Here is a 72,089-nt window from a genome sequence, read left to right as displayed (position 1 = left end):
CATTCAAATATTTAAAGACTGATAAACATCAATTTGCCACAATCATTTTCCAGAAAACTGAATCAGAGTGAACACTACTCTATCAGGCTACAATTAACTTCACACCAAAATAATATGAGAAAGAAAACTTTAGAAAAAATTCATGAAAATAAACTATGAAGTTGTCATCAAAAATAAAATTATACATATGAATTATAAAAAAATTAGATACTATTAAAAAGTGGTATTAACCTCATATTCATAAGGCTGGTTCAATACTTGAAAATTGGTTATTATAATCCTTCACATTCAAAGCTAAACAGATAAATAATATGGCAACATAAGCCGAGGTCTCCTGAGAAAACTTAAATTTCTACCCATGGCCAAATCCATAAAGTAGGAGAAGAGAAAAACGTCATTCAACAGGATAAAAAAAATCATACAGGAAAAACACCTCAATACAACACCATGTTTAAAAGTGTTAAACTACATGTTTTTCTCTTAAAATCATCATTGTATACATGATTTCCCACTAAAGTCATGATTATCTACATTTAAAAAGCTCCTTGAACAAACTAACATTTCAAATGTACAAAATAGACTATATAAATGTGCTGCTTTGCTCTGTATTGTCAATGAGCAATTGGATATTTTTAAAAAGTACAATATGCCATTTTTATTGGGTTGTTTGTTTATTGGAGGTTAGCTTTTTGAGTTCTTTATATATCTTGGATATTTGCTTTCTATGGAATGTGGGGTTAGTGAAAAATTTTTTCCCAACCTATAGGTTGCCAATTTGACTATGTCCTTTGCCATACAGAAGCTTTTCAGTTTCATGAGGTCCCGTTTAATAATTCTTGATCTTAGAACCTGAGCCATTGGAGTTCTGTTTAGAAAATCCACCCCTCCTCCCGTGATAATGAGTTCAAGCCTTTTTCCCACTTTCTCTTCTATTATATTCAGTGTATCTAGTTTTATATTTAGGTCCTTGATATATTTAGACTTGAGCTTTGTGCAAGATGACAAATATGGATTTTCATTTTTTCTACATACAGATAGCCAGTTAGACCAGCATCATGTATTGAAGATGCTTTCTTTTATCCATTGTATATTTTTGGCTTCTTTGTCAAAGATCAAGTGTCCATAAGTGTGTAGTTTTATTTCTGGGTCTTCAGTTCTATTCCATTGATCAACCTGTCTGTCTCTGTACCAATATAATGCAGTTTTTATCACTATTTCTCTGTAGTATAGCTTGAGGTCAGGGATGGTGATTCCCCCAGTAGTTCTTTTATTGCTAATTTTTTTGCTAATGTCATCTAATGTCATCCTCATTGGGTCCTGGGAGGCTCTTAAGGGCAAGAGAACCTGTGGAGACCATATCCAGAAGTTAGGCACAGTCCCCGGTTGAGGAATGGGGCCACCCACTCTTCTCAAAAATTTTAACTCAGAATTGTTACTGTCTAAAGGAAATACAGAGACAAAGAATGGAGCAAAGACTGAAGGGAAAGCCATCCAGAGACTGCCCCACCTGGCAATCCAGCCCATATACAGCTACTAAACTCAGTCACTATTGCTGATGCCAAGAAGTACTTCCTGTCAGAAGTCTGATATAGCTGTCTCCTGAGAGGCTCTGCTAGAGCCTTACTGATACAGATGCGGATGCTCCCAGCCAACCATTGGACTGAGCACAGGGATCCCAATGGAGGAGTTAGGGGAAGGACTAAAGGACCTTGAAGGGATTTGCAACCCCATAGGAAGAACAACAATATCAATCAACCAGACCCCCCAGAGCTCCAAGGGACTAAATCACCAACCAAAGAATACACATGGAGTGGCCCATGGCTCCAGCTGCATGTATAGCAGAGGCATCAATGAAAAGGGATGCCCTTGGTCTTTTGAAGGCTTGATACCCCAGCATAGGGGAATGCTAGGGTGGTGAGATAGGATAGGGGGAGCGCTCTCATAGAAGCAGGGGGGAGGGAGGTTGGGATAGGGGGTTTTTTGAGGGAAAACTGGGAAGGATAACATTTCAAATGTAAATAAATAAAATAACCAGTAAAAAAAATTTTAAAGGTGTACACTTATCATCAAATTTTAAGATAACCAAGTAATAAAAATAAGTTATTTGTTCTGAAAAAAAAGAAAAAGAATTGTTTTTTTCTATCCTGAATTTTTTGTTTTTCCATATGAAATTGAGAATTGATGTTTCCCATGTCTTTGAAGAATTGTGTTGGGATTTTGATGGGGATTGCACTGAATCTGTAGATAGTTTTTTGGTCGGATGGCCAGTTTTACTGTATTAATCCTACCAATCCATAAGCATGGGATATCTCTCCATTTTCTGAGATCTTCTTCAATTTCTTTCTTGAGAGACTTGTTCTTGTCATACAGATCTTTCACTTGTTTGGTTAGAGTTAAGTGAAGATATTTTATATTAGTTGTGACTCTTATGAAGGATGTTGCTTCCCTATTTTCTTTCTCAGCCCGATTATAATTTTTATAAAAGAAGGCTACTGATGTGTTTGAGTTAATTTAATATCCAGTCACTTTGCTGAAGTTGTTTCTTAGCTGTAGAAGCTCTCCAGTAGAATTTTTGGGGTCACTTATGTTTATTTATCATACCATCTGCAAATAGTGATAGCTTGCCTTCTCCTTTGACAATTTGTATCCCCTTAATTTCCTTTTGTTGTCTTGTTGCTCTAGCTAGAACTTCGAGTACTGTGTTGAATAGATATAGGGAGAGTGGGCATTCTTGTCCTGTCCCTAATTTTAGTGGGATTGCTTTAAGTATCTCTCCATTTAATATGATACTGGCTGTTGGTTTACTGTATATTGCTTTTCTTCTGTTTAAGTATAGCCCTTGAATTTCTGATCTCTCTAATACTTTTAACATAAAGGGGTGTTGTATTTTGTCAAATGCTTTTTCAGCATCTAATGAAATAATCATGTGATTTTTTTGTCTTTGAGTTGTTTATATAATGGATTACATTAATGAATGTTTGTATATTGAACCATCCCTGCATTACTGGAATGAAGCCTACTTGATCGTGGTGAATGAATGTTTTGATGTGTTCTCGGATTCAGTTTGCTAGAATTTTATTGAGTATTTTTCCATCAATATTCATAAGCAAAATTGGTCTAAAGTTCTTTTTTTTGTTGGGTCTTTGTGTGATTTGGGTATCAGAGTAATTGTAGCTTCATAGAATGAATTAGGTAGTGTTTTCTCTGTTTCTATTTTATGAAATAGTTTGAGAAGTATTGGTATTAGCTCTTCTTTGAGGGTCTGGTAGAATTCTGCACTAAAGCCATCTGTCCCTGGGCTTTTTCATTGTTGTTGGGAGGTTTTTAATGATTTCTTCTATTTCCATAGGGGATATGGGCCTATTTAGACCATTTACCTGCTCTTGATTTAACTTTAATAAGTGATGTCTGTCTTAAAAAATCATCTATTTCATCTAGATTTTCCATTTTTGTTGAGTATAGGCTTTTGTAGTAAGAACTGGTGATTTTTTTAAAATTTCCTCAGTTTCTATTGTTATGTCTCCCTTTTCATTTCTGATTTCGTTAATTTTTATATCTCCTCTGTGCGCTTTAGTTTGGCTAGGGGTTCATCTACCTTGTTGATTTTCTGAAAGAACCAGGTTTTGGTTTTGTTGATTCTTTATATTCTCTTTGTTTCTATTTGGTTGATTTCAGCCCTGAGTTTGACTATTTCCTGCCTTCTACTCATCTTGGGTGTGTTTGCTTTTTGTTCTAGAGGTCTCAGGTGAGCTGTTAAGTTGCTAGTGTATGCACTCTCCAATTTCTTTACCAGGACACTTAGTGCTATGAATTTTTCTCTTAGCACTGCTTTCACCCTGCCCCATAAGTTTGGATATACTGTGTCATCATTTTCATTAAATTCTAGAATGTTTTTAATTTTTTTTATTTCTTCTCTGACCAAGTTATCATTGAGTAGAGAGTTATTCAGTTTCCATGGGTATGTTTCTCTGTATCTCTGTTTAGTTTCTGTTTCAATGACTTGTCCAGTGGTGTGAGTGGGGTGTTGAAGTCTCCCAATATTATTGGGTGGTGTTCAACGTGTGTTTTGAGCTTTAGTAAAGTTTCTTTTACGAATGTGGATACCTTTGCATTTCAGGCATAGATGTTCAGAATTGAGACTTACTCTTGGTGGATTTTCCCTTTGATGAACATGAATCGTCCTTCCTCATCACACTTGATATGTTTTGGTTGAAAGTCTATTTTATGAAATGTAAATAAAATGTTTTTTAAAAAGCAGATTTGGGTTGAGGTTTGTCATTTACATATGAATATTGATTAAAAAGGTAAAATAATAAATAAATAAATAAATAAATAAATAAATAAATAAATAAATAGAAAGTCTATTTTATTGGATATTAGGATGGCAACTCCTGCTTGTTTCTTTGGACCGTTTGCTTGGAAGACTTCTTCCAGCCTTTTACTCTGAGATAGTTTCTGTCTTTGTGAATTCATGACAGAGTAATCTCGAATGGCCAAGAAGCACTTAAAGAAATGTTCAAAGTCCTTAGTCATCAGAGAAATACAAACCAAAACAACTCTGAGATTTCACCTTATACCAATAAGAATGGCTAAGATCAAAACTCAGGTGACAGCACATATTGTCAAAAATGTGGAGAAAGAGGAACACTCCTCAATTGCTGGTGGGATTGTAAATTGGTACAACCACTCTGGAAATCAATCTGGTGGTTCCTCAGAAAATTGGAAATAGATTTACCTGAAGACCCAGTTATACCACTCCTGGGCATATACCCAAAAGAAGCCCCACCATGCCACAGGGGCACATGTTCCACTATGTTCATATCAGCCTTGTTTGTGATAGCCTGAAGCTGAAAACAACTCAGATGACCCACAACAGAAGAATGGATACAGAAAATGCGGATCATTTACACAATGAAATACTACTCATCTATTAAGAATGAGGACATCCTGAGTTTTGCAGGCAAATGGATGGAACTAGAAAATAACATCCTGAGTGAGGTAACTCAGACCCAAAAGGACATGCATGATATGTATCCACTAATAACTGGATAGTTGCTAAAAATATACAGAATACCCAGGATACAATCCATAGAACTCAAGGTTAACAAGCTGAATGGCCCAAGTGAGGATGCCTCAATCCCACTTGGGAGGGAGAAGTAAACAATCCTGGGAGACAGAGGGAGGGAGCAACCTTCGTGGAAAAGGGGAAAAGGAGGGGAAGGGGAAACATGATCAGGTATTGGGGAGGGAAGGAACAAGAGTGAAGCCCTGAGGGCCAGCAAAATAAATGGAAACAGGCAACCTTGGGAGGTAGGAAGTAGGGGAATCCCTAGAATGTGCCAGAGACCTGGGAGGTGAGAGACTCAGGACTCAAAGGGAGGGACCTTAGATGAAATGCCCAACAGTGGGGAGAGGGAACTTGGAAAGTCCACCTCCAGTAGAAAGACAGGGCTTTAAGTGGAGGGATGGGGTTGCCATCCCACAGTCAAAACTCTGACCCAGAATTGTTCCTGTCTAAAAGAAATGCAGGCACAAAAATGGAGCTGAGTCTGAGGAAAGGAAGATCCAGTGACTGGCCCAGATTGGGGTCCATCTCAAGGGGAGGGTCCAAGTCCAGACACTATTACTGATGCTGTGGTGTACTTACAGACAGGAGCCTGGCATGGCTGGCCTCCAAGAGGCCCAAAAGGCAGCTGACTGAGACAGATGCAGATACTTACACCCAACTGATGGACAGAAGCTGGGGACCCCTCTGGTTGAATTAGCAAAAGACCCTAGGGAGAGGGGAGGCCTAGCTGAGTGGGGATGGGGTGAAGACATCCTCTTGAAGATGGGGGATGAGGAACTGGGGTTGGGGGGGACAGACTGGGAGGGGGATAACAATAAAAACAAATGACACATATAAATGTAAAAAATATAGGAAGGGTATAGAAAAATTGAAGATTCTGATAACAGAAAACAAAGAACATGAGAACATGCAAAACAGTGTGTTCATAAATTCAAAACATTCAACATTGTAAATAATACCAATTATTCCCAGTGTTCTCTACCCATGCCATCCCAAGCAAGCCAAGCAAGATCCCAGCTGTTTTGCTCACCAACAAACAACTAGTATTTCAAATACATAGACTATCACCTTACAGCACCTGACTGCTTTTCTATATATACATTTTGTCAATAAACAATTGAAATTTCTTTTAAAATGCAATTGATTTATAATAGCATTAAAAATGAAGTATATGCATAAATGCAATTTATATACTTATTTATTGTTAATGTAAAAGAACAGTGACGTGACCAAGGCAATACTGAAGAATAAAGTCAGAGGACTCACTCTGAACAATGTCAAAACATAGAGTAAAGCTATAATGTAGTTGGTAGAGCAACAGGCACAGTACAATGGAGCAAAGTTAAAGATAGTACCTCCAAAACACTCAGCTACTCTTTTCAAATGCACAAAGCAATTTGATAAACTACACTCTTTCAGCAAGTATTTCTGGAAAAAATATCAAAATGAACAAAGATTTCTCTGGAGAATATATAGACAGCACATAAACACACAGAATGATGTGCGGAATCATTAGGTTATCCAGTAAAGAGAAATACATCAAAACCACAATAACTTATCACAGCACAATTATCAGAGTGGGTAAAATAGAAGAGTAACATCAAATGCCAAAAATATGCAGAGCAATTCTATCACTCATATGTTGCTAGTGGGGATACGTAAAGTCATGTATTAGCTCTGAAAAACAGGCAATTATCTAGGACCTACAACTGTATAACTGGGCATTTATTCCAATGGAATAAAAACAAATTATCTGCTGAAAATCACTATTATGTCCTCAATGGTTTTCTTTTGCTTTGGTAAACAACAGGACCAAAAGCAACTTAAGGGGAGGAAGGGTTTATTTCACCTTGCAGATTATAGACCATCATCCAGGAAGCCAGCTCAGGAGCTCAAAGCAGGAACCTGGAGGCAAAACCCACGTGAGGAATCTTACTTACTGTCTCATTCTGATTCGTTCATGTACATTTTAAATACAGCCCAGATCAATCTGCTTTGTGATAGTATGGCCTACAGAGGGTTGGGTCCTCCCACATCAATCAACAATCAAGAAACACAGGCACGTGCACACACACACATACCTGAATGCCCACAGGCTAATCTGATGAAGACAATTCTTCAACTGGAGTTCTCTATTCCCAGGTGTGTCCATTTGGTAACCAGGAGTAGCCATCATGCTACACATTTGTTTATAGAGTTTGGCTTATAATATTACAAAACTGAAAACAACCAAAATGGCCTTCAACCGATGAGTAAAGTACTATTCAGTAGTAAAAAAGAGAGAAAGTACTATCACATACAATAACCTGGATGTATCTCAAGAATATTGTACTGAATAAAAAACTTCAAATCCTAAAGGTGACGTATGTACAATTCCATGTATCGCTCTTGAAAATACAAAATTATAACAATAAAACAAAATTTAATAACTAGGAGTTAAGAAGAGAGGACAGTTGAAAATGAAAAGCAAGCTTATTTCTTTTCCTGTAAAGGGCAGCGGAGGTGATGCTGGTAAGTGATGGATTTTTATTGTATCTGTGCTCTATCAATTTCAGTACCTTAGCTATGATACTACATTTTAGGCTTGCAAGGTGTTAGTGCTTGGAAAAATTAGTAGAAAGTACACACGACTCTCTGCATTAGTTATTTTCTCCAACTTGGTTTTGAGAAATCATCTTGCTATGTATCTCAAGATAGCCTTGAACTCTTGATCCCCGACCCTAGCTCTGCTACATCCTGAGTGCTGGGAGTACAGACATATATAATCCCCAGTCTCAGCATTGACTCTTTTATTAAAGGACTTATTTATGGTATGTATATAAGTATTTTATTTAAATGTATGTATGTGTGCATGCACATATATTACATGCATGCCTGACGCCTGAGGAGATTGGAAGAGAGCATCAGGTTCTCTGGACATGGAGTTTCAGATGGTGTGAGCCACTATGTGGATGCTGGGAATTGAGCCCTGGTCCTCTGGAAGAGCAACAAGTGCTCTTAACCTCTGAGCCATCTGTCCAGCCCCTCAGCATTGAGTCTTAAACTGAAAGTTCATCTACAATTATCTCAAAATAAAAAATGTTCAATTAAAAATGAAATGTTTATTGAATATAATAATAGGCTATTGGTAGTTACCTCTTTCACAATTATCTCATTGAAGTGGTAGGAACAGATGTCTAATTGGTAGAGATTGAAAAATAGTGGGGAAAAACTACTGAATAACTGAATAAATTATTCCATCCAGCTGTTATAGGGCATTTTCCTCCATGTTGTAACATTCCCTCCAAATTGAAACATTTATTCCAGGGAAGCTATGCCCATGGGTCTCAAGGTAAACAAAAGGTCACATGCCCCAGAGAACAAAAGCTTAGATAATTTTCCTATTCATTTTTTTCATACAATAGATTTTGATCATGTTTTCCCTCCCCCAAACTTACAATATTCTTGGTTTCCTCTCAACCTCCCCCCTCCTCCCACCACTACCCTGAAGAATAAAAACAATAAATGGTCACTGGGGGGTGGAGACCCTGAACAGCCAAACCAGGGAAAGAAAGGGCTATTAGCAACTTTGAGTTGCTGGCACGCTGCATAGAGAGTTCCAGGACTGTGCTGTCACCTGTATTAGTGAGTGTTTTAGTAATGCAGCTGCCTTTAAGTTATCCCTGTTCCCTGTAAGTAACCACTCACACATATTCCTGATAGTAACCCCAACAACAACAACAAAAAATCTCTTTGCACCAAATTGGACATTAGTATAATCTCTACTTTGGTTCATGGTACCCCTTTCTGGAGTGAGTAAACATGTATGTTACATCTCCCCAGGGAGAGAAAGAAGGTGTGGTCTATCACACAATGTCATATTAACAGACCTTAACACTTGGGACAGTGATGAAAGATTAAAAACAGTTGCTAGGAATGGGAGATGCCTGGCCAAGTAAATGCCTTATGATAGGGAAATAGTCAAACAAGTGCAGTGGTAACACTTTAAGCAAGGGTGTCCAGGAGTGGGGATAGGAGGAGAGTGCAATAACTGAACTACAATAGCTATTTGTACACTTGAGGAAAAGGAGTTCAAATGGCTTCAATATCCTTTAGGAAATAAGAATTTGTGCCACTGTATGGTTGAGGGTTAACATGAGAGGGTTAACAAGATGAGACTGGTGCAGTCTCATGTTTGGAGGGACCTAAAGCTGACACTAAAGATTACAGATTTGGCATTTGGAGGACCATGAGATAATGATACACTCACAGCTAAATTCATTTGCCCCCAGATCCTGATTGGATAGGAAATAAGTGAAAGAGGGAACACTGGGACCCCGTGTGCCTAATTGCAGACTGAGAGAATATGTTGGGAGACTCAAGCATTGTTGGCAGACTTGGGTCTCAGTGGAATTGGAGCCCAGCTCATTAAAGTTCTAGCTGTGCCTAGAGATGCTAAGTGACTGGGAGTGGTTAGAATGCTGAAATCTACAGATCAGAGAAGTCACAGTAGATGGGCAGTGTCTGTCATGCCACTCAAACTACTACCAGGACTTGAAACATCAACAAAGTCTGTAAGCTGGTCTTTACAATAAGATTTTTTAAAATGTCTACTTGTCTCCAGGCTACTTGTCTAGCAATGAGTTCTGTATTTGGGCAGATTATTTAACCTTCTCTTTATTTGTTTTATAAGGATGGCAAGAACATGTATCTTTGAGGATTGGTGTGACTATTAAATTAAATAACATGTATATAAAATTTGTAATGATACCAGATACTTTGGAATAATTCCATATGTGTCAACTGCCATTGTAATTATTATAGGAGTAAGCCCTGTTACATGGCTGCTGTCTACAAACCTCTATTAAAATAAATATATAAGACCAAAGGAACCCAGCAGTGTGTGTGTATAAGAATAGTACTTAAAGAATAAGAGGTCGGGCCGGGCGGTGGTGGCGCACGCCTGTAATCCCAGCACTTGGGAGGCAGAGGCATGTGGATTTCTGAATTCGAGGCCAGCCTGGTCTACAGAGTGAGTTCCAGGACAGCCAGGGCTACACAGAGAAACCCTGTCTTGAAAAACAAAAAAAAAAAAAAAAAAAAAAAAAGACTTATAAAAAAAGAATAAGAGGTCATGGTTTTGAGAAGGAGTTAAAGGGATGTAGGAGTAATTGGGAGTGATTGCTTTAACTTTTCAAGAGGTCTCTTCATTCAACCAGAGGAATTCACCTTCTCCTACTTTATTCCCCATTATTTCACTTCAACTCATCCCCTCCTTATTTCTCATTCTGTGTCCTTATTGATGTGTATCCTACATGATTTTTTCTCTTTGATAACAAGTTGTTTCATCCTTATATTCAACTGAGCATTTTCCCAGTTATTCTATACAACCAAACCTCCTTACGCTAGACCAGTCATTCTCAACCTTCCTAATGCTTCAATCTTTTAAGTTCCTCATATTGTGGTGACCCCCAACATTAAAATTATATCATCACCACTTCATAACTGTAACTTTGCTACTGTTATGAATCAGAAGGTAAATATCTGACATGAAGGATATTTAATATGCAACCCCAAGGAGGTCATGACCCACAGGCTGAGAACCATTGATATATAAAGGACTACTATAGACTCTATATAATTCCTTTGTAGCTTTCCAAAATCACTCGCCCTTTATTCTTTCTCATATCCTCTATTTATTCAGGTCATTCCCTCTTATTTCTCATTCTTTTATCTCACCCTTTACTTCATATCATCCTCTTTTCATTCTCTTACCAGTTTACTTTATCATAGATCATCCTTTCCTCCTCATTATAATCATCCACTCCTGTTATTACGTGTTGCCTCGTTCTCTCTTTACCTTCTCACCCTTCTTCTTACATAATCCTCTCCTCTTTATTCCCTATAACTCCTCCCCTCATCTCATGTCATATGCTCCTCTTAACCCCCTTGACCCTTTCTTCTTATCCCTTGTCATCCCCCAACTTTATTCACCTTCACCTCCTCCTCCTTACGCCATATCACCCCGTCTTCTTAATTCAACGCCCTCACTCCACTTTATCCCATTCTATATCCCCTTTACTATGTATCATGCTTCCCGCTTGTCCTAGATTATTCCCTTGTCTTCAGACACTATTATCTGTTCTCTTTATTTCATATCACACTTTCTTTACCACATCACTCTCTTTATCCCATGCCATGCCCTACTGTTTTCCACTATCTTTTCCTTTTTTCTCCACACAGTAGCTTCCTCTCTATCTACAACCACCCCACAGGTAACAGGTATCCTGTTACCTCCTCCCCTTTGTTCCCTATCATCCTTGAATTTTATGTAGTCATCCCCTCTTCCATATTCTTGATCATCCCCCTATCCCGTCATCCTAGCTTCTTTATTTTCTATTGTCTTATCTTCTTACCCCATATCACTCCCTCTTTTTTACCCATTATAGTGTATTCCCTTTATCCCATGCCATCCCTTTCTCTTTACCTTTATACCATGTCATCCCCACCTTTTTATTACCCATCATTTCCCCTATTATGTCACATCATCCCTCTTCTCTATTCCCTGTCACCCCTGATAATGCAATGCCATCCCTTCTTCTTTATTCTCCGTCACAATGCCTCTTTACCCCATATCAGCCTGTCTTCTTCATACACCGTCTATCCCCTTTATTCCTTGCCACCTCTCCTCCTTATTCACCATTATCTTTCCCCTTTATCCCATGCCATTTACTCTTCTCTATCCACAGTCACCCCTTCCCCCTATACCATGCTACCCCTTCCTCTTTATTGCCTGTCATTGTTCCCTATTAGGCTATGTCATCTTCTCTTCTTTATTCCCTGCCACCCAGTTATTCAGTGTCATCCCCATTGCTTTATTCCCTATCCCCATTCTTTACCCTATAACATCCCTTCTTTACTCGACCTCCTTTCTTCCCTTTAACTTATGCCATCTCCTTTAGATTCTCCATCACCCTTCTCCCTTACCCCATATCATTCCCTCCTCTTCATCCAGCATCATCTCTCCCATTTATTTCATATATCTTCTTTATACCCCTTAACTCTCTTTATCCTACCTCATGCTCCTTCTTTATTCCCCATCACCCCTTATCTTGTACCATTCACTCCCCCTTTTTTTATCCCACATTCCCTCCCCATTTTATATCATGTCATCTCTTCTTCATTTAATATCAACCCTTCCCCTTTATTCATCTTTCTTGTCTTAGTTCCAGCTTCAGATCTTCACTTGGAGCTTCCCAAATTTTGCCCCCCCCAAATTGTAAGTGAAAAACAACACACTGTACACCATGAATATGCTGCTATCACAACACAGATGTTTATTAATGATGAAACGCCAGAGAAGTTTTAACAATCACAAATCTTCGAGCTCTGTGGTTGTTACCCATTGTATGAACAGTTTCTATCCCTCAATACAATACATCCTTCATTCTAAGGACCTTAGCTCTTGTTATCCATAAATATCAGTTATAATTTGGATGCCATAATAACCCATATCTGTGTTTTGCCAGAGCAAGTCCCACCAAATTTGTACTGTCCTGCATAGAGGATCTACAGGGACAACAAGTAAGAGTGTTTGTAATCAGGTGATTTTAACTACTTGGAACTATGTGTCTGTGCCTAACTAGTTGCTTTGCTGACAACAGGGGCGTGAACACCAGCTGTCTTTAAAACAGGTCCAGGACTAAAATCTATTTTTTCTCTAACTTTTGACCCCAAAAGCTAGTTAGGCTTATACTTGAGGTCTCCCCATTGGCATGTCCTGAGCAAAACTGCACAGAATTTTTTGTAGCGGCTGTTTGACAAGCCATTGGTCTAAATAATTTGAGGGGGAAAATTCTGAGGTGGTGGATTTGCTGTGGGGACACAGGCTATGAGTTGATGTGACACAATTTAGCATTAATTCTTTGTCAGCTGTCAGTAGGCTAACCTAACGTTCTAACATGCCTCTTGAGGGCCTTTCCAGTGAGCTCTTGGGAGGGGGGTAGGAAAGTCAGGAGAAGCATGCAATCCCCTTGGGGAGAGGGAATGCACCTCGAGATTTGTGAGCTTCTCTGGGACAGATGTTTACCACAAATGTAACATCAATTAAAGGAAGGGGCTGCTGTAGTGAGAGAAAGCCTGGATCAGGGTTAAAAGAAAAGGCAAGGTAGCACCAGGGAGCCTGGGCATGACACAGAAGTATCTCTGCCTTTACCAGCTGAAGATACCAATCATCCCCAGTAATGGGGCTGGCAGTGTATTTGGAATTCCCATCCTGACCCGAGCATCAGGTGGAACTCCTTCTTATCCTTAGTTCTTTGTCTTCAAGACTCTTTACTGTTTCCTGTGACATTCCAGCTCTACCCCACCCTTTTCCCCTGTCCGGCATCTTATAGAAGGGAAAACATCTAAGGAAAGAAGCGGATGCCAGATTTGCCCTTCTTCTCCCGGGGCAGACGGAAAAATCGGCGGCCTGCATTGCGGGGGTTACCCACTCCTTCCTTGTTGTCACGTGGACCCGCAGTGCTGGCAGGCACAGTGGGCTCCTCAGTGGAACCTTTTTCAGTGGAACCTGGAAAATAGTAACAATGTTAACTTCTTAGCTTTCTAAACTTTATACTTTGCAAGTAGCTCAAGACACTAAGACCTAGTTTTGAGTTTCAAATACAATACAAGGCAAAGAAGCAGAGCTGGAACTTCATTAAAATTGAGGTCTTCTTTAGAGTCTAAAGTCCCATTAACTTTCTGGATATTGTCATGGTTTGGGATCTCTTCCTCATTTGAGGATTCATCATTTGGAACTTAATAAGCTGCTGGGATCCCTTCAAGTTTGGGAACTTCTTCTGAATCTTGGGGTTCATCATTATTTGGAGCATTTACATTATCTGGAATACCATTAATGAGTGGCACTTCATCATTACCTGGGATTTCATCAGCATCTGAGTCGGTATCTTCATTGTTTGGAACTACATCAAGATAGGGAACCTCTGCAAGATCCAGATGGTCATCATCTTCAAAATCCGATTCATCTTCAAAGTCATAGTTCAGGTTTTCTTCGAGGTCATCCTGCACATCTGGGGCTCCTTCAGGGTCTGAAACAACATGAAAATAAGGTTAGTCTTCAAAGTTTGGGGTCTCCGTGAGTTCTGGGATTTCATCAAGTTCTAGAATATCCTCAAGAGGAGGTAGATCATCAAAATTTAGGGTGTCATCACCATCCTTACCACTACCTTCCTCATTCTTACCATCATCTTCTTTATCAAACTCTGGTATGTCCTCAAGATGTGGGCCATGAATATAAAGGTCTTATGGGATTTCAAGACCTTGAACTTCCCACAAAACAACTCACTCACTGAAATATTTAAATACTAACTCTTCATTTACAGACATAACATTCTCAGAGGATTTACCTTCCTCAAGGGGCTTATCTTCAACACAAACCTAGCTCTCTGTAAGGGCTTTCAAAGGACTGATTATTGGGAAGGGCCTGACCTTTAGAAGGGGAACTGACCTTCATCAAAGGGCTGGCTCTGAGCAAGGACAGCAGCCTGGGCTTCAGCAGAGTCTTCCACTGGATCAGAAAGTAAAGCATCCTCTTCCATCTTTATGCGAGCACTCCTGAATGAGAAAAAATTGAAGAAGTTAGTAGGTTTGCCACAAAGTTTGTTAATATCAAGATAGTGTGAAACTATAAGCCCTATAGGGTAAACATAAACAAGCCAGGAAATCAAAATTCCACTCACTGGATCTTCCTCAGTTTCCGGCGTCTGATAAAATCCAGGGCTTCAGGGCTGGACTTGAACACACGCTTAGAAACCTCCTTCTGAATATGGGGTGGTATCTGAAAGTAAAAATAGTAACCTTAATTGCATATCCCGTTTCATTTATTCTTTATTGGGTATTCACTATTGAAGGCACTGTGATCAGCACATGGAGGATTTTCTAGTCTTGGTCATGGATGTTTTGTGAACAGAAGAATGTGTGGAGTACCGTATTCAAAAATCCCTACTTACCTGGAAGAGGACGTCCCAGTTATCAATCATGGCACGGACCACATTGACAGATGCAACATAGTGATCAATCCCCAGTTTAGTCTTCCTGGATTCCTTACTGGCCAACTTCCCCTTCTTCAGGAGAGTAGTTCCAAACACCAGGGCCAAGTTGGTGGAAGTCATTCGGTTACCTGGAACCTAGGTAAAAAGTGTGTTCAACTTTGAAGCTATGCAAAAAGATGTATAATCTTTTTATTGTTAGCTTTTTCTCTCTTTACTCACTTTACAACCATCTTATTTTTCACTACCCTTTCCCATAATTTTTTACCAGCTGTCCATCAATGCCAATAGAGTCTTCACAGTTCTCGGTGATTTTGTGCAGTGCCTTCAGCAGACGTTCAAGGGTATCACTGTGGCAAGGTGGCAACAGGTAGACCAGAAGCTGCAGGGCAGAAACCTGATCCTTGGGCTTCAGAGCTAGAGGAAGGAAAATGGGGCCTATTTAGAGGGCTAGCCTTGGTAGCAACCTGATACCAAAAGAGAGATACTTCTGCTTTATGGTTGCTAGTGAGTGGAAAAAGTACCCTGGCAACATGCTTTTTGCTTCCTTACAAAACACCCGACTGAGATCAGGATCTCTAAAGGCAAGAAGTGCCATTCTCAGCCTCAAAATTAAATCTCTATAAAGTCTGGGTTCTTCTTTGCCCTAAGGGGCACATCTAACAACTTCCAGAAGCTTAAGAGAAATTTCCAAGCAGCAGGTTTATAAGGGAACAGCAAGAGACACAAAAAAAGCAACTAGGAGAAGATTTTATTAATGTTTTTATTTTCATTAACAAATAATGACTATGTATTCTGGAAAGATATATTTCATATTCTGTTGTTTATCCTACCCTAGATTCCTGGGAATTCTCTAGCCTGAGCTCTTTCATTATGTTCCCCAGATTTGTATATTGCTTTTCCCCCTTGCCCCAACAATGGAGGGCAGAGAACTCACTTGCAGTCAGGAGGAAGGACATGTACAGATCATCAGGCAGCAGAGGGTCCTTCATCTCACGAAAAAACTCCTTGAGGAGTTCGGCCACATCATGGACATTCACACTGTCATCCAGCACAATATCCAGGCCTCTGTCAAATAACTCACGGAGCTAAAAGAGGGGAGAGAAGTTGTGAAATGTCTTCCTTGCCCATCATAGGCTGGGTCTTGACAGTTCTTCAAGTGACAGGCTTCAGTAAAGATAGATGGCTATATAGTATATCAAAGGGTCTATAAAGAAGACCTTAGCCCTCATCCCCCCCCCCACAACACACACTGTCAATTATGACACAATCCTATATGTATGAGAGAGCCCTTATTTCTACCTTTCTTTTTTTACCTAAAGAACAAATATGTAAATACAGTCAGTTTACCTCAAGCACCCTCCGCAGAGAGTACTCAATGGTGAAAATCCCCACGGAGTTTAAGCCTGAAAGAAAAGACCAGAGAACCTGAGCATCTATGACCCTTGTTCCCCAATTATGTTTCCCTTGTTCACCCTAAGCATCTTCATCCCAACTTTCAGTGAAATTATCAGGAGAATGCTACTCAAGCCTTCCATCCCACAACTCCTTTTTCTCCCTTTCTAGAACATTCTTCCTTTTTTTTTCTTTAGTTGCCTCCTCCCTGGATTTAACCATTTGTGGCTTCCTTACCATGTTTCTCAATGAATTTGCAGCAAGTCTCAACAATCTGAGGGATTTGCTCAGCAATTGGGTTGAGGCTCATCTTCCTTTTGGATCCCAGAAGTCGCTGCCCAATAGGCAATGAAAACTCCGAGAGCTGCAGGATGTGCAGCAGCAGGGCTCCATTCTCCAGTTCAGCTGCGCTGTCCACAGAAATTGCACCCTGTGGGAAAATCCAAACTATCTTGAAATGGAGGAAAAGGAGCAACCACTGAGACATTCTAAGTGCCGAGAGCAACATCCAGAACTCTACAGTCTCTCTGCAGTAAGACAAGCCCTGCCCTTTTTACTTCTGTACAGCCCCCACACCATAAAGACACAGGCCTTGACCCCTTTCCACAGAGGGCCCCTGCCTGAAACCTCGAAGACTGAACTCACTCGACGCCCACGGCGAGTGAACTCTCTGGGCAGGGTGGGCTCATTCCTCCTGCGATTGAAAAAGCGCCTCACGCGTCCAAACATTCTTCGCACCACGTTTCCCCGACGACGAGGACCAGTGGAACCGTTGATATCTTCAACCTGCATCGTGGCTGTCAGTTCCCGTTGCTTGCGGCGGGTAAGCTCGTTCACCAGTACCTCTTCCAGGCGGATGCCGAAAGTCTTGAGTGATGCAGCTGGGAAAGAATGAGAAATTTCAAAGACCTGCAGCACTGCCCGCAGCCCCCCTCCCTGGGGAGCGAGACCCTGAATTGGTTACGTAAAAATGACTTGGTGTCACTCAACCACCAGATATGGCTCAAGGTTTCATCCCTGCCTACGTCTTGCCAGTGCAGGACCACCTTGAAGCAATGAGCAAGATTTCTTCAAATTGATCTGCCTGTGGTTTGTCCACCGGGAACCTAAGGCAGGTCTGAGAGGACTACCAAAAGAACCAGCAGCTATTCCTCCACTTCCTGTTATAAACCCCTGGGGGGGGGGGCGGTATCTGGGAGGGACAGCGAAGAGTCTTCAGGGGCAATAAGCATTGGCCATTTCCAGTATTGAGAAAGAGAAAGAGACAGAGAGAGAGAGAGAGAGAGAGAGAGAGAGAGAGAGAGAGAGAGAGAGAGAGAGCCCTCACCCCTGTCTTGTCCTCTCAGCATCAAAATCCACCTCTCCAAGGTGTTTGGACGGTCAGTGGGTAGAGCTATGGAAGGAGAAAAGAAAAAGACATATGCATTCACATACATAGAGGAAGTGAGATGTAACTAAAACACTGCATTGATATGTAGCCACTGGAGGGGGAGGTGGCCCTCTGTCCAGCCCAAAAACAGTATTTGCTTTTGCCCAGCCTCAGTTTCCCCATCTGACAACAAGACTAGCCCCACCTAACACGTGCAAGGTTCCAGGAATTTAGCCTAAGCAGTTAAATGCGCCAGACGCATCTTACTATGAGCCAGTAATTGCTCAGCAAGCACGCTTAAAACATAAATTCAAAAGCTCAGAGGCGCTCCGATCATGCAACAGGCGAGGGGAGGGGCTCTGCCTGCAGCGCCAACCACGGGTGAGGGTCGCCAAGTTACTGCGGAAGTGCTCACGCGCGTTTTTGCCTTCGTTCCCCCTGCTGCGGTGAGAGAATCCGCGACAACCTGGCTGTGTCTCGGCGCCAAATCCCGCAGTGATGACTGCCAGCGGGGTCTCCTCCCTCTTTGCACTCAGTTCAGGCTGCACCAGGGGTGCGCGCCTGGCAGTCCTGGCTCCTACCCTTGCACTTCCCAGTCTTAAGGGAACGCCCCTCTAGCAGAGCGAACATGCCCCCCCCCCCCATCTCCCGTAAAGCCCGCAGCCAAATCTGTGCGCATACCCCTGAGGTCTCCCGGAGCTCTGGAACCCCGTCCTGTGCCTGGTCCCCCGCAACTAGCAGTGCTGGGTTGCGCTCGGAGCGCACCTCCCACAGCCAAACCTCAAGCCCGCACTGGTAGCCCGCTCTTTGCTCCGGTTGGTCCGTGTCTCTCTGCCTCTTTCTCGCTGTCTCTATCTCTCTCAACCGCGCAGTCTCTTCCTGTCCCAGTCCTCTTTTAGAGTGCCCCTTTGATCCTTGGACCCTCTTTGCCGGATTCTCCCACTACACGTGGTGAGCCCCGTTCTTTACCTGTCCTCGGTCCCACCGGGCTTACCGTTCCCTCAAAACCCCAGGCTTCGACTCAACTCAACTAATCTTTTGCCTTTTCTGAAATTTAACAAACAGTATTCAACTCCAGCTTCTTCCGTTCCCAAGGCACCAGGAGACTGGTCCCGTTCTGAGATCAGTAATGACCCCCCTCTTACCCTCCTAGACTTTCAATCTGCCCCATTCCGGAAGCCCGGGGGGTCTACTTGCCCAAAGGCAAGGACTCCACACTCCGGGTATAGCTCACCTCTGTCCGGCTTGAATTCAGAGAGGAAATGTCTGGCCACGAGTTCGTGGTAAGCAGTCTCTTGCAGCTTCAGGCGCTCCAGCTCAGAGAGGCTGTGAATGGATACCATGTCCATCTTGCTGTCTGGGTTCTGTCCTGGGGCTCCTCCCAGGACGCTCACTAAAAAAATGAAGGCAGACAACAACAGCAAAAGGGAGATGATTATGGGACATCGTGTCCTTGCTGCCTTTAGAAGAGGGATGCAGCCACCCATTCTGGAATAGGATGATTATCAAGACTGCATCATCCAACTGTCACTGACTGGACCTGGTGGAAGGAACTATAGGGAGGGGGTAAAGAGGGAGGGAAAACTGGGAGGCGGCTTCACCCTCAAGCTGAGCTGCCGCCTCTGTGTTGAATATTCAGGGGCAAAAAAAAAAAAAAAAGAAAACCAACTTTAAAAAAAAACAGCTCTGAATAGATAGCCCAGAAGAGAAACTAACAAAAATTAAAGAAAATAGTTTTTTAAAAATAAGCAACCTTATATTTTTTAAAAAAACAGTTTGATACAGCAATAAGACATAATATTTTCTATTAATTAATTACAACACTGATAGATTTTTTTTTCTTTTCTTTCATGATGATGCTCTAAGCTATCTGGGTTAGATAAAAAGGAGGCATCTATCCAAGATAATGAACACTGTAAATTTAAATAACTCTTTCAGAAGACAAGCTGGACACATGGGTCTGGAGCCAAAATTTGTCCCCAGGCCTTTTGACCTAGTAATTCCCCTTCTAGGAATCTATCCTAATGAAATCTTGCTACAAACAGGAAACATCATATACAAATGACCCATCCACTAAAAAGAAAGAAAGAAGGAAAGAAAAGAAAAAGCTAGCCCAGAAAAAGATTACTTATATAATTATGTAATAACTAATATGAAAAATGATGTAACCATACATGTATGCTTATAAAGAGATTTTCAACAATAAAAACAAAGTACAAAAATTATGATTATACCTATTTAAAGAAAAACATGCATAAAACATTGAAAGAAACACACCAAAATTCTAACAGATAGTCTTTAGTGGCAGGATTTTTGTTTGTTGGTAGTTTTTCTCATTTTTTAAACCTGATTATATTGCATTTCTTGGGGGGGGGGAGTCAACTTTTATGAAAAAAACATCATCTCTAGACTATTCCTAGTGAGACTCTATACAGAATTAGTAATCACAGTAAAGTATGTCTTAATATAACAGCACAGGGTTTTATATGGCCTTTCCCCATAGCCCTATATGATCTTGTGCTCAGGCTGAACATCCCTCATTGGTTACCTCCCTGGACCCCACATAAGCATCTTTTATCACATCCTCTGATACTCTTGATATTTCAGCAATTCATTAAAAGAAAAAAAGAAATCTGTATTAAAGAGAAATCTGTATCAATTGTCCACTTTAAACCAGGTACTAAATATTCAGGGGGTAAACAAGAGAATACTGTTCCTCTCATGAAAGATACAATACTGCAGTGAAGGACATACTCAGGTTAGCAACAGTTTGCAAAATCTTTTGGTATGTCAGCTGGCAAAGATATAAAGAAAAAGTACTGTGAGAACAGACAGGAGAAAATATCTAAGTCTGCCTGGAGATGGGGGGGGGCAGAGAGAAAGAGACAAAGCTTGGGCAAAGGAAAAGAAATGGAAGAAAGATTGTTATCTACTTAAAGCAATATGCACAAGTTGGGAGAAGATAAATCATGAAAGGCCCCATAACAACATGTTAAAGAGATAGAATTTTTTTCTCTAGGCAATGAGGCACTACTATGGGGGTATAGGCAGAGAGTGACAGAGTCATAGCTGTACCTTTGTAAAACACAGAGAGAGAGAGAGAGAGAGAGAGAGAGAGAGAGAGAGAGAGAGAGAGAGAGAAAGAGAGAGAGAGAGAGATGGAAACCCTGTTTTGCATAGAAAGCCTGAAGCAGGTACGTCAGCTAAGGGGCAAAGGGCTGGTGACATATATCAAAGATCCTGCATGGAAATAGCAAGGTTTAGGACTAAATTAGTTTTGTTTATGGCAGAGAAAATAATTTGGGACATGGAGAGCTAAGGCTTTTGACAAAAAGAAGAAATCCTATACCATTTTTTCTAAGCTTTACTCTAATGAAGGTTTACAAATATGTTCTATATTTTATTCTGAGAGGGGCTTAAAATTCAAAGATCAGTAATATAGGCTGTAACAGATAAAAGGTAGGAAAAAGATTCATCATATAACCTAAACAAATGAGCAATGCTGTTTATAAAGAAAATATACTTCTTGAGTTTTATCAACAAATTCTCTTTTCCTTGCATACCTTAATGGCAAGTCATAGATACAAGAAATGCTTGCTGGCTAACTGAGGTACAGCATGAGAAAGAGTGAGGGCTTTTCCTGTGGTTTTTAGATGAAGCCGAGATGAAAGCCCATAGATTCTAAAATTCCTTCAACTGCAAAGCACATACCCTGAACCCAAAGTGAACACCAAAGCTGGACCACCAAATAACCACAACGTAACCATTTTAACCAAAGGCATATATGCATTTAAGTACAGTTTCATACCAAACTTATAGCAAACCCCACTTACAATAGCAAATCTAAAATCCATCAATGAGGGTCTCATCTTGATACCCAGTCTGGTTTTGGCTTAAAATTTCTAACAAACATTACAGTCCCCCTCCCCTTATCCCAATTCAAACATCTTTGTACCTGACTTGGAGTTTCAGCTATCTCTTCTTGTAGCTTACCAAAGCTGTTCACCCAGAGAGCAGAGCTGCTTCTCTCCCCCAAAACACAGGATGGAAATAAATCCCTCCCCTCCTCAAAAAAAAAAGGTAAGAACAAACAGTGAAACCTCAAATCATCATCAGCCCAAAAAGGAGAGGGAGAGGGAGAGAGAGGGGAAGGGAGAGAGAGAGAGAGAGAGGAGCTTTTGAGAGATGAGTCAGCCTAGATGCTTACAATTCCGAGGGAAATCAAAGGCCTTACAATAAACCGTTTGTCATTGCCTCCCTGCTTGAACATACAGGGCTGAACTTAACAACAGTCATAGGCTGCAGTACTGCCAACAAAATTGACTCCATCTTGCATACCTTCAAGGCTCTCACCAGTAGGCCCCAAGACTAAGCAGAGCTAGGAAGGTTAGAATGCCCAAGGAACAGCAAATAAGGAGTACAAGGAAATAAACAGGATTCAACAGCAAGAAGCAGGAATAAAACAAATTCTTTAGATTTAACCAACCTATTTGTCCTCAGGCCTGATTTTCCAAGCTGGACACAAAAGAAGGCTCACCGCAGGGAACAAAATGCCAAGAGACCTCTCTTGCTTCAGTGTAGTACCCTCCCCCCTTCAGCATGCTATAGCACTAGCTTGAAATGACTATGTGATCAAAAAGATACCCAAGAAGGAAGGTGAAAGCAAACCAGCTGAATTTTGGTCTAGAATACAAGGTATTTGCAAAGGTAATTTCTTTACACAAACACATGCAGTGGGCAAAAAAGTTAGAAGCAAAGCCAAGCTTTCTTATTTCTTAGCTATATAAGCATAGGAGAACCAGTTGATTCTGAGTCTTGGTGACCCAGTCTGTAAAATGAGAAAATGACGTAGTTTTCATCTCCACAGTTACATGGTAAATGACTACTGTGTGAGCAATAAGTAGCACTGCCTTTTTTAAAAAAAAAATAAACATGTAATATCAAAGATTCTTTTCAGAAGGCCAAACCCATTTGAAACTATCAGGCTGCAAAAGCGATTACATAAAATAGGGATTGGTTTCAATGCATTGGTTAATCTGCTATGTTCAATCTCTACTAAGTTTGAATTAAATTAGCACAGATGAAGATATCTGGGGAACTATTAGGAAAAGCTGTCTTTGTCACTCTTCAATTTCAAGCATTTTTAATCATCTTACAAGAGTCAGAAAAACTAACTGCATAATTAAATATTTCAAATGCTGTTATTCATTCAGATTTGTATAATGCAGATATATCCACAAATGTATTTCTCTTTCAAACCATCCAGTTTTCCATGTTACCAGCAAAAGAACATATAATATTTTTTTAGATCAACAAAGGAGCCCAGAAATGAGTAGACCACAATCAGGAGAATCTGAACAAAGGGCAGTATTGAGCAGTGCAGAGGGGATGAGCACTCTTGGGTGGCATCAAGTCTATTCTCCATGTCCTCCTGAAATGCATGGCACAGATGGGGAAACAAATTAACTTTAGAAAGGTCAACCACTTGAACATGGAGAGGACAGAAATGTTCTGAGCTAACCATAAATCCCCAGCCTTCACAATGTGAAGACCTAATTTACTCCATTGCTCCCATTAAATAGTTAGGATTGGTCTAACTCTCACCAGTAAACATGGATGAAAAAAAAAACACAGGGACCATGCTGATGCTGTGGTTGGAATCTCTATTAATTAGGCACCTTGTGGCATCATTAGAATTTTACTCCAAGCCACTGAAAGCTCCTTGGTGTTTAAGAAATTGATAGTGTGAGGGGCTGGGTGCCCAGAAGGTATCACATCTACATCATTCAAATGTATACAGGCAGTGACGATGCGTAAAGACATCCCCATTAATACATCACAAACCTGCAAAAGAGATACAAGGCTCTAGCTGAACACATCTGGGCACCAATTTGGTCTGCTGACACATTACCTCATTCATCTGGAGCATTAATGAGTTAGCCTTTAAGTTGTTATCCCATAACCTCCATTTCAGCAAAGACTGCAGATGCAGTGAGCAAAATGACTGTGCAGTGGTGATGCCCCAAGATAATTAAATCTGGGGACAGCATTCTTCAGTCCCTGCAGTCAGCCCATCATGCCACGACAGGGGCTCATAAACCAGAGATAGTACTATTAAAATATCTCAAGAAATGCCCTGGGTCTAAAATTCTCTTCCAAGAACATTGTACTATGAGGATCAGAGTTAAACTTAACTATCACCTTGTCCAAAACCTCTTCTGTATTTCAGGAAACTGAGACTCAGAGAGAAACAGGGATTTTTTTTTCAAGGCAACACAGCAACGTAATAAGAGACTGGACATGAATCAATTTCTCAGTATCAGGGCATTTTCTACTATGGCATCTATGAATTCTCTCAATAGCTGCAAGATTTTTGCATTGCTAGATAATGAACTCAGAAGAATGCATACATAATAAAGTCTAATTCCATAAATCCAGAAGAAATCATATAGAAGGCAGGAAGCCACTAGAATTAACAGCATCTTTGTACAATTGTCATTCCATAGAATGTAGTATGCCCTTTTTAAATTTTATGGACTAAAGAAAAAAAACCCAGCCCAAGGTGGTGAAAGGCAATCTTTATGCTATAAACATCCCAAAGGATGGTATAAACAAGGCAATACAATAACAAATAGAAGATGTAGCTTTTCTTGCTGTTGTCTGCAGTATGTACCAGGGTACATAACAGTGCTGCCATCACAAGCTGCATCACTGTTTCTACATTTTAGTTGCTATTTCTATTAAAATTGTGGCAAAGGAGAGAAAAATAAGATGTTCTATCAATGGGTTGTAAAAAACAATGCTTAATTTGCCTTGTGCGTCTCATTTTCTCATATTCTTTCTTATATGTCCTTTACGTCTAGGCCCTGGCACACAGTAGGTGTTCAATAAGTGGGTTTTTTTGGGGGGGGGCAAATCATAGGATTATAAACTCTAAGGGTTTGTGAAAACATAAAGCTCATACAATTAAAACAACTATTCATGATTCATGAACAAATGAATCATGCCACTTTCTTACAACAACCCCTGGAAAGGAGGTGGGTTGGGATTATCTTCTTTTTACAGACAACAACAAACTAGACCTCTGGGGAACTTGTGGCTTAACTCAAGTTATATAAAAGTATCTGAGAAGTGGGAATAAAGGTTCTCTGTGTCTGTCTCCTCTCTGTCTTTATTTCTCCCTCACTACCTCTCTGCCTCTCTGTCTCGTGTCTCTCTCTCTCTCTCTCTCTCTCTCTCTCTCTCTCTCTCTCTGTGTGTGTGTGTGTGTGTGTGTGTGTGTGTGTGTGTGTGTGTGTGTTTCACACTGGAAATCTGGATTCAAATTGAAGCCTTACATGTTCAAGCACCATGTATGACTTAATAAAGTACCTCACTTCTGTGAGTCTCAAGAGAAAAACCCTTTAAGTCAACTGTGCAAGAACTGCTAGGCTGAAGTACTTTTATCTGAGTACCAATGGGAAATCTCTCCTTGTTGATGAATGCCCCTGGCCCACCTTTAAAGTGAAAATGAATACTCACCTACTGCCAGCAGGAAGCTCACTTTCAAAGGGGAAAGAAGAGCTATATCTCCACTGGGTCTTCTTGATGACAGATGCAGTATAGGGGGAGATGAGGTTAGCTTGTGAAATATAGGGAAAACTAACTGGGCCACAGAAGGAATTGAGTACCCACTATGGCTGGCTCAGAACCATGCATAAGCCAGGGCTGCTAGAGAGAGAGGGAGGGCTAGCTGAATGGAAGGCCTCAACTCCTGCCCTTGGGATCTTATAGCCTAGTTGAAGGTCACATGAATGACACAGGACTGAAAGACAGGGATCATCATCTTTTTATGTTTCCCTGTCCTAATTTAAATCCATGTTCTCTCTTTTGTTCCTATAAATAATACTATTAAGAATTGACTATGTCTCCAGGCCTACTCACACTGGACAGACCCTTCCTCAATTGTAGGCTGTCAGTACACACTGAGGACATCCTTCCTGACATCCATTCTGCCTCTCTCTCTTCCTCCTCCCTATCTGTTGCATTACAAGCAGCCATCTACACACTCACATCCACACTCTCTTCCACAGATTTGTACAAATGCTTGTTTCCACTGTGTTGACTGTGATAGAGAGAAACAAGAATGAATTAAATGGTGCACCATCAACCATTTGCATTTCCAGGTCATATCTGTGGCTTCTACACAGTGTACATGAAAAATAAAACAGTGATAGAGCAATCCCCCCAGAACATGTGAGCAGAGGTCATGTCAAGAAAACCCACAGAGTAAAGAAATCCTTATAGCCCCCTTTGGTTATATCTTCTTCAACAAGCATACAATTTTATGCCAGTTTTCTTCTTCAAAATTCCACCTGAAGGACTCTCATAGGGAATTGGGTCTGTGGGAGATATTTTTCCCTATAGTTTTCATGAATAGGAATGACATTTTACAACTACCACCAAATAACCATATTTCTCAAATACCAATAACAAGCTATGCATCCTCTCAAAAGTAGACTGACTCCTCTCTTCAAGAAGACCTTAGACCAAGAGTCAGAAGGCCTGCTTAGTGACTACACAGCTGGATGGCCTTGGCAAGTCAGTGGGCACCTCCAAACCCAAAACACAACTGGCATAATAATTTATCACTATATTGTTTCTCTTAACAGCTTTGTAGAGAGATGGAGCACTCTGACTGCAGAATCCTTGATTATTCTAAGGAAAGAATTAATGAACTCCAGGTCACAATGCTGATAGCATACCTGCTACTCAAAAGAGAGCCCCCCTCCTCCAGTTGTCAGCAGATCCAAGGGGCCCAGAATGTGGAAAGTGAGGGTACCAAGTTGTTTTCTCTCCTTGTCTTAAGCTGGGGCCCAGCTGCAGGCTCTTGACCCCAGGGAAGGGGGTTTTAGCACAAACTCTATACCCTTGAATCAAGGGGTTACTCTCAGCTGGAGGCGGCCACTGCGCAAGAGAGCAAGGCCTTCAGACTGAGTTGGGCTTCACAGTGCTTGTCCCGCCCCTATGTAGCTCCTGGGAGCGCTTAATCTGCAAAGTTAAACTAATACCCCGCAGCGCCAAAAAAACTACTCTCCGCTGCTGCCGGCCCCCCAGAGAGAACTGAAAAACAAACCTTTCTTTCCTACGAATTTTCCCTTGGTGCCCTTGCCCGAAAACCCTGGCAACAAGTTTAACACTGTCTGCTCTCCTTTCCCTCCCACACGTCGGACCCTCCGGTGTGAGGACCCTTGCCCCCCTCTCTCGCCACCCCACAGAGGGTCCCACTCGGGCCCCTGATGTCCAGCCCCTGTTCTACCTCTTAGCGACTCTCCTGGTCCGGCCAAGGAATAAGAGGCGTGGAGACCTGCTAGTCAGCCTGGCAGTGCGCCGCTGCTAGTCCTGAGAGGAGCTGCAGGCGCTGTGAGCGCTCGCCTCTGCCACTCAGATTCCCCCACCCTGTGTACAGCTTTCCGCGGTGGGGTAGGGGCTGATTCATAGCAATTTTCTACACAGCAGCCAGCTCCGTGCCTCGGGCATACCTGTTTGCTGAATTCTCTGGGCTACTCCCACTGTTTTTATACGTACCCCACAATCTTCTCTCCTCTTATTCAAAACAATTTCATCTTTAAGATTCAGCTCTGAGTCCCCTTTTCCTGAGCATTCCAAATGCCCTCCCTCTCCTGTCCATGCTCTACAGTCTCATATTACAGATGAGGGAAAAGCAGAAGTGGGGTTCAGAGGGTTCAGAAATGTACCCCCAAACACTAAGTTTATTAGTTACAGGGCCAAGGTGAGGGTCCACACCTCTTAGGTCCATGTTTGGCACCCAATTCAATATAACACATTTATTCTCTTCTGAGCTGGTTCTTATGACCAGGAAGCATCCTTGTGGACCCTTTGCATGTAAGGGCTGCCCAGAGACCACCACTCGCCACATTCATCTCACTTTTTCAGCTCCGTGATTCCCACTTTTGTCCCAGGTCTCTGCTCTAAAAAGGTCAGTTTGTTCAAAGTTCAGTGAACTAGAGAAGCAAACAGTAACAAGCTTCAGAAAGTCATCTCCCCACCTGGATGGCAATGGTTTCAATAATCTTCCCCCACCCCATTACTATTATCTTTTTCCTTTCTTGATATTTTTACATGTCTAGACACCTGGAGAAGCCACATGACCATGCATCTAAAACTTCTTCCAAGACTGCTCTCTTCTAATCTGTAGCCCACCAAATCATCTCTACAAATCATGAATTACATCAGGCAACAACTTATTCTTGACAAATAAGGTGTATCCAATATTCTCCTGTGATGCACCAAAAGCAGTGTGGTGCTATGATACAAGCTATCAAATGAGAGGCACTTCCAGTAGGCAATGGCTTCTCCTTGCACCTGACTTTCTTACTCCCTTGGGTGAAGTCAATGGAGAACAAGAGACTGTGGTTGTTAAAAGGTTAAAATAAATTGGAGAAAGTGAGAGTCCAGAATGTTAAAGTCTATGTATAAGGCAAGCAAGAAAGAAGAAGGGAGAAGCAGAACCCAGGCCAAGGAGAGAAGGTTGAGAAAGGGGAAAAAAAAGTTAGAGAGCAGCTGCTTGTTCTGCTTGTTCTGGGCAAACATGGCTACAGAGAACGTCCAAGATTTGCCCTTACTCCCCCAAAGGCTAAGTAAGAATGTGACTCTAAAAAAACGCAGCTTAGAAGAGAGACCCAGAAGCTTAGTAGCAAATTTATCTCTTCTGAAGTGGGGCAGAAAGGAGGGGGATGAGAGGGGATATGGGATACAGTAGATCAATAGAAACACACACACACACACACACACAGAGAGAGAGAGAGAGAGAGAGAGAGAGAGAGAGAGAGAGAGAGAGAGAGAGAGAAATGTTTCTGTCATTGGCTGCATATGTGTGCTATTTGGGGAACAAGTACCACCATCACTACCACCAGGATGATCTTGAGCTCCCCCCCCCCAAAAAAATAAATAAACCTTACCCCACTCAGAAGTATAATTGGAACGTTCAGGATGAGTTTGCTTTCCATTGAAGGGGAAGCTGTCTTTCTCTCTTGTTGGAAATGGGCTGAGTGCTTCCCCTTTATAAGTTCTAGAGCATCAGACCAGGAGATGGAGAAAAGGAGGGAGGGAGCACTTGAGGCTGGTCCAATTGTCCCTGGCATATTCATCCTCATTCCCATTCTCTCTCTCCCTGTCACCCTCTCTAGAGTTTTCTGCAGCCCCTCCTTCTGACTCTGGCAGCTTTGTTCCTCTTCCTCACTGCAGCATAATGCAGACAATTTCCCCTCTTCCTTGTGATAAGGTGCTGATATTGGGCCACCTCTTTCTATTAGTGCTTGCTTTGGGTGGTACTGGGGACTGGACTCAGGGTCTTAGGCAAGCTAGGTCTTCATATCACTTCTGAGTTACACCCCCAGTTATGGTGCTTGACTTTTAAGGTGGAAGCTTAGGCTGGCATGACAGAAAAAAATCTAATATTTGGTGTGAACGGTATGTTATCAAAGATGGAAAAAAAATCCACCTATGTACCCAGTGACATATTAGTGTTGAAAGACAGCAGGGAGGCATGATTTGAACCTGAATTCACAGGAAGCCAATTTGGGTGGAAGATTGGCAAGTGGCTGGCTTAAATTGCAATGGTTGCCATGGTAACATAAATACACCAAGATAATTTGAGATATTAAGTAAGTCCAGCAGTGAATGTTACTTGGCCTCAGTTTTCTCAACTGCAAAATAGGAGCATAAATGTTTGCCCTCACAGTACTTTGTAGAAAAGTGAGCAGATGACTTCCAAACACTGAACACTTACCTTAGTACTGAAGCACCAGAGGAAAAAGGACTTGCCCCAAATCACCAGAGCAACAGTAGAATCAGATGTGAACCCAGCTCTTTCTCACACACACCTGACTCTAGGGGGAGTGCTTTCTATTCAGCTTTCTGCTCTGAGAAGAACTCCAGGACTATCCTTGGGGACTTGGTGGAGGCAGAAGCAGGGAGGCCTGATTAGGAGTTGACTCTGTGTATAGAAATGTAGTCACTCTAGCACTTAGGCTCAGCCTCAGGGGACTGAGGCTCAGGCTCCCGTCTGATCCTCCTTCTCATCACCATTCAGGTAATCTCTCTGTGGTATCTTGGACTGATTCATCACCACTTCAGCACCACCTCTGCTGCCCAACTCCTAGGAGGTGACTCACCCTCTGGCTGGCTAAGGCCTCTGCCCTCCAGGAAAGAGGCTTTCTCCTTAATTAATTGCAGAAGCCTCGGCTGCATTGAAAAACAAAACAAAAATACTTGTTCAATCGGACTTTGAGATTGAAAATGTGAGGAGTCAAATAGCCCGTTGCCCAAAGCCACCACCGTCTATGTCTATCCCCACAGTACCTGTAGTGCCACTATTCAAGTTCCCTTTTTGTGCTCTTTATATTATCTTTTGAACCACCAACTCTCTGTATTGCCAAGGGATTTCACCCAGGACACCTCTCGTCTTCGTTACATTTAGGCTGTGTATCTAGCACTATATGTTAGGCACTGGTGGAATATAAAGTAATGAGAGACATCTCTATCACCCAGTGAGTGTTCACTAAAAATTTATAAAGATCACTGTAGCACTTTGTAAAGGGGGAAAACCGTCAGCAAAGTAGGAAGCTCCTATAGTGGGTAGACTTGTCAGGGGCTGGAGCTGTAACCAGGAGTTCCTCATGGTTAGGGACTAACATCAAGAAGACATCCATGAAGGCATTTCCCCTCAGCACAGAACATTGCTTGAGAAATTGAAAGTTAGCTGAACTCCTTGCCACCCTCTGACTTCCTGGCTTAGGGGCACCAGCTAGTGGCCAAGTCTGTCAAAACTGCCCAGATTCCTGTTCCACAAGCCCATACATCCTTATATTTTTAAATAAGGCTCCCGGAAGGAATGAGCTGTCTTTTATGTCAATTCCCCAACTACCCTGCCACTTGCCAAGGTAGTCTTCTACAAAGTGGCAGCATGGAAATCCGAACCCCTGACCACTTGGAAACCCACAGGCTTTGCACAGAACTTTATGCGGCTTGGCTCTGAGTAGTGAGAAGGAAAGACCGTTTGGTTTGTCTCTTCCTCTATTTCCCTCTCCCGTGGTCCATCTCCACAGAGAACACGAACAAAAGACAGGAACCTAAATAATCATGTCTGTGAAGAAACCTTGGAGTTTCCCCGGGGAGGCTAAGGTGCAAGAAATGTAAATCACCTTCAGCCACTCTGCCGCCCCCTGCCGCCGGTGGCTCCAGGTCCAAGGTTGCTGTGTGTGCATGAAGCGCAGGTCTAAGTGCTAAGGGGGGTTGGGGTGGGGAGAGCTCTCTGGTTGCCTGAGAACAGACACAGGTTCGTTTGGGCTGCAAATAGCCCTGTTATATTTGCCCCCCCCCCCTTTAGGGGGGCAGCGTCCTACTGTGTGTCCAGCAGGGAGTCAGTGATTTCTAATTGCTGCTGCCTTTTATGTTGTAAATCTGTTGCTATGCAAAAATAATGAGCTCTCCATTAAGAGAAGTCTTCGAGCTATAAGCTAGGGTTTCCGCAAAAAGCTTCCATGCAAATCTCAACTCTTTACTTTTTGAAACCAATAAAGCCCCACACTCCTCAGAGATCCACTCTCAGGTTTAAAAAAAAAGAAGCAGCACACCCTGGGGGGAGGGGCAGAGGTCAAACAGATGGGACAGGGGGAGGGTACTGGGAGGAGGAGCCTCGAGCGGGGTCGACCACAATCTGAGTCAGGGTCCTCGCTGAGTGCTCGGCGCCTGCTGGCGAAATCCCCGGACTTTCCTGTTTTCCTGGGTTCCGACTGGACCATACCTGGACCCAACTCACTGTTTTGACCCGGGACAGAGGGGCAACACCCTCAGGTCAAAGGGAAAAGAGCCTCTGTGCCCGCTCCGCCTTGCACGCCCATCCTCCCTCCTTTCTTCCCCGCCTCCACTCCTCGCCCCCTTCTCTTCCGCCCAGAGAGAAGGAGGGGGCGAGCTGTATGTGTATGTATGTATGCATGTACGCGTGTGTGCGCGCGCGGGTAAGGCACGTCTGTGTATGTGTTCGTGTGTGGCCGTATGTGTGCGATGGGGGGGTGAGGTGCATGATTTAACCCAAGTATTTGGTGGGGTGTCTTTGCTCTGTGACATGAGGAGGCATGTGTTTCTGCTGTTAGTGTGTGCATGCTTGTAAGATGTATGATTCTGCCTGACTGTAGAGTACCTATGAGGGTGCGGTCTGGATGTAGGTATGTTCGATGTGTAATTCTGCCGGGTCTGTGGATCTGCTGTAGTGAATGTATGTAAGTTAACAGTGTGTGTGCCTGCTGAATCTTGTGTGCATATGTATATTTTGTGTGTGCTTACACTTAGATGTGTATCAATGTGGTTTTACAGGTAGTGTTTATTGTGATGTGTAGTGTGTGCATTTGTGAGCAAGGCACCTCTATAAGAGTACTAAAATGTTTGTGTGCAAAGGTTTGTGCAGGTGAGGGTTTGATGTGTATTTTAATTGTATGTTCAAGTGTGTGGTTTGGACATGTGTGTCCAGTTTATAAGCTTGCACAGAGAAATGAATACGGTGTGTCTTGGAGGGAGATTATGGGAGTGTATGGTTGCAGTGTGTAAAATCACAAGAGTATTTAAAAGAACCCAGGCTATCTTTTGCATAGTGTTCTCTCTCTCTCTCTCTCTCTCTCTCTCTCTCTCTCTCTCTCTCTCTCTCTCTCTCTCTCTGTCTCTGTGTGTGTGTGTGTGTGTGTGTGTGTGTGTGTGTGTGTGTGTGTGTCTCCCTCCCTCCCTCTCTCTCTGTGGTGTGTGTGTTTGTGTGTTTGTATGTTTGTGTGTGTGTGTGTTTGTATGTTTGTGTGTGTGTGTGTGTGTGTGTGTGTGTGTGTGTGTGTGTAGATTGCACCAAGATTGGGACAAGGAAGGAGGTATGGGCTGGCGACCCCAGCAGGGGCGCCCGCGGGCTTGATCTCCTCGGTGGAGGTCTGCTCTTCCAACGCCATGCCTGCCAGGTCGGATGAGGCAGGGTGTGAACTTACCTGCTGCTTAGAGAACGAAGAGGAAGGCTTCGCAGGAGCTTTGACCAGGTAGGGTGCCTATTGCGCGGTACAGGGGCTAGTGGGAGTAATCTGGAAAAATTGTTGATCACTGACCCATGTCACCACCACCCCACCAGGAGGTCCCAGTTTGTCTCCAGCTGAGCACAACTATTTGTTCAAGGCCTGGCTCTTTCACACCTCTATGACTTTGTGTGGGCAGATGCAGTTGCCTGGAAGCCCTTTCCCCCCTGGGCCTAATAACAAACTCCTACTTAATTTTTTTTAAAGACTTAATGAAAGAATCACAAAACTTTCTCTGCTTTTTTTTTTTTTCTACCCATCCCTCCTAGCTGAGGGCTCCCTTCTCTGAATTATCACAATTATACTCTTCATACTTCTCAGGACATGATCATACCTAACTGCAGTTATTGGCCCCTCCTTTCAAATGTCAGGGCTGCTACAGAGACTGCCTGGTACATAGGAAGACGGATAATAATCATCCTAATACTGTTTTTCATTTGTTAAGCACTTCCTGTGTACCAGGCATAGTGCTAAGTCCCATTATATGTATTGTTTCCTTCAGTCCTCACAAGGAGACTGTGAGGAAGATAGCGGTGTGAGTATCACCATTGTACACTTCACAAACCAGGCTCAGAGTAGTTAAGTCATTTCCCCACTAGCATGCAGGTCCTAGGAGGCAGAGCTAGTATTTGAACTCAGGTCTGCAACGCTCCCTAAAATCATTCTCCTGTAGCAGGCAGCTTTGATAAAGTTCTCTGCTTTCCTGGTAGACAGTGAAGTCTTTATCAAACAGTATCGTTTCCCAGGGCTTCCTTCTTCTGAGTTTCCTGACAGTACCAAGAGTACTCAGCATAATTACTTTGGCTCTCAGCCGGCTGAAGCCTTCTCCTTCTAACTGCACCTCACCACCTCCAGTTCCGGGAGCTCTCCTTAGGCTAGTGCTGAAAGAAAACCAAGAATGAGCATTTTTTTTTTTTCTGGTCATAGCATTGCAGAATTGAAAATTGGGGGGAATAGAGCCAAGGGATAAGGAAGGAGGATGGGACTGTTTTATAGCTCCCCCAGCCTTGCTCGTGTAGCACCCCCAACAGAAGCTGCTCTGCAGTGAATTTCAAGTAAACCAGTCCTCTCCGTATCAAACTACATATTAAAAAAACAAGTAGACCCCCCTGAAATAATTACTGAATGGACCCTATTTTGTGTTATTCATGCTGGGGGGGGGCACTGTGCTTGCCTAACGAGGCTCCTGCTGTTCTAATGCCTTCCAAGCGACTTCATCTGCGAAATTCTAATTAAAACAATACATTGCATTTGGGAGAACACATTTATGGGGGGTGTGGTGTCAGCCTAGTCAGAGCCAAAGGATGGCTGGAAGCTTTGGCTCCCAGCTGAGCCCCCAGGGAACCATCCTGGATGGCTGCAAAGGGGTCAGGGAGTGGAGAGAGAGGGACAATTCAATGGTGGTGAGTCACTTTGCCACTTTTCCGGGGGGTGGGGTGGGGTGGGGGTGGAGAGCGAGAAGCACGATTTAAATTGCCACTGTTATTATTGTGCCCTTTCAGCTGGCACAAATGAGCCTAGTGTGTGGATGACAGGCAGTAGGAACATCCATAAAGCTGCCCCCCAGCTGGGCCTGGGTCAGCACCTCATCCTGGGTGGGGTGGGGCAGGAAAAGCATTGCTTAAAGTATTAGGTCCACAGAAAGGCTTCTTTAGGAGTAGAAAAGGACTAGGGATAGAAGGTCTGAGATTCACTGGACAGAAAACATCTGAAAGCTTTTATTTCACTATACTTAAATCTGTACAAGGGGCTGGGCAAAACTTCAGTATGTCTCAGTATCTGGTCTCAGGCACTCCAGCCTGCATGGGTCCCTCTGATTCCCCAACCCTACCCTTCTGAAGACACCAGCCTCTTTTCTGCTTCCTCACTGCCAACAGCTGCATCCTTCCCTTTCTAGAAGATTTTTCTTCCTGTGTCCCATTACACACACACACACACACACACACCACTGAATTACCTGTTTAAATCTAGGCAATCCATTTGCATCCACATGGATCTTTTGGCTCAACTTGCATGCCTGTGAGATGGGAACAAATTCCAAAGAAGCTAAGGGCTCCAGATTTGAGAGGTTTTTAAGATGTCATCTTGGGCCAGAGGATATTACCATACTTTGAGACACTCTCACCCAAGAGCCCTGTAAATGATGAGATACAATAGTGCTGCCAGGACTACTGCCACCATCATAAAAACACATACACACAGAGACACAGTCACACACACACACACCCTACACCGATTTCCTTATATTTTTAAACTGCTATCATAAGCTTGTTCTTCTTTGGAGTATGGGAAATATGTCCATATAGAATGAGGACTATATGAAGTATTACAAAGATGAAAGTCCCTTAATGTCTCCAGACTGCTGTTTATCCTAAAATATACAAATCTACAGGCTCAAGACAATAAAAAGTGAATTGTACTAAGGAAAGAAATCTTCATTTTCCCCTGAATTTTTTTTTTTTTTTTTTTTTTTGTGAGAGCTGAGAAAAATCACAGGCATTGGAGTAAGGCAGCTTTGAAGTTGTATTCTAGCTTGGTCACACTTGATGTGTGATCTTGTGGAAGGTAACTTCACTTCTCTAAGCCTCAGTTTCCCCACCTGTAAAATGACTGCCTTAGAATTGCTTAGATGAGAAAAAGAGATGAATCATAGAAAGCCCTAGCCAAATACCTGACACTCATAATAAGTGTTCAAGAAAAGGTTAGTTAATTCCCTTCTCCGTGTTTCCTTTTTTCCTATAGCATCTTAGGTTCAGGGTGTGGCACCCACTGACTAACTAGACATTTTTTTCTCATTACTAGTTTGTTTAACGCTCTTGGAAAAGCCCCTTCTTCTTTTAGAATGATGGTTTTTTTTTTTTTTTTTGATCAACCTAATGCAGCCCCAGAAGAATTGAACCTTAGTCCAATTCTCACTCTGCAGTTTCTCCTGGCAGTGTTAATAGGACCTGGGTTTGAGAGTGATACTCCACAAAGTCCGAAACCTTCTGTTACATGTTCAGACTTTTCCAACTCCAGCTGCAGCCCCAGCCCCAGTCTTGCCCCTAAGTAGGTGCTATCATGCTAAAAAAAATAGAATCTATTTCTTGACAAGATTGCCTTATGATTTGGTGGGGGATGAGTATTTTCTACTCATCTCTACCCTAGAAATCAACAAGAATTTCTAAGTTCTAACAAATTTCAAGGGTCAGAGGAAAATGGGACGTGTGTATGTGGGGGGCGGTGAATCATGGCTCTCTGTGGGATATGACAGAATAAAAACTAAGCCTCCATTCAGTAGTTAATTGTTTGTTCCCAATTAAAGAAAAACTAGCTCTCAGCATTGTCAAAGGTGGTGGAGCAAGACCCTGTTCTGTACCCCTTTCTCCCTGATGCTATTCCCTCCCTCTAAAGACCAAAGCAAGTTACTACAAGCTAAAGTTAGTTACACTAGAGCTGAAAGTAAGATTAAGGGATGGGAGTTCATAGAACTACATAGGCTTCCTTATTAAGCAAGGACCTAGTAGTTGCTGGGTACTGCATCCACATCTGAAGAAGCCAAGTGGTTTCTCAAGAGGTATATCTGAGGATCTGCCAAGGCTCTTCAAACGTCCCATCTATCATTTCCGTGCATGCATGTAAGCACAAATGATACCGTCAGAAGGAAGCAGAAATCATTTCCTAGTGACTCACAGCCCCAGCTCTGAGGACACAGGTGGTGTTTGCACTGCGCCTTCCCATTAAGGAATCTATAAGCAGGCACACCGTTCAAACCCCAGAATTTGGACCCTGGGCAAGGGGCATCACCAGTGATATCAGATTGATACCACTTTGGAAATAGCTGCTGTGTTGGGAGCTTTTCTAATTCTGATCCCTTTTGCTCTCACTCATATTTTTAAGTTAGGCCAAAAGGGATTGTAAATTTTTCTCAATCACTATGTAAAATTTAGCAAATTACAGAACTTTCTCTGGCTTTTTTTTTCTTTAAACTACAGAGAATAATACCTTAGAGGCTTGTTCTGAAGGTAAAAAGCAGTAGTTTTTGCAAAGTGCCTGGTTGTTGGTAAATATTTGGAGAAGAAAGAAGATATGTATTTTCTGATACCTGAAGCATAAAAAATCATATAATTTCGTGTACAACAATAATGATTATTTCTGTCATTAATAACCAAACAATGTAGCCACTTTAAGAGAAACGAAGTAACAGGCTTGTAACAACACCATAGGATCAGGCCCACAACTCCAACCAGCTGTGCTCCTTGTGAACATTTCACAATCACCAAGAAGATAATAATCAGCTGGTTTGATGTCATCATATTTAAACAAAAATATGAAAGAAAATATTTATTGAACTGTGTATAATAAAATTTAAGTTTAGTGTATAAATTAATAGCATATCATAGGTTTTTCATTATTCTTTCTATGGCCTTTTAAAATTTAAAGAATAATCTAAGGGGAAAATTGTATGCAAGTTTAAGAGAACAAAACCCGGAGTGCTATTTTGCTTCTTTTCTAGAATTTCCTGGCTTACCTGCTGTGAATTTTCTTCTGGTGTTTCCAAAATTCGCCTGTGATGGTTATGATCATGCTGTTTTCCGTGTTATTATGTATTCTTCACAGATCCCATTTTTATGGTTGTATCCTATCTATCAAGTAGATATGTCATAAAGGTTATTTAGCCACTGCACTATTGTTGGTCATTTAGGCTGTCTTAGTAGGTAAGTGTGAAAACGAAGGAATGATGTGGATTTCACAATTGCCATAATCACTCTCAGGGACCTGGCGCCCTGCTTTCCTGATGTTCAGTGTGCTCTCTGTCATTTGATATTTAAGCTTGATGAATGTCAGCTCTCCTGCTAGAGCCTGGGGTACATTTGCACATGGATTATTTCTGCCAGTTTTCAAGCCACAGATTCTGCATTTCATCCTCGTGGTAACTAGAGTGTGGTTGAACCTGGTAAGCTTAGCTCTAGCTAGCTTCACATGTGGGGCAAAGTCTTGAAGCAGAAAGAAGTCATTCACAAAGGAATTTTGGGATGTGGTGTCCTTAGTGAATTTCATATTTATCTGACCTGCCTGGCCAAGGGAGTGAGAGGTCTTTTTTTTTTTTTTTTTTTTTTTTTGGCAATTTTGCCCTTGCTCTGTAAGATGATTTTGATGTAGTCCATTCGGGCCTGGGCTCAGCAAATCGATTAGGTATTACCTCTAAGAGAAGATTAGATTTGTATGTGAAATGGACCCCAGGGTCCCTTCAGCTTCTGAGTTTTGGCTGCTATATAGAAGCCACAGTGCTTGAAGCCAAATCTTATGCCAAGAGGGAACTGGGATGGGAATTTCAAGTGGGTCAATGAATGGTGCTGGCTTTCTACCCCAGTCCCACCCCATGTCTCCCAGACCCTAGTGATATCCTTATCAAATACCTTCATATAATTCTCCATTGACACTTAAACATCAAAAGATTGCTCTGACAAAGGAACTACTTAGAATACCTCCCACATCCTGCTCAGTCTGTGGCCAGCTATCTCTAATACCTCTGATGCCTAAGGATTTTTAAAGGCATTTAGAAAGAGGAGCCAAGGGCAATTCTAATGCCATAAAATATCAATAGCTCTTCCACCCCCAAAGTTACTCTTTAGATTGCACAGTGTTTCCCAGTAGGAAAGCAATACAGTATATAGTCTTACCTGGTCAAAACTTGTGCCCTTGCCTTTATTTTATATTTAAAAGTGATGTTTTGTGACATGAGTGAGATCATACTTGTAAGGCTGAGTTCAAGAGCCCAGCATTTAGGTAAGCAATTTACATATATTAACTGTCACTGTGTGGGTAATAGACCTGGTGTAGGCAGTACTGTGTTATAGGAGTACTTGGTGGACAGGTCTCACCAGCTGGAAATGCAGACTTGGTGTTTGTTTTAAACACTGACTAAACAGAAAATGGGCACTGTGAAAAGAACTTGTGTTTACTTAATTTTAAGTAGCTTTCCCTGAGAATAATTGCAGTATGGATAATCTGTCAACTGTGTAGAATTTGCATGGATGTGTGGGTGGCACATGTGTGCATGATGTGAGGAGTATGGGGTTTTGTGAAAATTATGTCATCAATCTATAGTGCATTTATAGTTGTTTATGGCTTTGTGTAGAGTATGCATGGGTTCAGGATGTGTACGGATACACATATTTATGGCTATGGACATGTGGGCTTTGGGAGCAGTGTGGGCTTCCAGAAGAGAGTAAGTCAGCCATTCAGGGCTGTATTTACAGAGCACAGCTGAAAATGCTCTTTTGGTCTGGCCATTGGCATTTATAACTTGGAGCATGCTCAAAGAGGAGCAGCTACTGGTGGGCCCTGCCACGTGTTCAACCAGTGGGGAAACTGAGTGAGGAGAATGAGATAAGTGCCACACTAAGTGGTAGAGCCAGGAGGTGATGATGTTCCATTCCAGAGGGTCAGCACACAGATTACCCTTTGATTATGGTAGACCTTGCTGTTTTATGATGGGAGTGGGATTCCTTTTGGGAATCCCCATAAGGAGCAGCCTCCATAACCTTTATCTTTCATTGCAGTTACACAACAGCCTTTGAGGGTGTTTGAGACTTAAGTCCTCCTTATGCATAAGACTCCTTGATTTCTTCCCTCCCTCCTCCTCTTTCTATCTCCTTCTCCTTTTCCCTTCTTCCCTTATCTTTCTTTAGCCCAGGTTAGCCTCAAACTTACTACTTAGGCTAGGTGGACCTTGAACTCAACAATTCTTGTGCTTCAACATTCCCAGATCTGGCAACAAGCTAACACCACCACACAGACCTTTTCTCTCTCTCTCTCTCTCTCTCTCTCTCTCTCTCTCTCTCTCTCTCTCTATCTCTCTCTCTCTCTCTCTTTCTCTCTCTTTCTTTCTCTCTCTCTTTCACTAGGATTGCACACATTAAAGGCATAGAAAAGAAAAAAAATGAACCTTCAGTGGATGAAGATCATTTTAAAGTTCAGAGAGATTATGACCTGCCAGAGAGTGTACTTGAACTGGCTAAGCTGATCAGTCCCTTAGCAGGAAATGAGACTACTGGAATGGGTGTCAGCAGGGTGCTAGGATTGGCAAGAACTAAAATCAGGTCTCTGATGAATTAGGTTTCTGCGGCCCCTCCTCTTGGTGCCTCCCCTCCCTTGCCTGTGAGGGGGCAGAAGAAAGAAGAGACAACTCCAGGTTTGGTCTATGGCTGGTGACCAATGACGCATTCTCACCAATATAGATTTTGGAGTTGGAGACTATGGAAAAACAGGTGGCCATGGGGGCAGGTGGCAGCCTGAAGCGGGTGGGGCTTGTCAAAGGGAAGTGAAGGACAGTGTAGATTTGGGGGTGCATGTGGGAGGTGTCCCTAAGGAATCTCCAAAGTAATGCATTAGCCTCCTGAAACTTTAAAAAAGAAAAGTTTTTCAAATGTACTGTATAGAAGGTATTCCAGAAGGGTGAAATGGGATACACAAATTGACACAAAAGCTGTGAAGTTTAAATATTTATGCTGTCCATTACATCGGGGTAAGGAAACCAAGCACTGACATTAAGCACCCAAGGAAAGACCTGGAATAAAGACCCCAGGCCTTCACCACTGAGCAGTTTAGGGCAATGAGCAGTTACCAGAGCCTAAGCTGTCCCAGATTGCCTGCCAACTACATGGATGACCTTGGGCAGGCCTTTCCCTTGTCTGGTTTCAATATCATTATCTCTTAAATGGAGGGGTTAAATTATATGACTCAAGAGGCCAGGACTGCTATTCTTCAGCTAAGATTGGGACAAGGGGGACAGGCTTTATGGCAAAAGGAAACCCCACCTCCAAGTCAGGATCCCTGGGTTCTGGATGCCCTGCAAGAAAAGGTTCTCCTGGTGCCTTAGGGCGCTGGGTTGTGGGACGGCTTGCTGGCCAGGAGGCTCTGGCTGTCCCCACCTTAGGATAGAGCCAGCGACTCCTCCCCCGTGCTTGCCCCGCATTCTGCGGAGCCATTAGTACGATTGCTCTGAGTTCCCGGCAAAGCTGGTGATTTATGCGGGTCCTCGACGGGGCAGTCCCTTGAGCCAAGAACAATTAGCTAAAAGCCAGCGGGAGAGGAGGCAAGGGGGTGGGTGGGGGGAGCCAAGCCCTAGGGCACCCAGCCGGGGCTGTAGCCGCCCCCCGGCAGCCCCCAGCTGAGCACCCCAGCCCTGCGACAAGGTGGGCCCCACTCACCACGGCGGGGGCGGGGCTCAAAGGCCGATGCGAAAAGGCAGTCCAGCATCCACGCCATAACCGGTGCTGAGTGCCCGGCAGCCTCGCAGCTAACCTCCTCCGTGCAGTCGCCCCGCAAGGACTGCTCTAAGTAGCCCCTGGTGACCACGCCCTGGGCCGCACCCTGCACCCAGCTCTGAGAATCTTGGTCACCGGACACCTCAAGCTTGTCAGAAAGGGGGCAGGGCCTCATGAGAGGCCCCCTCCCGCCCTCCGGAGGGGAGGGCCTCTGGCCCTGCAGCCCCTTCCCCCACCCAAAGGGAGTCCAAGACTCAGCTCTTGTCTAGAGAAGCTCTGACTTTGAGGACAGTACCCTGCCCCTACCCTCTGGGAACTCACATTTGAGGGGTGGCATCTTAGCCCTGGTGAACCCCAAATCTGAGGAGGGCCTTCTGTCCTCGACCCCCGGTTGCCCTTGGTAGAGCATTTAAAACTCAGGCCTGTTTCCAGAAGTTCCTCCGTTTGAGGACAACATAGTGCACCTGTCCCAGAGAACCTCAGATCTATATCTCAGCTCCTAGAAACCTCCATGTTTTAGTGGAGGTTATCTCAGCTGTCAGGGAGCCCAGTCTCAGCAGAAATTAGTCCTGGTGTTCCAAACCCCTGAATCGAAATGGAGTCTAAATCCTTAGGAACATTTCCCTCTCCTGACCAACACTCCCCTCGCCCATTTTTAGAAGACACCTCAGCAAATTTAGCACCAAATCCGATATAGTTTTAAAGCTCTGGTTCCTTGTTGAGGACCCAGAATGTAACTAGGAGAGTCGACTTTTTTTCCCCCAGGAAGAATCAGAGGAATTTAATTGTCGTGGCCTTGAGATTTTCTCAGGAAAGGGAGTGATATTCTTCTGCCTGGAAAATTTTGTTTTAAGGGGGTTTGATTCCTACCTGCCCTAGAAGTACACAGTGTCCAGTATTCATAAATGTGGGGCGCCTTCAGTTGTTGCCAACTTATCAGCCATGGCCTATGCTTTTGTTAGAGTGCTGGCATAGGAGGGGCACCAACATTTATTTTTAGAAAGAATTTGATATTTGATATTTCAGTGAGGGGTGGTACTGTGTTGGATATCTTTGCACTTATCTTAAGGCTTTGTATTTTTAATTTTTATATACATATGCAAGGCATGTCCTGCAGTGAGCTCAGTGTTTGGATGGTAGTAACAAGCTTTACCCCTCCCCAATCCTGAGAGAGACATAGCAGCCACTGGAGACTGAACCACACTGGGCAAGAAAATTTTCTAAAGGCAGTTTCCTTTTTTCCTTCAAGCCTTTTAAGACCCACATTAATTTCTACCCCTTTTCTTCATTGCTAGATGTACAGACGTGACTCTGTGCCTGCAGTTTCTCCACTAGGAAAATGGCATTCTGTCAATCAAAATGCAGTGGGGAGGTGGAAAGAAATAAGGAAAATCTTCCAACAGCTCATTTGTGGGCCAGAGGATTTGAAGCTGCAATCACAGGTCCTCTGAGGAGAGTAGTTATTACATTTGCTTGGCTAACCACTGATATTAGTGTTAATGTGGCAGAAGGGGTGCATTAAAAGGAAAAATCACCTGTACTCACCCATGCAATCCTTAGCAAAGTAGAGCTATAGCTAGAATTTAAAGGGTTTCATCTCATTTTCCATTCTTTCTGGGAAACATGGTACCCCTTATCTTTTGCACCATTTTCTAAACCATTTCCAATTTCCCATATCGTTTAAAAGCAATCAAACATAGCAAGCTCCTTCACCAATTTCTGCTGTGCAAATTCTCAAGTCACCCAAACCAAACAAGTGTGACACCTAAGAAAACCCACCTTCAGGTTCTGGATAGTGACCTTACATATCCTCTTGAGCTGACCCAGCACCAGCCTCTTTATGACCTCAGTGGAATCCTAGTTTTAAAAAATCCAACCAAATGAATTTTTGTTCGACTTACTCATGACAAAAAGGCTACCTGCTTACCTGTCCCCCTTTTAGGTCTTTGGTAGCTGAATTTCTTGCTTTCAGAATAGCTCTAACTGAAGTCTAAACACAGGAAGTGATCCTTCTCTATGGCCTTTTTTATTTTATTTCTTCAAGAAGTGTGATGTGATAAAGTTAAAAATGCCCAAACACCTCTCAAACCTAGATGGTGAATCCAGCTGTGCTATACACCAGGTATGTAACCTTGAGAGAGATGTTCAACCTCTTGGTTTTTCTCATATGTAAAATGTAGATGCTAACTAATCATTGTTAGCAAGCCAAAGCATAGACACTTCTGAAGGCAGAGGAGAAAGAGAAATATAGAGTTCATAATTCTAAAAACAAAATAATAGAGTTCCATTTAAAAAATCTTTACTTTAACTAAATGTCACATAATAGGGCAATGCATTCATCCATCAATCTCCTAATTCATTCAACAAATATTTACCAAATGTCCTCTAGGTGCCATATTTAGTAATGCAAATAATGCTGGTTCAATGGATGAATTATTATGCAATTATTTTTAAATATGTAATTTGGAAGCTTATATGATAATCTGAAAATACACTTATAATATTTTTAAATAAAAATAAGTCAGGATGCAAAATGTGTGAACAGTATAATCCAGACAGTACAAATAAATAATATGCCTATATGTAGGGAAAAATGCTAAAAAGAAATATACAGAATCTTAATCATGATAGTATTTAGGCAATGCAATTATGGACACTTTTAACTGTTTTATTATTTTCATATTGTAGGATTTTCCAATTTTTCTTTAATAAACACATTATTCTCTAGAGTTAGAAAACTCTGCTCAAAAAATAAACTATATCTTTGTTGAACAAAAGACTAAGCTAGATATGCTAATAACTTAGGACTGTAGTTTGGGGTTGTACTAGTGACGTTGGTCACTTTGGTGACTGGGAAAAACCTCATTTCCTATATGGAAGCACATATTCAGTTAGGTCATCTTTCCTACTGCACAAGAGTCCTTAGTAGCCCAATAAAAGTGTCAGGAGCCTACTGATGGATCTGCAACCACTCATGACTAGGACATATTGGGCATCTTTGTCCTTATCCTGACAGTTCAAGGCCTAAAGCTTGACTGTTAACTGTCTCTTAAGTCTCCTATTGTATAATACAGTAAGAACCATGAACTCTGATCCTAATTTAGGCATAAGTCTACTGTGGAATCTTTAGCCATTGTGATGAATTCATCTAGGGATTCGGTGACCTTGAAAAGGAAAGCTTCAGACCTTACTTTCTCTTTATGTACAAAAGTGTATTGTTACCATAAAGGAAACAATGGTCAATAATTAAGTTCAGCTGTAAGACTCAAAGGCCTTTAGCATTTTTCAGTGTTCATTGTTTCTCAGGGTATGGTGTTTGGGGCAAGAAACATCCATTGGGATGTGTTAGAACAATTCACACTCACTCTTTGTTCTCACTCCTCTTCTGCTGAATAAGAATTTCTAGTCTGGTATGGTGGCATACCTGTAATCCCACCTAGTCAGGAGATCAAAACATGGGAATCACAAATTCCAGGCCAGTCTACAAAGCTACTTAAGACTCTCTCAAAATAAAAATTTTCTTAGCATATGAGACACCCTAGATTCAATCCCCAGAAAAATCATCCTTACAAACAAAAGGAAACAAGCAAAACCATTCTGAGCATAGGGACCAGAAAATTACATTTACAAGTTACCTCACTGGGGTTTTTATGGTCACTAAAATTGGGGAAACTATTACCAAGGAAATAAATCTGTTATTGTAGACCCTGTACCACTCTTCCCATTGCATCTAAGCTGCAAGAGACTTTAGGGCAGTCATCAGGAAAAACTGATCACATTAAGCTGTCTCTACTTTCTTTTGGAGAAATGGATGAATATGTACAGCAAGAAATGGACTGTCTCAAATCTTAACCTTTATAGTTATGATGTATTCAAAAGTTCATCTGTTCAAACTTTCTGAGAATCCTTGTATATCAGCACTGCTTAGTCAGATTTTTCATTTGAACATCCTATGTGCTGGGCTCTTTTCGTTAAGGAAGAGGGAGGTGAAGCAATGTAGAAAAAGCCGAGTATTTGGAGGTAAGATATCAGGAATGAGGTCAACATACCACAGTACATGACCAGATGAATGAGTGTGAGCATGACTACTTCCCTGAACTTCTGTGAAATAGAGGATGCATCTTACTCCCTCCCTCACAAGATCCCTCAGGAGAGACAATGCCCCTACCTATGGGCCTGTAGAGGAAATGGTAGATTAGCAATCCTGCCTCCCAACATATCCTAGTTTGAAAAGACCTATCAGAATGTTCATATATTGTCCATATTAATCATATATACTCCATAAAGAAAACCGCAGTACCAAGGATCTCAAGATTCTGTCTTCCTAGTTTCTGCTTGAGATGTCTGAGTTCATGCATGGTGACACTATCCATGAAATCGTGAGGAAAATTTGTGGGTCTTGAGCCTCAGATGGTCTTGTCTTTTTTTATCCCTTGGTTATAATTGTACAAGGAGAACTGGACCTTTATTTTCAGTTGTTTAATAGTATTTTAAGATATGTTGCTTCCAGGGAATCTTATCCTATGGTTTTATTCCTTCCAAAGAAAAGCTTGACAAAGCCCTCTACTAAGGCTTGTAAGATAGAAGTGGAGAGTTTTTATTCTTGTGTTTTTAAGTTACAGAGGTGAAGTAAATTAAGTGACTAGTTTAAAGCCACCCAGGGGAAGACAGATGAGTCTCCAGTTCTCTCACCCCCAGCCCGTTCTTTACCAGTACTCCTTGCTAGATCCCAGGAGCTGTCTGTCAGTGTGCTGACACCACTCAAGAAAATGCAAGTTTCATCCTGACATCAGAAAGACAGAGCCACGATTACGCTTCAGTCCCCAAGGAGGCAGAGAAATTGCTTTTAGTTGACAAGTGCATCTCCCACACACATACCCCTCTGGTTGAATGAAAAGATAAAAATCAAGTTAAAAAAAATCCAAAATGTTCACTTAATCTTGTAAAGCATTTTGTTCTTTGAATGAGGGGGTAGGCAGGATGAAAGAATTTTCCAACTCTGTAAGCCTTAACAGGGTGGGGTTGGGGAGAATAGTACAAACTAAGGGGATACAGAAAATGTCACAAAGAAGAAAAAGTAGGGAGATGATCCTTTCATTATTCTACAATCCATAAGAGCAAATGGCATTATAGAAAAAGAACTATACAGAGGTACAGTGTATGCTACAAAATATACAATACAAACTACTGGGGGTTTTTTATGTAAAAAAATTCTGTGGCTTCCAGTTACAAGTGCTTGGAAGATGAGTAAGAGAAGCATACACTTCGATATATTGTGAGTCCTCCCCAGTCTGTGGACAGAGGAGCTCCTGACACTCAGTAGCTCTGAAGTTCTTCTCTATCACTGGCCTCCAGATGTTTAATCAGGTTACAAAGGGTTCGACTTTCACCTCTGAACTTCATACAGCTTTGATGTATAGATGAAGAAACCAAAGATCAAATAAGATAAGTGACTTGTCCAATGTCACTGCCTTTTCTTTTAAGCCTTTATTTGGATTGCTGCTTGTGTACCTTTCTTTTGTACCTGCCTGCTTTGCATTTGCTACACATATGCAAACTGAAATCTACACATTATATACTTATTGACTCTCTTCAGCCTGTGTACATACCTCTAGTGTCAGATATGGACACATATCCCTTGCTGAGAGTCCAAAAGCCCTTACAAAGCCTGACAATCTTTCCAGCTCCAAATGTCCTTATTTCTAGATGTATTCCAAAATGTTTACGAGCAGAGTCCAAATGTAGCATCCTTCTCACTGAGGTGGGGGGACAGTTTTTAATACAGTGGTATATACAAACATTTTTTCTATTTCTATTTAATTTCGACCAATACACAGTGACATAAAAATGCACTTATTTTTAGGGTATCATGTGATATTTTGATACACACATGCATTATCATATTTAAATCTCAGTCTCTGGTAACAATCACTTTGCTTTCAACTTCTATGAAATCAACACTTTAATATTGTAAACAACTCTTTATTGGTGCCATTATTTCAACATAAAAATATTTGAAAAGACAAAGCTGAGGGAAACTTTCTCTTAGGCAGCCACCTCCCCTGCCTAGGTTGATGTCTGAGTGCCAATGGCTCATTCCCCACCCACAGAACTCCATCAAGATGGCCAAGCCCCAAGGGTAGAATTGGCACAGCAGGGGAGAAAAAAGTTCAATATAATCCAAGAGGACTCTGTTTCTTAGGTGGAACTTGAATACTAGTAAATGTCACCAAGTACTGATGACCGTTTGGGAGTGAAAGATTTAGTGACAAGTCAGCAAAGCTGAAGCCCTGAAGAGGGTATCATCAAAGAAATTTTAACTAGAAATGGAGATTTCAAAAACAGTAGGTTGTTTTTTTGTTTTTTTTTTTCAATTTCAGGATTTTTTAAGGCTGAGAGTGTAATTAGAAATAATCCAGTATAACCTTCTCAGACCACAGGGGGCATCGCAAAAATCTAGAAAAGGGAAGTGACTTACCCAACTTCATCTAGCAAGTTTCGTAGATAAAATGAGTCTAGAAGCCAGATGTCCAACCTTCTAGCCCAGGGCTCATTTTGCAACACCGCACTTGCCATCCCACCTTGAGTTCCTGAGCTGTTGAAAGGTCATCTCCCCACCTCAGGGCTTGCTCTCCTCAGACCAGCATAGCACTTGGGGGATTTGCAGGCAGCGACAGTCTCTGCTGCTGGGAGCAGAGCCAGGCGCCTGAAGATGGCACCTGTCACATCCCATTGGAATGAATGACCTCCCTCTGAAACTGAGACGGGCCAGGCGGAATCTGGGAGCGGCACCTTGAGAGCAGTCAGGGCTGGCCTGTGTGCCATGGGTATTCAAGGCAGAGGAGGTCATAGTAAATGTCCCGAGCACTGTTTGCTGGGGAGTTTTCTACTTCTCTTGGACTCCAGTGATTTATTAATTACTTTAGGGGCAGCCACTCTGGTTCATTGGTTTAACTGCCATTACCCTTGAAGGGCGGGGTGGGGGGCTGTCTGCCTGCTGTTTCCCTGGATCTGACTGCTTAGGAGATTGGTTCTTGGGACAGCTTAGCTGGACTCTCATGCACTTGTCTGGATTAATGGCATTTGACTGTAGATCATGAAAAATAACATCAGTAATGGACAGTGGGGGTGGATGAAGCAAGCAGGAGGAAGGGATGGGAATACATGGGAGAAGCATGAAAAGAAGAGGGAAGAGAAAGGAGGAGGTAGAACAGGGAGCGACAGTGTGATGGAGGAATTCTTTTGCACACCAACCACTGACATTTTAGGCCCTGTAGCTTCTCTCACTTTTAATCATCCCCTCCATTAATTGTCATTTGTCAATGCAAATAAGCCTTTCTCTACTATAATTCAATTCTGAAATAACTGAAGCCTTAAAGAGAGATGCAGAACTCACTAATGAGGTATTTGCTTTTCTCTCCTCATGTTTCTGCATTCTGGGAACCACAGAAGTTAGTGAGAAAATATACTGGAGGACTGGTCCATTAACAAAACAAAAGATGCTAGAATCTTCTTTGGATCTGGCACCTACTCTAACTTCTAGTACCTAGCACCTCTTTTACTTTCAAATACCCAGGGATTATAATTGCCCCACTATTCTACCTTCTATAACCAAGGAGACTTGTTAGACAAAAAAAAAAAAAAAAAAAAAAAAAAAAAAAAAAAAAAAAAAAAAAGAAATAAATAAAAAAGAAAAAAAAAAAAAAGAAAGAAAGAAAAGAGGCAAGGTAGGGTGACATCATCAGAGAAGAACCTGCATAACCTGCATAAGACGACAAAGCAGCCATGCTAGAGAAGAGGAACCATAACTGGGCCAGATCAAGTAGAATGAAGATCCTGTGTCACATCCAGCATGTTATATATATGTCAAAGAGCTGAAGAGCTAGTTGTATGTAGGAATGTCATTTTTTTTCTTTTAGTGGAGGATGCATTTGGCTAGATCACAAGACTCTAGGCCCCTACTGCTTTAACAAATGAGAGAAATAGTTATCTCTAAGTGGCTGTGTAACCTGACTGCTTTTGGTGGTGGTGGTGGTGGTGTTTGTTTTTTATTTCTGTTTGTTTGTTTATTTGTTTGTTTGTTTGTTTTGAGACAGGGTTTCTGTGTGTGGCTCTGGCTATCTTGGAACTTGCTCTGTAGATCAGGCTGTCCTAGAACTCACAAAGAGCTGCCTGTTTGTCTCCCAGAATTAAAGGTGTGTGTCGTCACCCCCACCAACCTGATTGTTTTTAAGTGAGCCTCTGAGGTGAAAGTTTCAGAGATGGGGAAATAAGAAACTATGTGATGGAACATGCACTGTAGGCTTCCGTACCCACTGTGGGACATGCTCTGTGGTCCAGTACTCTTAAATTGGAACCACAACTGGCTACCATCACCCTCAGAAAATTGAGGGATTCACCACATTATCTTTCAAACCACACTTCATTGTCATCAAAGCTGCCTGCCCATCCTTGTCATTGATTCTGAGATACCTTATACATCATGGAGTCAGGGTTGGGGATAATAGCAACCAGAACCAAGTTCAATGACCAAAGATATAAGCTATGGTTTTGGTCCTTCATCCTCATACCTAGGAAGAAGGGAGCACTTCTGGGTCCAGCCTTCAGCATGAATGTTCTGAAGCTCAACCACCAAGAAAACTCTCAACTTCTCGTACCTTTTAACTTCCCTTCTTACAGACTTCTACCCTCTGCCCATGTACTCAGCCCTCTCTATAAAGTGCATTTTTCTGGCCTTTTTATCCTACTTCTTGGTCTGTGGAACTTTTATAGTGTCTGTCTGCTATCTACTTGCTCTTTTACCACTACCTATAGTCTCCAGCTATTGAAGGCCTTTGTAGCTAGCTGCTTCCCAGTTCTAGATGCAATAACTCCTTGCCAGTTCTCTGCTCACTCAGCCACTTGACACTGTTTGCTACTCACTGGTCCCTTTCTACTTACAGAATAAATGTTTCTTTCTCTAGTAGAACATCCCAGGTCTCATCTCTAAGAATCCTTCTACCTATCAATCATCCTGTCTCACACCTGTTGATTCATTTTCTCTTTTTCAATAAGTTTTCTTTTCTATTATGCTCCACTAACACATTGACATATGCCTGGACAAAACAATCTTCCTCTTCTCCTCAGTCTCCTTCCAGCTCTTACTCAACCTTCGCCTTAGCCTCAGTGCCAAATGCCTTGCATTTTCTCATACACCACTTCCTGTGTTCACAGTAAGATGACTTTTATCATTACACACAACACACACACACACACACACACACACACACACACACACACACACACACATTCACACTATACCCTTTTTGGTGAAGTTGTCAATAGTCGTTTGGAAACCTAGTCTACAAGGACATATCTCTGGCCTAAATTTGACTTGCCTCCTCTGCCAAATCCCTCATTGTGAATTTGCATTCATGGAAACTCTCTTTTACCTTGTCTCTGAAGACAATACAGATTTCTCCTTCCACCTCTAAAGCCTTCTCTGATACTCTAAAAGAATCACTGCTCAAAGCCCTGTCCCTAATGGTCCAATCTCATATGGAGAGGCTCAACTCTCTGTCTCTGTCTCTGTCTCTGTCTCTGTCTCTGTCTCTGTCTGTCTGTCTGTCTGTCTCTCTCTCTCTCTCTCTCTCTCTCTCTCTCTCTCTTGGCCTTTACCTCTCTAGATCATTCCAAAGTACTTGAAATAATGCACTAAATAGACCAGGCAATTAATGTTTACCTAACTGACTAGCATTTGCTAATTATTTGGCACCTGATACATAACAAATGTTTCATGAAGGTTATGATTGGATTTTTCCAGTTTACAAGCATTTTCTGTGTATTTATTTGATTCTGTACTCATATAATGTCCTTGTGTAGGTGTTTTTGTCTTATTCCCATTTTTTTATGATGAAAGTGGTGGAATAGAGCAGACATTTATTTTCAGCCCCTTCTACGCCAAGTGTTTCTATACACATTTTAATTAAATATTCAGACAGCACTGGGAAGTAGGTGTTCTTACTACATTCTACAGATGAGAAAACTGAAACTCAGAAAGGAGTCCAAGATCACAAGAAGCATATAATTTGCCTCCTCTGCTAGTTCATTGTTCTGTAAATTTGATCATAGTAAATGTAGTGAGCAATACTGAGGGGGCATACAAAAGGTATTATAGAGTGATATGATAATTATTATTTACATATTTTATTTTTTGGTTTTCATTCCTATGAAATTTACTGTCAGCCATACAAAGAGCTGAGATGGAAAATATTTCTTTTTCCAAACAATCCTTGCCTTTCTCCTTGCATATTACAGTTGTAGGAACCAAGGATTGAGTGCTTCTCATGGACCAGGCATTATGCTTAGAGTTCTCCATGTGTGCTTCATTTCATCATAAACATAATATTAAGGGGCTGTTATTGTGCCACAATGTATGCATGAGATAATTGTACGTGGAATTAAGTAACTTGTTAAAGGACCCCTAGTTAACCTGTGAAGTATTCAAAATTTTAGGTTGGTCTAATTCCAAAGTTAATATTCTTTCAGTGATACTAGACTGTCTTTCAGGAAGGATGAGAAGATCAAGGGTCAGAGTGACTATGTGACATCAAGTCTCCTGACTATATTTCACATCTCTTTTTCAAAGGGACTGCTTTGTATTGTCAACAATCTTTATATGCATGTGGTTCATTTCCTCATCCACATCATCAGCTCTTCCAAACCTCTACCCCACAGAGGGTTCTTTCTAAATATGAAACAACAGATAAGCATGGACCTCTCTTCACTTGAGAGAATTATTAATCAACCATCATGCTTTGACAAAACCCTTATCTCCAAAAGAGTTGAGCTGTGCTAAGAAATGTATCAGTTCCTCAGCTCCCTGCAGCTTGAAGTCAGGATCTCACTACTTGCCTGCACATAGCATCCATTCTCTAGGGAACCTCATAGTCTCATAGCGTCAGAGTCATTTCACTGAAGGCTATATTAAGTGTGTGCGTGACTCTGGGAGAGTGAAGTCTAGAAAGGGGGAAAAGACTCTGACCTAAGATTCCACATGCAGATGGACTCTGGGGATGTTTATCTCTAAATGATGTGTCAAGTTCTAGCAGGTACTCTCCATACAATGAGTTCTAAAGATTGTGTCACTATTAGTATTAGCAATATTAATAACCTTATATTTGTAAAGGGATCTTCCATTTATACAAAAGGCACATGCACAAGATTTTAATTTATTTTTAGTCTGTACTCTCTTTCAATCTTTTCAGATTTAACATTCCCTAAAAACAGCCCACTGTCCACTCTAGGGGAATTACAGTGAACTGAGGGAAATGGACAGCTAAGACAAGAAAAGAATTTTAGTCGAGTAAAATATAAGGTCAGCAATTGATCCTGCTGCACATTTAAGATCTCAAACATGTTCAAGGTATTAAATGCAGCTCTCCAGTCTCCTTCCTTTCTTTTGCCTGTTTCCAGAGCCTGCAGGACCTCTCTGCCTTAGCACCTCCTGCCATCAGAATTCACTCTTCCAGTCCCTTCCCCCATTGATGGCTTCAGGGACACTGTAGAAGGTGGCTCATCAATTATCTCTTCCCCTCCTCCAGACCAATTTTCTCATGCATTTGTATGAGTCCACTTAGCATCCTGCAAAGAGACAGGCAGTAGTAATAATCATATCTAACACTCATGGAATTTTTACTCTGAGCCAGGCTCTATAATAAGCATTCTACATGTATACTTTTTGCTCGACCCTATAATGGTCCTATGAAGAGGAGTTATTAAGGTCCCCATTTCATAGAGAAAGACATTGAGGCTCTGAGTGACTAAAGCAACCTGCCGAAGACCACACAGCTGGCTCATACAAAGACAAGATTTGAACTGTACATGTCCATAAACTACTAGTATACTGTCTCTTGCTATTCGCCTCCTTTCTCATATACTAACAGGAACGTTCAAGGATTGGGAGACCATGTGACAGTCAGAGGGAATAGTCTCAAAGAGTCAGAAAATAATTCTCTCATTTTCTGTCAGTATCAAGCTGTAGGATTCCAGGGAGTCACTTAAAGTGCCCTGCTTCTGAATCTGCAAACAGGGTCCAGTGTGTGAGATTCAAGAGAGCCTAGCCAAGAAAGGTTAATCTCCTCCAAATTTATAGAGCTTAAAAGCACCACACAAATGCAAAGTGTTCCTTATCATAATCCTTACCACCATTATTCCAGCCTGTTCATCGACCAATGAACCTGGGATAGAGTCCTGGCTCTGTCCCTGGATTCTGGTGCCATTTAAGTGCCAAGACAAATGGTCTCGGGGAGTAGTGGGTGATCTATTATCCGGATATGGATTATTTCTCAGGAGTAAATCGTTAGCCCTGTCGGACGCTGATGAATTCTCCCACTGCACCTGGGGGCGCATCACTCTGCACTGGACGTGCAGCGAATGCAAGCAGTGACTAGAGTTGCACAGTGACTGTGCAGATGAGGTCCTTGTGGGAGGGGAGTAAACATGAAGGGATTAGGTTCCATGGAGCAGCGACAATCCCACCCACCTGTGAGAAGATAGATAATGAACTTATCCATCCACAGCTCAGCCCAGGGTGTGCAGGAGTAATTTCTGACCTTTCCTGATGTTTTAAAGCATGGTAAAGGAGGAAATAAAGCACAAAAGAGTCTGGCATTTTGGCACACCAGAAACTCCTCAAAAAGAGGTAAGAGGAATGGAGAGCAGAAAGAGAAACAGAAGTAAAAGAATGGAGGAGGACAAGGATGAAATAAAGAACAGAGAGGTGAGAAAAATACAATGAAACACCACAGAAAAATCATGAAGAGTAAGATTACAGTGAAATAGAAAATCAGAAAGAAGACTCAAGTGAGTAAAAAGAAAAAAATGAGGAGAAAATCAAAATAAAAACAAGTCTTAGAACAAAATTTTATAATAATACTGGAGTAGGGGGCAGAAAATGAATGTCTATGCAATATGTATGTGTGTCAATACAAATCCACTTTCTGCCCCTAAAGTTTGGAAGAAAGCAAGTAGCATCAGAAGAAAAAAAAAAAAGAGTGAGAAATACACTAGAAAAACAAGAAAAAGAATAAATACAAAAAGAGAATCATCAAAAAGAAAGATACAATAAAGAGAAAGGGTATAGCAATTAAAGATGGTAAAGAAATACAATAATTAAAGAAGTCTGAGAAATGTGAAAGAAACAGATCTTTAGGGGATGAGAAATGCTTTCTCCCATTTGTATTCCCCTGCCCCCCACCATGCCCTGGTTGATTGCAGGGCACATTACAATTTCAATGGGATGTCCAAGTTGACCTCAAGGTTATAGAAGACTGTCTTTCTTGAGCCTAGAGAGATGACTCAGCAGTTAAGAGTACTTGATGTTCTTGAAAAGGGTCTATGTTCAGTTCCCAGCACACAGGACATCTCACAACTGTCTGTAACTATAGTTACAGAGGATCTGATGCTCTCTTCTGGTCTGCACAGGCACCAGGCATTCATGTGGTTCATATATATATATATATATATATATATATATATATATATATATATATATATATATGCAAAATAGTCATACATATCAAATTTTTTAAAACTTTAATATAATACATAAAATATTTCCTGCCTTGCACCAACTGTTCACCACTGTTGTGAAAGGAAAAGCAATGAGGGCAGAAACATAGCTGGAACTAACATCAGCACAGACAGAGATCTAAACATATAGATAGAAAAGCACATTTTGTCTCTCTCTCTCTCTCTCTCTATCTCTCTCTATGTCTCTCTCTCTCTCTGTCTCTTGCTCTCACTCTTGCTCTTGCTTTCTCGCTCTCAGATACAGAAACTCATTCATTTGGAGGCAAATGGGCACATGAAAGATAGCAATCCAGATATTTAGGTGTCAAAAGATGCAAGACATTGTCCAAATACAACTTCACAACAGACAGACAAAAATAAAATAAAATAAATATAAATAAAGCCAGTCCAACCAAAAGGGCAGACCCAGAAAGAAGTAGAGATACACTACCACAGAAGGTGACAGAGACTCAGGAAATGATGGTCATATGGATAGACAGCCAGGATCGGAGAAGGCTCAGCCTTAGCTCAGTTCCCCCCTCTGCATTCAGGAAGTTTTCTAATGTCAGGAACTAGCTCCTCTCTACTTCCCTCTGAATTTTCCTCTGACCTTTATAACGGTTGGTAACAATGTGATTTATTTAAATAAACTCACGCCTGCTAACAGTCTGTTAGCTACTGTCATCCTTCCTTGGGAACAGATGCTGCACTCCACCACCACCACCACCACCACCACCACCACCACCACCACCACCAGTTGGAATGTCTATCCAAAAGGCCTCTTCAGGCAAGGATGTAAGTGGTAGAATCTCCAGCCCTGTGGCTAAGGCAGAATTGTAACTCATCTTGACTTCTATTCCAAGACTAGGGCTTTCTCCACTATATACACAGTTCTCTACACTTTGTGTACAATGAGAAGACCAAAATATGAGATCCATATACCAGATGGAATAACAGAACTGTCATACCTTTCCTTATCTACAAAGTGTTCCCTGATAAGGAAAAGTTTTAAAACCTCGGGGTTAAACAAGGCCAGATGAATTGTAACGGTCTTTCCAGCACTGACATTCTGGGATTCTATGATTGGGTTTTCTGGACAAACATGGCATCACCGTCTGTCCCAATAAATATTTAGCTGTGGCCCCTCATTTATTGATCTTGTTCAATATCAATATTTCTTGGTACAGCTTCCAATACTGACTGACAGACACCTGATAATGTGAAACATATAGCCTCCAAAGCCCCTTTCCAGATATGCCACAGATGGTTATTCATGTGTCCATCTGGCATGTTCTGACACACAGGCTGCACCACCCTTTCTGGCTAGTGCTGGGCACATGGAAGAGTGAGACAACTGCGTTTTAAAAGGAAACAGTATTTTGTGGGGAGAATCAGGATAGTCTAAGGGCTTTGAATTGCTATAGCCTACTGGTTACATAGAGAACCAAGGTGAACAGCTCTACGTTGATGATAACATTAGTTAGAGATTATTTCTCCTTAAATTTCATTCATTCATCAATTCGTTCTACAGAGCATGTTTTCTCTGTGCCAACCTATGTACGAAAGCTAGGAATATATACTCACCTGGGAATCAAAACTGTGGTGAAGTGAAGGGGAGCATAGTTGAGGTAAAGCCACGTAATTATCAGTACTGCTGCTTAACATCAACAAACTTAGGCTGTGGATAAATATTTATGAGAAGAAATAATTTGGTCGTATTACTATATATGCAGAGTTTTAATTATTTCCCCCAGGCAAAACAGTTGAATCAGAGGCCCATTTTTTTTTCTTGTATGCAGTATTCAAGATTCACATAAGTCTTGTAATTAGTTCAGGTGAAATAATTTGCTTTGTAAGTATAGTTCAAAAAAGTACAAGTTAGCTCAATGTATTTTCTTTATCTTTTATTTACACAGTCTTAGTGGCAGGGTTTCACTTGTTGGTGACTGTTTGAGGACTCTGTTTTGGGAGAGTATCTGGACATTTACGGAAAGATAAGGGAACATAGACTTTCTTTGATACTGCCATGACATTAACCCTGTCACTCCCAAGTGGTAAGAGGTTTGGACATATTGTTGAAGATTCTCTCACTTCATGTATCCAACAACCATATATTATATACTATATGCCATATACCATATACCAAGCACCTCTGTTAACTCACGCACATGGTCAAGCACGAACACTGGAAAGATTCAATTATACCTCTACCTGTGAAAGGCTTATGTACTAATAAATAACTTGAGGGCTTTATAATTAGTGCCTTAGTCTTTTCTGGTCCCAGGCACTGAGGAAGCCGAGGCTTACCATGCAGACATGGCCAAGTCCAAGAACCACCACACCACACACAACCAATCCCAAAAATGGCACAGAAATGGCATCAAGAAACCCCGGTCACAAAGATACGAATCTCTTAAGGGGGTTGACCCCAAGTTCCTGAGGAGCATGTGCTTTGCCAAGAAGCACAACAAGAAAAACCTGAAGAAGATGCAGGCCAACAATGCAAAGGCAGTGAGTGCACGCGCAGAAGCCATCAAGGCCCTTGTGAAGCCTCAGGTCATCAAGATGTCAAAGGGCCCCAGCTGCAAACTCAGCCGCCTGGCTTTCATCGCTCACCCCAAGCTTAGGAAACAGGTTCGAAGCTACATGGCCAAGGGTCATAGGCTCTGCCAACCAAAGCCCAAGGTTCAAACCAAGGCAGAGGCCAAAGCTCCAGCTAAGGCCCAGGCCAAAGCTCCAGCCCAGGCTCCTAAAGGTGCCCAGGCCCCTGTGAAGGCCCCATAGAAAAGGCTCCTGCCAACATGAAGACAGATGGACTGCCGTGACACACCTACCCACACACTATTTGCAGATGACCAGTGTCCTAGGCTGTTTTTACACATAAACTCGAGGCAAGATCTGTTTAAAAAATAATAATAATCAGTGCCATAAGAGAGATGTGTGGGAAAGGAACCAAGAAGAACTAAGACTAATCAATGAGGCAAAACTTGGCTAAAAGACAAAAGTAGCTGGAGAGAGTCTCAATGGTAGGGGAACATTTGGAGGTCTATAGTGACAGAGGTGTGAAAGTCAACCCTGTGTATATGCCTATGTTTGGGCAAAAGATGAGCAATCCCCATTCCTCTAAGTCCTTCTTTTAAAACAGTAGAATGTGTTCCTGAGAGCCAGAGAGCAATACAATAAGCAGATTACTCTGTGGATGAGATGAGCCTAGTAGCTTGCTTCACTTCTAACTGCATCCATTTAGGATGAAATATATCCACTCCCTTTGTAAAACAAAGCAAAAAGAGCAAGGCTCTTATCTTCTAATTCTCTTCCCTTGGAAATCCCTTTCTTTGCCTTTCTAATACATCTATCTAACAGAATTCTTTCATGGAGGTGAGAGGATTCAAGTTTTACTGTATGCTAAGGTGGCGTTCAAATTATTCACATTCCAAAGAAGCCATAATGATTTCCAAGATAATTGGTTGTAGAAATAAGTCCTTCTAAAAACCCAGCAATAGAATGTTCGTGATGCCACAGGATGATTCAGAGCATTTGGCCTTAATTACTTTGATTGTCCGCCAGGATTTAATATATGAATATTACATTGTGATCTTCAATTTAATTTCTTGTGTAAATGGATTGTGGCAGAATTCTGTAGTCCTGGAACTGGCACATAATTCAGCGTGGGAGACACTATCTTAACTCATCTCATTACTCAAGCCATTTGTTGTCCTTCAGGCTTTGACAGCCAGGAGATGGGAAAGTAGCAGAGGTGATGCGATCTCTCAACCTGGGTCCAGACAGACATGAGCCATCGTCTCTACCGATTACGTTGTTACACAGACACAGACAGCATTTACTTTCAGAAGAGAGAGGGACAAAATAACCCACTCCAGTTAATGTACAGTTATGTGCCCTGGGATTTCTTAGCATAGTGGAGTGAGAAAACCTGTGACATTCATGCCAGAGACTTTAGATCTAGTCTTAACTAGGACACTAAATTTGAAATATAGTCTTGGGCAAGTCCCTTTAATTCCTCTGAGTTTCCCATTCCCCACTATTCAGGAGAAAAACCATGCGATCACCAAGTTGTTCCCCCCGCCCCCCGCCCCTAGAAGGAACACTTTCTGGCAAATCTAAAGTCTTAGTACTGTAACTAAACAAAGGTCATTGTTATACATCCCATGTAAAGAATAATAAACCACCCAGTAAGAAAAGGCAAGGTTTGAAGGAAGGGAGGAAGTCAGCTGGAGGGAAGGAGAGATTTGAAAAGAAAGGGGAGGTAGAGGAAACAGCTTTGTAGCCTTAGTAAGGTGTCCCTCTTGCCTGTATCAAGGAGAATTTGCAAAGGACTTAGCAAGATGAACATCATTCAGGCTCCGGAAGTCTGATAGAAAATAGGGGAGTGAGATGACACTCAACAATGTCAACTGAGTGGCCACTGTGCTGGGAATATATCTCTGGTTGAGGCAGGGGCTTACTATCATATATTGATATCAAGGAATGTCCATATAAAATCTATAAACAGCTCCTAAAATAAATAAGGGAAAGGGCAATATAGTAGAAGAAAGATGGATGGCAAGCTTAAATAGGACTTGTGTGTAAAAGAATATAGAAAAGGCCAATGACTATGTGAAAAGATGTTCAACCTTATTAGTCACCAGAGAACTTCACAGTAAAACCACAGTGAGATGCCACTGTACACCCACCAGAATGATTAAAATTTCAAAATCTGAAAACAGTGTTGATAAGGGTTTGGCACAATGAAAGGGTGTAAATTGGTACACACTTTGGAAAACTGGCAAAAGAGACCAAAATGGAACATGTGCATATGTTATGACTCAGTTATCCAACTCCTAACAAATACAGGCACATGGGCACCAAAAGAAAAACAAAAATATCCAGAGTGATGTTAGTCCAAATAGCTCCAAACTGGAAGTATCTAGCTTTTCATGTCTGCTAGAATAGATTAAATCAATAGTGACATAGTCACAAAAGGGATATTACAAAACAAGAAAGAGTAATAGAAGTTTCATGCTACAATGCAGATGAATCTCACAAATCTAATGTTGAATGGAAAATCCCCATACCAAGAAGTATATCAAATGATTGCATAAAGGTCAGTGACCGGAAAACTTGTAATGTATAAGGATGTAAGGTGTATGAGTATAAAAAGCAAAAAAAAAAAAAAAATAATAATGTTGGTGTAAAAAGAATAGATGTTACCTTTTAGAAGTGAATAAAAGGATTAAGGTTAGGGATGTGTGCACGATTTGGGAATAAGGACTGCTAATATTCTATTTCTTGTTATGTTTAAGGCAGGGGCTTCCTATACAGTTCTAGGCTGGATGAACTTGAAACCAATAAGTTAAGTAGACTAGGGTTTTTTCAAATTCATGAATACTCTCTGTGCCATGATGACCATCAGAAATATTCTGCTTTCCAGTTGTGTAACAGATAGCACTCACTTGTCTTTCACTTAACAAACTGTGCACTGATGAATTGTGTTTGTTTCTTTCTTTCTGTGTAGTGTATTTTAAGAGAAAACTTTAAAACAGAGGCAAGAAAAAGTCAAGGATACCTTTGTCTCAGGCCCCTTATCTTCTCATACTCCTGGTAATGAAATTTAAGGCTTTTTTTCATCTCTATATCTGTCTACATTGATAGTTCATCTTTAAAGCAAGCCTGACCCACACCTGTATCTAACAGCTGTCAGCCAACTGAGGTCTATGACACCATGGACCTGCTATTGTCTAGAATCCTACTATTTTTCCTTATTCCCAAGTTATTCTTGCTCCATTGCAGCTCTGTCTTATCCCCAAGTCTGTTTCACCTTCATTTGCAGTCTTCTTCATGCCCTTTTGGGCTAATGACTAAGAAACCTAACTAGGTTTCTTTTTCTGAACCTCAGCAAGCTCTCCTCTCTAAAGATTTCAATGCCTACACTGCACCCTGAATCTTCATCTGCCTCTGTCCAACTTGAATAGATTCTGCACTACCACCTCATACCAAAATCTAAGATATTGAAGCACCTTATTGAAAACTCTTGGAGACAGATACATTTCAGAATTGTGACTTTGAAGGGTGTTCTCAAGATAAGCATATGCATTTGTTTTTTTTTTTTATCATATGATGCACTTAGCAGATAGTGACATAGTTCATATAATCAAATATGTTCATATTTTTGTTAACAGAATATATTAATATTCCTCCTGAGTGGAATTAAAATTCAACATTGTCATGCAAGAATGTGGATAAATCTTGGGATAGGTTAAAATAAGTTTTAGTGTCAATTTTTAAGTTTTTAATTTTCAGTACTTTGTGTTAAAAAATTATAATTAGCCATACTCATGAAATCTTTTGGAGGCTGAAGCAAGAGGATTGCCAAGAGTTTGCGGCCAGCCTGGTCTACCTAGCAAGTTTCCAGCCACCCAGAGCTACAAAGTAAGACCATGTTTTTCAAAATGAAAAAGAATAAAAAAGAAAAAAATTAGTAGGAATGTCTGGTTTTTTTTTTTTCTTTAAACGGATAGAAGGATAGAAATACAGATGGGTACAATCCATTAATTATGTGTAATTATCTCCCAAAATAGGTGATAAATACACACTTAACAATTTTTTTAGCACTCAGTCAGAGTGCCCAGTTGTGGGTAATGAAATTCTATTGCTGGCAAGAGTAACACCATTGTAGAAGTCCACCCTATATAAATCTGCTACCAGATCATAAATGCTCTGCCCCAGATCTTATAACCACCTCTCAGTAGCCAATCATGAAAAGTACAAGTCTTTTTTCTTGCTGTGGGTAATGTAAGCCTGACTAGAAGAGAAATATTGGCATGGCACATACCTGGGACTATTCAATGTGAAAGGAAGGAGTGAGCTGCATGCAATACTTTCAGCTACTTTTGTTTAAGTATTATTATATTCTGCCAGGCTTTGCAATGGTATTAAGTGGTGGTCAGGTTAGAACTCCCTTCAGGGCAATACTTAGAGTTCAGTGAGCTCATACGAATAGTTCAAAATAGAGGTAGATATTCCAGATAGCTGGGGATACTATGTTCTATTGTTCTGGTATGTTCCAGAGACAAAGCAAGGGTTCCAAAAGAGCTTGATAAGGAAGAAGAACATAAATCCAAGTTAAATAGTCAAGCTTTCCTACCCAGGAGACAGCAACAAATCATGGGAAAGCCATTCTCAGAACAATGACTGGAAGGGAAAGCCAGCTGTGAAGATAAATTTTAGAAGTTAGAAAACCTTTGGGACACAAGGCTGTTTGCTTCTAGAGGGCAGAAACTGTTAATCACAAGTTTGGTACCTCCCACAGCAGTGCCCCAAGCTCTTCAACCTGAAAAGAAGAGAACGGGAGTTATAGGAGCCCCACCACCTCTTTCCACTCTACTTTTAAGACCCAACAGCTCCATGCTATGATTCCTTTTAAAAATAGTGTGTGTGTGTGTTTGTGTATGTATGTGTGTGTGTGTGTGTGTGTGTGTGTGTGTGTAGTTTTTCATAAGAGTAATACATATTTCTTGTTAAAATTTAGGTAACCAGATAAATATATGAAAGCTTCAACTCACTTATCACTTCATTTCTTACACATATCAGTGTATTTTCCCCAGGTTTGCTTTTGTTTCCACTTCTTTCATAAAATTGTGATCATAGAGTTTTGTGTTTTGATTTATACTCTCCAATACACTTAGGACATTTCTCATGTTAATAATAAAGCTACTGCAATCTGAACATCCACCAGATACAGTGATCATACTTAAATATAAAATGGGCACCCTGCCTTTATGGTATTGAGTCTGAGTAAGAAGACAAGACAGATATACATGATCCAATAGTGAGAAATACAAAATAGAATATAATTAAATAATTTCATTTAAGAAGATAGACAAGAAAGACAGCAAGAATCCAAAGACAGGAGAGACTGATGTGGGTGGAGAAAAAGGCTCATGGATAAGAAAGGACTTACTTTAAAGGACTTTTACTTTAAAGGACAAGTCCTTTAAAGGATAAACAGGGAGAATGAGAACAGAGAAGTATTGAGGAAAATGAATCAAGGGAAAGCTACAATGAAAAACTGAGAACTGCTTTATCCTTCTTGTTGTTGATGATAGAACCCTACTCAAGGCCAGTTTTGGAACTCTTCAAAGGCTCATCTTCCTTATGGTCAAATAAAGCCAGGTTTCTCACTTGAAGGGGATTTGGAAAATAAGTGCATAAAAAATTGAATCACTCCTGCTAATAGGACAATAGCTTAGGCTCAGACCTTCTTCTATTTAATTTTTTTCCCTACATACTGAACAGTGATGGCTCACAAGTCATAATGTGACTGGCCAGAGTCTACAGTTGGAGAACTTCTAGGTAGGCTGCTGGTTACATGACTCCAGAGCCTTGCTCACAATCAATTCACTACTGTCTTAGTAATCACAAGGAAAGATTACCAATGAAAGAAAGTCCAGGGCCCAAGACCCCTTCTTCTCCTGAAAACACAGTTAAAGAAGGGAAAAAGTAACTAAGCCATATTTGTGCTCTGAAGACCACCGCAAGTGGAACTACAAATTCCCCAGTGGCAGAAAATCAGTGGAATGAAGAAAAGTATAAAGGTATGTGAAATATTATAACTTGTTCATTTGTAATGTTTCCAAACTGTCCTTTCTTATGTTGAGAGACCTGCCACTAACCAGCTGTATGCATTTGAGAAAACTGCATTACATCTCAGAGTTCACCTCAGTTATCGTCCCCATCTGTAAAATGGGAACTATACCAAAGTTCCCCTTGGCACCAAACTCCTATGGACCTATGACTGTTTTGGACTATTATCTCCTTTTGAATTTTAGATCTCCTTCTGAATTTTAGGAATCCACTATGACAATGCAAATAACTCTGAGAAAAGGCTACATCTTACCCTGCGTTGCCAGTCACCACCATACCTGGGAATCGAAGTCCTTTAAGGAATGGGACCAGAAGAGCGAGAAGGCCCAGCCTAAGGGGAAAAGCACAGAAAGGAGAAGTGGGTGGGTTCTCAAGATGTCACCAGTTAAGCAGAGGGAGGATCTTAATACCTCCTCCTCTTTCTGCCTCTCCCCTGAAGTGCCCAGCAGCAGGCTGTGCCTGGTTGCATGTCTACGTAGGTGCCTGCTCAGCACAGGATGACCTGGCTGCCAGCATACTATTCTAAGCCAATGAGAGAACCTTGAGGTGAATGATCTTGAGGCCAATCATAGGTGGACGTATCTCTTTAATGGCTAAAGAGATTTTATCTTTGGCTCCTTTTCATTGGTTCAGGCTAACAGAAGTCTCTGTGGACCGTCAGCCAATGCCAAGTCATCAGCCAACAGGAGTGGGTTTAGCTGTGAGATCTTGTTTTCATCTGGATCTGAAGTAGCCCTGCCTCAAGGGCTATCCTGTCTCTTCATTGCCATCCCTGGCTGAAAGCTTCTGCCAAGAAAACAGGAGATATAAGCAGTTTTCACCTAACTGAGGCAGCCTGATGAGAGGTAGGCATACTTGGGGGTCAGGGGCTGTGTGTTTGCCCAGCCCCTGCAGGTGAGTGCAGGCATACCAGCAAAGGAAAAGAATAAGGAGGTAGCACTGGTGGGAGTGAATTCTGTGATGCTAAAGGCAGATCGTGACAGGTTACATTGTTATTACTTCCTTCCCACAAGTTATAAATATTCAAGGAGCCTATTCAAAACCCTATAGTGTCTTCTGTGTTCTTACCCTGTGTGCCCACAGCAGAGAGGATTCCTAAGACAGTAAAAGGTGTGCTAGTTCCTACTTAGAACTTGCATTCCCTACTTTAAGTTGCCTCCAATATCCAGTGATTGAAATTGATGTAGCTTGATTACAAACACAGATTAAATCCATTCTCTTCTCTTCTCTTCTCTTCTCTTCTCTTCTCTTCTCTTCTCTTCTCTTCTCTTCTCTTCTCTTCTCTTCTCTTCTCTTCTCTTCTAAAGTCCTAGCTTAGTGTGGGTACCTCTGGTTATGGTTCATGGAATGCTAGGACTATGGGTTCCACTATAAGTTACTCTCTAGGAGTAATTTGGATTTCTGACCACTGATATAATTCTTAGTCTCATGCTAGACCAAACGTGTAAGTCTGACAGCTTTCTAAGCAATGTAAGCACATGAAGCAGGCTATGAAAATGTCCAAGGGGCAAAGCAAAGCCTTCCATGTTTCTGGAGAGATTCAATCATTCAGGAACCATTTACTGAATGCTTTCTGTGAGCCAGGCACTATGCTAGATACTAAGTGGACAGAAAAATAACACATATGGACTTTTGGCAAATGTTACCAGGCCAGAGCCAAGAGAAGTGTGTGTTTTGGTTCTTGGTCTTAGACCATCTTTAATTCTTTTATTGATTGCCTTGTAGTAATGGCAAATTTTGAGATACTCCAGAACTGTGCTTTGGTTAAAACTGGTCAGAGAAGTGTATTCCCAAGACTCTTAAAATGCTCCCAATTTAAATGTTGTTTCAGAAAAGAATTTGCCACAAATTTGCTGTAAGATCTTGGATGAGTCATTTCTCAGTTCTCTCTTCCTTATAACAAGGAGTTAGACAGAAAACAGTGAGGTCCTTTCCTAACCTAATAGACAGTCTAAGAGAATTTAGTACTTAGTATGAACTTAACTAGCCATGTTCTTTCTCCATGGGCTTAGCCTCATTTGAACCATTGTCTCCAGTTGTATAATTAAGTGCCTTGTTGCTAGTAGAGAAAGGTATTTCTGAAAGAAGGATGATGAAGAATGTAATGGACTTTCTCAGGAATCTTCATATCCTTTCTCCTCAGGCTGCAATCAGCTGAAGCTAATCCTAACTGTTTATTTAGGTACTAATGAAAAGGTAAAAGTAAATCTGATTGGGGCTTGAGTACCAAGGAACTGTTGCAACACCATTAAGTGCTGGTAAAATCTCTGAGCAGCGTTTTTCTAAGCTAAGCAAACCAGATTTGCAACAGCATCTTTGCTCATCACTCTCCCTCTTCCTGCCTGTTTAGGTATCTTTTATAGCTCAGATGTCCATCTTACTGGCCCCTGATATTTTGAATGATGCAAGGTCAGGAAAAGTGAGAGAGATTCAGAGCTGCACATCATTTCTTAAGTACATTCAATTGTAAAAGGCATCTAATCAATGCGAGTTCCCTGTCTGAACATGGTAGCTAAGAGGTAAACCAAAATAAGAAGGCAGAGGGGGAGCAGGAGGGGATGGAATCAATGAATCCAATCAATAATCCATATTAATGTTTCTTATATGAGCACACTGAGTGGTATCTCTCCAGGTGCCAAATGGCATCTGGGAAACATTACTCCATCCCCCAAATTGACGTAATAATTAGATTGCATAAATGGCTCCTCTGCAATTGCTGCCAGCCCAAGAATCAAATGTTATTGGTGTCCCAATCAATCTTCCCCCATCTTACCCCTCCCCATCAAAGTTTCAACCTGCGTCAGCAATTATGTTTTGGAGGTTGAAAGCCACCCCAAATACATTGAAACTGGCTAAGGTGAGTTTTTGAGTATGTTATACGAGACTATATTCCACCTGGGGGCATATAGTAAGGATCTTGGGATATACATGAACAGAACCACAAGTGGACATACCACAAAAAAATAAAGGAAAGCTAGTGGCTTCTTCTGCAAGACTTTGCTTTTCTCTGTTCTAGCTCACTCTTAGGCAAACTGATGAACTAAGGAGAGCATGGCAATGGAATGCACTAATCATTAGGTATTGGTCCCTGTGAAAGCCCAAATAATGTCTCTTCCTCCCAAAACAATGTATTAATTCCCCAGAATCTGTAGCTATGGCATTTTATGAGCCATTGTAGATATAGCTTAATTAATGATGAGGAGATTATCTTGAACCATCTAGCTTAGTCCTAAATGCAGTTAAAAGTGCCCTTAAAAGAATGAATCAGAGAGAAATTTGAGATGAAGAGGAGAAGGCGATGTGGTTGCAGAGGCAGAGCTTGGAGTGATGTAGTCACAAACCAAAGCATGTCAACCTCCACCAGAAGCTAGAAGCGGCAAAGAATATATTCACCCCTGGACTTTTCAGAGGAAAAGTTAAATTTGCAAATACATGGTTACATTTACATTAAATTTCTGGCCTCCAGACTAAGATTTAATATATATTCATTGTGTTAAGCCATGTAGTTGGTGGGAATTTGTGTCCACAGCCCTATTAAAAATCCTAACATATTCTTCCATCACTATGACTCATAGCAAAGACAATGATAACATCCTATTGTTGTATAAAGAGCATCAAAAATCATTTTACTTAACTTTGTTAAATTTGAAAATTAAACAAAAATCACACTGAAATTAATCAGACCAAAGTTTATTCATTTCAATGGCCTTTTATAAATTTGAACTAGGCATTCTGAAGCTTTTAGGTATACTATCTAGTGTGGAGTTCTACAACTTCAAAATCCTTCTTTGGCCCAAATATTCATCCTCCTATTATGCAACACTGAATATTAGGAATTCAAAACTCACAAATATGTCAAGATTTCTACATTTGGGACAGCTTTCTTGCTGCAATATATATATTGCAGCAAGAAAGCTGTATATATATAAATATATAATATTATATTTAAAAATAAAATATATATAAAATTATAAATATATAATATATTATATATATTATATATATAATATATATATAAATATATAAATATATAAATATATTTATATATATATATATATAAAAGCTCCTGTTTTCCATTAGTCCTTTTGCATGAATTTATATATCTAATTACCGCCAGCCACCAGGCAGGCCTTGGGGGGACAGGGAAGGACACTGAACAGGTAGAGAAATACAGTAAATATGTCTAAATTGAAACCACAATTGGGATCAAATCAAATCTCTTTTAGTAATAACACTAAGTAGGGCCTTTAGGAAAACAAGTCATGGCAGAACTAACTTAATTTACTCTTCTGATAAGGTTACAAGGCTTGTAGATCAGGAGAATGCTGTAGACAGGATGCATCTGGATTTTAACAAGGCCTCTGACTCGAGCTCTTGTGATCCCTTTGTAGATCAGGTGAAGAAATACAGACTGCAGGTGAAACACCAGAGCTAACAGGTGGCTGCCAATAATGTGAATTATGGTCTTCTGTGACAGGTCAGAGGTCTCTGTATCAGTTCCAGCCAAGTCACCACTCTTATCCATCAGCTCATGTGAAAATCTAGACAGATGTCATGCTGTCTAATGGTGAGGGTGCTTGGAACTCAAAGGAGCCAGCTAACAAATTGGAAGTGAGAGTTAGTAGGTTGGAGCACTGATTGACCTCTGTGAAATGCAATAACCAGCAGCAGAACTTAGAAATCCACATGTACACACACAAGTTTATATACAGAGCAGCTGCCAGGACACAGGAGATAGAGGGGTCAGGAGGCAGACAGCTTGATGAGTCAGAAGAATGGTGAGACTCACAGGAGGAGAAAAAGTGAAATGAACATGCCTTCCCAGAAAGAGGAGAAAATAGACCATGCACCCATCTGATTACACTGCACCCTTCAGGCCCCACTGAGGTTCAGTTCCAGAAAAGATTATCTTTTAATCTCTCAGATTTAAAAATATCATTTTGAAAGATAAGAGAAAGGGAGAACTTTGGTTAAAAGGTAAAAATGTTTGGTTAGTGGAGAGGCTTACAATTTAGATGTCTATTGCATGGCACAGTGCCTGTAGTTAATAGTGTACAATTAAGACAGCTGAAAGAGGTCTTACTAAGATGGCAAATATGTTAATCAACTTAAGCTCATCATTTTAAATGTATATGCATATCAGAAGATCGAACTGTGTAGTGGAAATAGATACTGTTAATTTGTCAAATATACATTAATAAAACTGGGATGGAAAGGAAATTCACTGAAGTATATGCATTAAAAATTGGCAATCACAATTCCTTCACCCCTTGTCCTGTTAGAATAGGAAGTCTTCTTCCACACTTGTTTTTCTAAGCTATTATTTATCATATACAGACTTCAACATAAATAAAGCATATATATGTATATACATACATATATATGAAGCACATATACACACATATATTTATACATGTACATCAGTATACCATGGACATTTTCCAGTGATCATGAAAGCATTTTCCATGTGTCAAGTACAAGTCTACAAATATTTCAGATTTTCCCATATATACCACTCACATTAACTCCATATGATGAACTCAATTATTCTTCATACTACAGGAAAAAGAAAATAGATTCAGAGAACTTTCTCAGGATAACACACACACTTGTCAAATGACACAGGTTGGATTTGAGCTTGGGAATCTCTGGTTTCATAGTACACACATTTAACATCTACACCAAGCCCACTCTCAGGACCATGAGGCTACTTTGTGTTAAAATGATAACAGAGATTTTTTATATCTATATCATAATTTGTGCAATTAATCCTGCATTTCTGGGCATAAGATTATTTTTTGTTGAAGAATTTGTTAGACTTAATGTACTAATATAGATTATGAATATCCAAAGAAAATAAAAACCTATTTTTCTTCTAGTTTCAACTTTGTTATAGTTTTTCCTATTTTTAAAAATGATGAATAAATTAATTTAACTTTCTGGGTGTTGAAATACCAAGAATCATCATACATGGATACATATGCAGATACATAATGTAATTGATGGTAAATGTGCAAACCCTAAACAAAGCTCCATTGCTTCAAAACAGCCACTATAACTGTATAGAGGTGTGCACTGAGATGTGTAGAGTTTGGGAGGGGGTAAGTGTATGTCACTGTATAATGTGAATTAATTAGAATACAGTGAATCTGAGAATTTCATATACTATATTTTGAGCACATTCATTCCCACTCCTCCCATATCCACCATCTCCACCCTTACCTTTCTAATCATCCAACTTTTATTTTTCTTTTTTTTTCCCCATAGAGTCCAGTTTGTGTTCCCCAACTATTATTTGAAGTGTGGCCTCTTAAGTGCGGTACACTTACAAGTCATAACTTAAAACAAAACAAAACAAAAAACCCCTCTTGTTCTTTCTCCCTTTCCCAAAAGTTTTCAAATACCAATAGTTCTTTAGCTAGGGGTAAAACATCATGCCCACCTCCCCTGCTCCATGCTGGGATTTTCTTTTCCTGACATGCAGGTAATGTGCATGCTGTCTCAACCACAGTGAGTTCATATGTGCAGCTGCCCTGTTGCATCTGGAAAATACCATTTTCTTGAAGTTCTCCACAAATTCTTTCTGCTTCCGCTTTCTAAAAGATCCCTGAGCCTTTTGAGGGACCAGCTTAATATAGGTGTCCCAGTTAGAGCCGGGAAAAATAAACTGATTTCATTAATATAGTGGTCAGTGTAGCCAAAACTTCTTTAATCAATACATCCTTTTCTTTCTCATGTAATATTTGAAGATCTGAAGCATATTGGGTATTAGATTTTGGCATGAATCTGAATTGCTTTGGAAGATTTTTCAAATGCACACTCTCAGACCACAAATAAAATGCTTCCAATGTAAGGGGTTCACATACTACACCTTGAGAAATACTATTGTCTACTATGAGATTAATCTTTGATGCAAAAAGCAGAATCAGAATAATAAAAAACAGTTCTAGACATGAATATCTGGAGGAAAGAAATATCTTTGCTCCTCTCCTCAGACTACCTAATTACAACTGTCTTCATTGCAGTGCTCAATGAAGTACTTCCCTGAGTATTCAACAATCTAAGTTCCCAGGGATCTAAAGCCACTAATGACCACTGCACTATTGCAACCCTCTCAGTGAAGAACTATACTATGAACCTAAGTACAAGTGCACCATAGGTTAAAAAATTCCAGGGAGTGCTGTCCATACAGATTAGAATGTCTCCTTTGGGAATGATTAGTTTCTAATCCAAACAAACAACAATTGAAAACCAAGAAGTAGCCCAATATGAAACACACACACACACAGAGAGAGAGAGAGAGAGAGAGAGAGAGACAGAGAGACAGAGACAGAGACAGAGAGACAGAGACAGAGAGACAGAGACAGAGAGAGACAGAGACAGAGAGAGACAGAGAGACAGAGAGAGACAGAGACAGAGAGAGACAGAGAGTAAGAGGGAGGGAAGTGTTGCTCCTTTAAATAGTGTGACAATCAAGCATAACTTGCTCATTCTTTCAAGTCATATTTAAGATCATCAAATCCTAACACCTCTGCAGATTATTGATTCAGGGCCACCTGGTAATTTGAAACAAGAAGCACCAAGTAGGAAGGAATAGGAGGGAGGGGGAAGAACCAGATTGCTAAAAGAGAACTTGGCAAGGAGGTTGTAGGAAATGTTGGTCTCTGGTGACTGGAAAAGGGGGGTTTCGGAAAGGAGCTCAAGTTGCCTATTACTAATTCAGTCTGCAGCCCTGCACTTGACACTCTCTTCATCAATCACACGCTGTGATTTCCAATGTCCCTTTACCTTTAGAATCACAAAGTATCCTTAATTTAGCTATAAAAGGCCAAAGGGACATTGCTAAGAGTACAGACAAATTGGAAGGCTACCGGAATTTGAAGAAACCTTTGCCTTATAGTAGAAGAGAGAACTATACAGTTCACACTGAAGAGGAAGTTATACTGCTATATATAATTTTATATCTGGCAATAGCAAGTAGCCCAAATTTTAAAAAATTTAGAATAGGAGTCTAAAGGGAAATATAGGTCTAGTATTTAGTTATCCTTAGGAGGCTGTATGTGAATGAAATGTGTTTTCTTTATACTTATGCCTTTTTCCCCTCTCAGATATTGTATGATGGACATTCTGTACTATAGCAAAAATGAAAATGTAAAAGGAAAATAGAGATCAGCTCAAAATTCAAGTCCCAACTTTATCCCTTGTACAAGGTGCTTTGCATCTGAGACTCAGTTTCCAAAACTCTCCTCATGGTCATAAGAATGAATCACTGAAGATATTGGTGGATATGACAGGAGAGGATAAGAAAGGCAAAGGTCAATATGGAGATGCAGTTCCAGTTCTAGTTGATGTGGTCTTGTAAAGCAGAAATGCTATTTTCTGCTCTTAGGGATGGCAGCTATGAGAATACTTTGCACATTGTCAAGGGTTATTATGGAAATGACAAGAGTTATAATTAAAGACTTTGTTTCTCCTGCATATACATGAACATATATGCACACAGACCTTTCCAAAAGCACTTGCAAATTCACACTTTGTCTCCATTTTTATCTCCCCTCCCCCTGAATTATTTCCCTGATGATCTTATTACTAAGTGGTGCAGGGTGTGTTCTGTGACTGTTACTCACCAAGCTAACTACATTGGGCCACTGTTTCTAAGCTCTTCTTCCCATA

The 72,089-nt window shown here is 41.2% G+C and overlaps 1 protein-coding gene across 4 annotated transcripts; it reads right to left on the bottom strand.

Moving 5' to 3' along the window:
- Positions 1–12,360: 12,360 nt before the first annotated feature.
- On the bottom strand, positions 12,361–41,286 carry Arhgap36 (Rho GTPase activating protein 36). 4 transcript variants are annotated; one of them, XM_076918309.1, is made up of 13 exons: positions 41,166–41,286; positions 19,098–19,256; positions 17,822–17,887; positions 17,140–17,375; positions 16,732–16,924; positions 16,450–16,505; positions 16,037–16,187; positions 15,368–15,516; positions 15,061–15,237; positions 14,791–14,888; positions 14,559–14,665; positions 13,969–14,139; positions 12,361–13,619 (listed from the first exon to the last, which is right to left on the bottom strand). In XM_076918309.1, the coding sequence occupies exons 1-13, from the start codon at positions 41,221–41,223 to the stop codon at positions 13,456–13,458; spliced, it is 1,785 nt and encodes a 594-aa protein (XP_076774424.1). In that variant the 5' UTR covers positions 41,224–41,286; the 3' UTR covers positions 12,361–13,455. The 4 variants fall into 4 exon arrangements, with proteins under 4 accessions (XP_076774424.1, XP_076774425.1, XP_076774423.1 ...); XM_076918310.1 differs by lacking the exon at positions 41,166–41,286 and adding an exon at positions 27,162–27,281; XM_076918308.1 differs by lacking the exon at positions 41,166–41,286 and having other exon boundaries at positions 19,098–19,409.
- Between the last annotated feature and the right edge of the window lie 30,803 nt (positions 41,287–72,089).

This window comes from Arvicanthis niloticus, chromosome X, assembly GCF_011762505.2.
Source record: "Arvicanthis niloticus isolate mArvNil1 chromosome X, mArvNil1.pat.X, whole genome shotgun sequence".
Taxonomy (NCBI): Eukaryota; Metazoa; Chordata; class Mammalia; order Rodentia; family Muridae; genus Arvicanthis; species Arvicanthis niloticus.
Note: the sequence above shows the minus strand (reverse complement) of the source record. Positions and strands in the feature narration are given on the sequence as shown.

What these genes read in the sequence shown, in the direction of transcription:
- Arhgap36 (XM_076918308.1), bottom strand. Translation starts at nt 19,350, where the DNA reads ATGGGTGGCTGCATCCCTCTTCTAAAGGCAGCAAGGACACGATGTCCC. An exon ending in CTCTGCGGAGGGTGCTTGAG is followed by an intron (nt 16,188 to 16,449) that starts GTAAACTGACTG and finishes CCCCTCTTTTAG; the next exon opens with CTCCGTGAGTTATTTGACAG. An exon ending in AGATGCTGATGAAATCCCAG is followed by an intron (nt 13,620 to 13,968) that starts GTAATGATGAAG and finishes ACTATTTTCCAG; the next exon opens with GTTCCACTGAAAAAGGTTCC.